A 72,089-nucleotide genomic window follows, 5' to 3' on the forward strand; every position below is an offset into this window, starting at 1 on the left:
ATTTTGTTAGAGTTTAATGTTGTACAAAGTTTTGTCTTTAATTTATAAAAATTAAGTGTAATTTTAATCTTATGTTGTTAGTTAAAAGAATAAGCAATCTCCTATTATTTAAAAACAAACTGCAAATGGGTTATGAGTTTATATAGACCCATATCCCATATCGCTTAAAATAATAAAGGAAATGAGACTTGAGGTATATATAAAAACTTATTTTGTAAATTTTATTTTCATAAGAGATAGTACCAAAAATATTTTTAATAAAACAAATTTAAGGAAAAAAGTGCTTCTAGTTTGAAGTATTTTTCTGTCAATACACTAAAAATGCTTCCACCTGGAAGCATTTGAAAACGTTTTTGTCATTTTGGTCTAATCCCGTAATTTTTAAAAATAATAATCTAATTCAATAATTTCTTTTTAAAAATGGCATTTTTAGCTCCATAAGTCATTTTATTGAAAATGGGTGACTTTTTCCGTTGACTTACATATTATTTTTCATTGGCTGGGTTTGTTTTACTCAATCAAACACCAAAAAATTATAAAAAATGTGTTGTAGGAAATAAAGTTAACCAATCAAACAAACCCTTATTTTACCTATATTATAGCATCCTAACGACAAAATTGATGGAGTGACCAAAATTTTAAATAGAAAATATAAACTTATTATCTTAAAATTAAAGCTCAAATTTTAGAAGAGCATAAAACTTTTGACATATTTAAATCTATAAAGAATATGAAGTAATATTAATATATTTTACTTATTTATTGGCTTTATGATGTTTTAAGTGAGTTAGTGAGGTTCACAAAATTTAGTAAAAATATTATAATAATATAGATTATTAAATGTAATCTTTTTTTTAAATTAACGAGGTGGATATAAATTTTATTTATTTAAAACACAGAAAGAAAATATATTGTACTGTGATTTCTTATTTGTTATTTTTTCGTAATTAGAACATATATTACTTGTGGATTAAAAATAGTACAAATTTTACCAATAATTTACTTGAAATAGATTATATTATTATGTTTGATTTATTTTGTTGGAATATAAAATTTTATTAATTGTTATCTTCAATGTAAAATTATAATAAAATTTTGATAAAATAATAAGAATAAAATTATTATAAAAATAATATTTCAGTCGAAATGTTACATTACTTAAGGAATCAACAAAATTGAGACTACTTTCATATTAAATACCAAATCTTGGAACTATTAATAATATTATATTATTCACTTTAAGGTTTTTAAAATTGGATAGGTGGTTGAATCAATCAAATTTTCAGTTTTTAGTTCGATCGGTCATTAAAATAAATTAAATAAATTATTAAAAGAATTAGAAGATTTTTAAAATAAAAAATATTTAAAAAAAGAAAGAAAATCGGTTCAACCGCCAATACTCAATTCAACTTAGTTTGAGCGATTTGCGGATCAACCACTCCAATTTTTCTCCTGGATTGATCGATTCTCGATCTAATTGATCTAATCGGTCGATCTAATCCAATTTAAACAACATGACACAAGATAATTTGTTTAAACCAATCAAAATTATCGACTTTCAAAATGTAAAATTCTCACAACAATCATAGGTAAAAGTACTACAAAACCCCCTCTATTATACATTGAATTGCATTTTAGCCCCTCCGCTGATAAATTGGGCTTAGATGAGTGAGCAAAACAACCCATTCATTAAATTTTGGTGTTTATATATAATGTATAATGACAAATTTAGCCCTCAACTTTTACACATTTATTTAATTCAACCCCTACTCTTCTATTAGAAGTAAATTAGAAAATTTTTAAACTAATAAAGCTAAAGGGTCAAAAGGCCTTAGTAACAATTAAAAAAAAGCAATTAAGCCCTTTTAAAATTTAAAATTATTTTAAAAATCATTAAAATTTTATAAATTTTTATTAAAAATAACAATAGTGATCCATTAAAATCTAATGGTTATAAGATTTTAAATAAATTGACCCCTACTCTTTTATTGGGTTGATATTATTATTTTTATAAAATTTTATAACTTTTAATAATTTTTTATAGTTTTTAATTAATTTTAAATTTTAAAAGGACTTAATTGATTTTTTAAAAATATTATTAACACTAAATTTTAATGGAATCTGTGGAGCTGTTAAATGACTGGAATATTTTACTTGTAAATATTTTCAATAAAGAACCTAAATGCTATCTAAAGCATAGGCAGTTTTATACCTTTCATCCGAAGTCCCTTAAAATTACAAGTAAAATATTCCAGTCATTTAACAGCTCCACAGATTCCATTCATAAATGTTACATGGTTTACCAAAGAGGAAAATATTCCATTCATATTTTAACCTTCTTTAGACAAAATCAACTTTATCTTACAACTTACAACAAAGACTATACCTTTTCTTTTACATTTTACTTCTTTTATTCATTTTTATAATATTTTAAGTTACTTTTACTAATTTAAATATAAAATATAATTAAATTAATTATAAATAAGCTTTTAACTTGTAAGAAATACCATCAGTATAGATAAGTAAAAGGATATATTATAGACTTTAATTAGAAAAAAGATATTGGGTTTGAACTCAAATCCTTTGGATAATATCAATTGAGGCTGATCATGGGTCGGTTCGAAAAGTGAGAGGGTTTGAGTAAAAATATAAACTCAAAAAATGGGTTTGGGTAAAAAAATAATGCTCGTTTAAAAATTGGGTTAGGCCTCGGGTAAGACATTTTTTTGCCCGGGCTCGGACCGCTCCAAATTCGCAGAAGGACAAACAAATCTAATACTTTTTTTGTTATTTTAATGCTATTTTCTCGTTGCTTTCTCCCTATTTTGCTACCATTTCACTATTATGTTACTACTATTTTATTGTTATTGTTTGAGTATTGTATAACACTAGTTTTATTGTTAATTTTGTTATTATTTTAGAGGTATTTGCTTGTTAAGTTACATTTATCTTAGTGTTATTTATGTATACATATTTAATATTTATTTTAGTGTTTTTGATATATTATATATTTAAAAATTATATAAAAATAATATAAAATGAATTAATACGATCAGATTGGGCCGAATCTAAATTTTAACATTTTTATCTGGACCGAATTTTGAAAAAAATTTAAGCCTATTTTTTGATTGGGGTCCGGGCCTAACAAACGGGCATAATTCTTTAGTTAAGCCCAACCCCTGACTCATAATCACCTCTAATATTATATTTGCTTAGTTTACCTATTTAAAAACACAAAGAATTTTCTCAAAAAAAGACACAGAATATTTTTCCACATTTTTGTTAATTTCAATAAAATAAATTATACATTTTTTGTTCCATTCTAAAAGATCTTTCAAAAGACGAAGATTCTTTCTGCTGATATTTTTTATTTTTGAGTTTTCTTTTTAGGGCTATTGATTAAAGAAAAGCAGAAATTAAAAAGAAAGAAAGGAGAGAGCCTTGTAATCTACGCTAAACATAGCAATGTCCTCAATCTCATCCATAAAGCTGAGAAAACAAAAGTAGACGTCGTTTTATCACCAAATAGGAATAGTTTCCCATCGAATATTTCCAAATCAGTTAAATTAATCACCAAAATACACTCCAGAAAAAGAATATGTCAAATTCTACAAGAGTCCCTTTGCCATGTTTATTTCAGTTAAAACATGCTTTACGAATTCAGTCCTTTTACTTTGTTAGATTTAAAAAATGTAACACTGTTAAAATTTTATTGTTAATTTCAAGTTTATTATAATATTGTTTTTGTTATATGATTACTAAGTGATTTTTCTATTCAAAATATTGCACCAACAAATTAATAAAAAATTTAACGGTGTTCACAACTATACTCGAAATTTAAATTTTAAAAAGTAAAATATAGACTTTATTTTATTAATTTATCAAATAATTTGATGTTGCTTATTTAAAAAATCACACTTCAATAGTAATATATACATTGTTATTGTTTTAAAAATAAAATAAAATTTTGCTTGAAGTAGTGGTCAAAGTTTTTGTCTAACAACTAGATGAAACAGGTTCAAACTATTAACATATTTTATCATTGTTTAAGTCAGTTCAACTCGAAATATGAGTTAAATTTTGTTAAAGTCCACCCATATTTGTAAATAGATAACTCAAACTCATTTTAGATTCCATTTTTTAAATTTTAAAATATATATTTATATCATTTCAATTTAATATTTAATAATTCTATATATTTTATTTATTAAAATTTTATATATAGTCATTTTAACATTTTTTAATGCTTACATTATAATAATATATTATTATATATTTGATTTTTTTACTATAAGCTACATAATATAAAATATTACAAACTTAAAAAACCAGGCTGAGTTGGATCGAACTTAAGTATTAAATGTTCAAGCCCAAGCTCAACTCATATTTTAAATGAATCTAATTTTTTTCCAATCCCTCTAATCTTGTTCAAACCATGATAACATTTATCAAACTATATAAAAATATTAACTTATAGATGTCATATTTTTCAAAAATATTTTTAAAATTATTTGACAAAAATAATAATAAAAATTCATTTCAAAATTGAAAATACACATTTTAAAAACATAAACAAATAAAAATATCAAAGCATATAGTAAGTGCTTAATATTTAAAAAAAACATAGTACAGGGACCTTCCATAAAAATTGACCAGAAAGAAGAAGAGAGAGGGGAGGGGGTCCAATAATCGGCCAAAAAGCTTCGTCGCATTTCCAGCTTCGTCATTATCCTCCAATTTACATTTTTCTTTCTTTCTTCTCTCCCGAATTAAAAGAAACATAAGAGAGTAAACTGTGAAAGTTTTAATTGAAGGAGATAGAGTGGAATCTCGTCGATGTTTATTTTTGTTTAAAAATATATCAAATCCATGTTCATTACCGGTTAGAGAAAAAAAAGAGCGATAAAGGAACACCGATGAATTTTCTTTGTGGAATATATAGATGATCGATCGAGAAGCTTTGCATTTTTCAAATGGAGATTGTTTTAAATCGATGAAGTGTTTCGGTTTTGTTGTGAATCTGAGCGCCAGATCGGCTCGTTGATGCATTGAGTTTGCTTTTTATTTTATTTCGTGAGGTGGAATCGTTTTTTTTTTTTTTGAGACAACGATGAACAACGGCGGCGCTGAAGCAGCCGTGGCTCCGGTGGGAGGGCCACAACCGCTGGAGTGGAAATTCTCGCAGGTGTTCGGAGAGCGAACTGCCGGAGAGGAAATACAGGATGGTACAATATTTGGATTTATTCGATTCGGTTTCTCTTAGAGCTATTCATTATTGATTTTAGAGTTTCATTTTTTTAATCCAAATAGCTACAAGTTTTATTATTTAGTCGTTTTTCCTCATTGCTATTTATTTTCTCGATTGTTTATATTGGTAATACGTGACTTCAATTTGATATAACATTCGGCTGGATTGCATTATAATGTTAGGGTCTAGGTCTAGCTTCACAACTGTTTCAAAGTGTGATATGAAACAACGGTGTGTAAGTTGTGGTTTATCAATTTGTTCCTGTTTTATAATTATCGCTTGAGTTTCAGCTGAGGTTTTTTTTTTTTTGTTCATTGAGTTTCAGCTGAGGTTAGTTGTTATTGACTAAATGATTGAAATTATTAATCAATAAAATGTTATTTCATATATGCTTGGCCGTTGTTTTCCGCAAGTTGTTCTAATTACTAGGGTCTTGGAGTTTGGTGCACAAAAAAAGAAAGGGAAAAAAAGGTATTTAACAAGCCTTTGGTGGCAAGTGACTGAGTTTGCTTGCGTGATTGATGCACTTGACTTTAGGTTGTGATTTCTGGACTAACATGTTCATTGTCAAAGTATACTAGCGTTTATTGCATTATGTCTCTCATTTCGGAGGAGTTGTAGAAAATGGAAAAAGGTCCAAGTGAACTAATCAAATTGTCCGACTTAGAATCTTTCCATGTAAGTGACTAGGTCCATGAATTACTGTCGTTTTTGTCCTGTGGGAAACATATAGTTTCTTTGTGTGAAGCATTTTCAGCTGCGCTGCTATTAAATTTGCTCTTTACGACACCTTCCTTTCATCGTTCTCAATGCTAGGAGGGATTAAATTGATATTTGGTGATATAATTCTCCCTGATGCTCTTTGCTTGGTGATTCTGCTTGTGTGAAGTAAACAGTTATGGGTATGATGTACTTGGTACTTGCTTGTCCTGCATTTCTGATTCCTCTGCTCGCTTCATTACATGGCGCTTTTTTTTTTCAGTTGATATCATCTCCGCTATTGAATTTAATAGAACTGGGGATCACCTTGCTACCGGAGATCGAGGAGGCCGGGTGGTTTTGTTTGAAAGGACAGACACTCAAGATGTATGTTGCTGACTGTTTCCTTCTTTTATATTTCTGAAGCTGTGTTGTTTGTTTCACTCACTGTGTTGCTCCAGTGTTCTGTTCTCATCTTTTGTGGTATGTTCTTTGACAAAACTGAATAATGTGTAGCATGTTGGGCATCGGAGAGATCTAGAGAAGATGGATTATCCAATTAATAGGCACCCTTTATTTCGCTATAAAACAGAGTTTCAGAGCCATGAACCTGAGGTATTTATGTTTGGTTATGCCAGATAAACATAATGAATGTTTGGGTTTACATGCTAAAATATTTTTGGACTTGAATTTCATTGAAATGTCTACGATATTGGTTTAATACAGTTTGACTATCTCAAGAGCTTGGAAATTGAGGAGAAAATTAACAAAATTAGGTGGTGCCAGTCGGCTTACGGTGCTCTTTCTCTTTTGTCGACAAATGACAAAACAATCAAGTTCTGGAAGGTAGGTAAAGGCATCTTTTATATCCTAGATTTTACAATTATAAAGTTGTACACAGATTAGCGTTTATTGTCTTTTTCCAACACTTATGTCCCAAAAGTGGCAGTACAACAAATCTACTCATCTAACCTTGCTATCCGGTTGGTCTTTCTAATGTCATTTCAAACTTGGACAGGTACAAGAGAAGCAGGTAAAAAAAGTATGTGACTTGAATGTGGATTCCACCAAAGCCATGGGAAATGATCCTATTGTTGGTTCAAGTATATCAACAAGCTCCAAACAATACATGGCAAATGGAGGATGCACAAGCAATGACTTTTCATTGCTAAGTGGGGGTTTGCCATCTTTGCGTTTGCCTATGGTAGTTGTTGTCTATCATGAATACTTAAGAAATTATTATGTTATTTTTTTCATTTTTTAATGTTTAGGCTGTGTCTGATACGCCAAATTGTTGTTTATATGGTTTGTTGATCTGACACATAGTGCTTATGTTGTAATTAGGTAACTACTCTTGAGACAAACCTTATGGCCAGATGTCGAAGAATATATTCTCATGCGCATGACTATCATATTAATTCCATATCCAATAACAGGTCTATATACTTATTTGATTGATTTTAGCCACAACTGGCCCCCATCTCCCTCTTATTCCTTGTATATGGACTATGATGTATATCTTGTTTTATTTTCCTTTGAGTTTCTACTTTCTTGGGTTGAATTGTTTACATTTGCTGTCTGTTGGTTGGGAGGTGGGGAGTGCATTTAGAAAGATCATAAACTGAGAGAGAGTAATTTCTCAACTTTTGAACCTGAAATACTTCGTCTTCAAAGCTAGCTCATGATTTTATCAAATACTTATTATTCCTTTCTTCTTTATTTGTAGTGATGGTGAAACTTTTATTTCGGCTGATGACCTGCGAATTAATCTCTGGAACCTGGAAATTAGCAACCAAAGTTTTAACATTGTTGATGTGAAACCTGCAAACATGGAGGATTTGACTGGTGGGGAATCAGTTTTCTAATTGGACATTATGGATTTATATATTTATTTTATATATGTCCTTTATTGCTTATGGGTTGATAGTCTGTTCTTTCTGTTATCCTCATCCTTCTTGCTTTCCTTCTGTTTTTGGTTATCCATCTGCAAAAATTTCTTCCTCTTTTCTACACCCTGCTATTTTTCCTAGTTGACTATCATCATCTCACTCTTTGGGTTTCACAATGTTACTCTTATCAATTTATGGGTGATTCTCTGTAAAATATAATACTCTTATGTAATTTTCATGTTTGCATGATTCATTTGCTTGAGTATATACTTGCAGAGGTGATAACTTCGGCAGAATTTCATCCTATACACTGTAATATGTTAGCTTACAGTAGTTCAAAAGGTTCAATTCGTCTTATTGATATGCGACAGTCTGCATTGTGTGATACCCACAGTAAATTGTAAGTGACCCGTGGTATTTCTGTTTTTTCTTGGTTGATTTATCATTTTAACAGTCATCTTTTGCCGTAAGATAGTTCTGTCGCATTTCCTTGTATTCTTTTTTCTGGTTTTTGAAGTTTCTTGATGGTACAGGTTTGAGGAACAAGAAGCTCCAGGCTCCAGGTCTTTTTTCACAGATATCATAGCATCAATCTCAGACATCAAGTTTGCCAAGGATGGAAGACACATACTAAGTCGTGACTACTTGACCCTTAAGGTTGATATTGTTTTTACGGAATTAATTCTTCTCCTCTTGAATAACACTTTGCCCTTGTGTCGTAGGCATCTGATGCTTGCATAAAAGCTGAGTTCCTATATTTGTTTTCTCCTTCCTCCTTTTCTATTGTTTGGTAACAAGGTTTTCTTTGTGTCAGCTGTGGGACATAAATATGGATTCTGGTCCAGTTGCAACCTTCCAAGTTCATGAATACCTTAGGCCTAAGGTAATGTGTACTTCTAAGGCTCTTCTATTTTGTTTAGATGCTATTTAAAAAGAGACCCTATATTTACCCGTATGATGGATGTTTTTCTGTTATTATTTTGGGACCTTGAGCAGCTTTGTGATTTGTATGAAAATGATTCCATCTTTGATAAATTTGAGTGTTGTCTAAGTGGAGATGGACTTCGAGTGGCTACTGGTTCCTACAGGTACAGTTTTTCTTTTTATTATCTCAAATAAACAGTCAAATATGCCAGGACCTGGACGATACATAACCTAGTGATTTCTGTTATTCCAGCAATCTGTTTCGGGTGTTTGGTTGTTCTGAAGGTAGCAAGGAAGCAACAACACTAGAAGCCAACAAAAACCCCATGAGGTATGTTCCAATATTCTGTTGTAGGTATAATGATTTGAGTAGCTTTTAAAGGAACTTGTTTGACCTTTCTTGGTTTGGAAAATCCTGAATCAAAAGAATGACATTTTTATTTTTGTAATGAATTTCCAGAAGACAAGGTCTGACAGCATCAAGACCTTCAAGATCTCTTGGTAGTCCTTCTGGTGTTGTTAGACGAGGTATGCGTTTCACATTGTTCTTAGAATCCAAAAAGTTTGAGATGTTTTAATCATCGATTTGTGATTTTGCTTGATCATTAGTGAATTAGGATTATAGCCTTCTTTTTTTCCTGCAAAGTATCCAATTTCCAAATTACACTTATACTCGCTAGCTATTCAAGTTCCACTTGAAAAAGAAATTTCTAACTTGATTCAGTTGTTGTTGAGTCAAGCTTGAGCGAACTGAATTTGTTAATACTCAATTCAAGCTGCTCGCTAGCCTAATCAGAGCTTTATTTATACTATATATTTTTAAAATTTTATAATTAAATTAGTATCTTACCCCATATATATGCACTTAAAATCCAGACCCTACTTTTTTTCACTATTTTTTCCTTTAACAGCTGTCATTTTTTCATTCCCCTGTAACACCTCTTTTTCTTCTCAACAAGTCTGCGTCTCCTACTTTTGAAATTTGAATACTGCTTGCTGCCATTTACAATGATTTACTTTCTTTCCTTCTTTCTTTTTCTTAAGCTCTTATATTTTCAGATCTGGGTTTTGTTTTGCTGATACTCAGATTTGATTTCAACTTTGTATTTTGCTTTTGTTATTTGTATTTTGTGTTTTTTCTTTTACTTTTTTATGTAGCTTTGGTTTGGTTTCAACTATTTATTGTAGTTCTGGTAATTCCAGGGAAAAAATCTTTGTCAATACATTGACTAGTAATGTATATAATAACTTCGGTTTGAACACTGATTGCTAATCCTTTTTCCCATCAATTGTTAGCATTTCATATTTCATTATTTTAAGATAAAATTTGTATATGAAACGAGCTCAGACTCAATCTCGAGTATATAAATTGTGCAAACAAGTTTAATCAAGCTGAGCTCGAAGAATTCGATTTATTTTCAACCCAAGTTCAAGCTCAAATGATAGGGTTCGGTTAAGCTTGAACTGAGTTTTGAGTCAAGCTCAAGCTCAGCTTGGCTCGATTACACCCTATGGCTATACTTGAGCTTTGTTTCACATCTTTTTCAGCTATCCATATCTCATCTCATTTTTTAGGGAAAGGAGCAGATAACTCAGCACTTGATGCAAATGGAAATACTTTTGATTTCACAACAAAGTTGCTACACCTAGCATGGCATCCAACTGAAAACTCCATCGCTTGTGCCGCATCAAACAGTTTATACATGTACTATGCGTGAAGATGATCCAATGGAGCTAATGTTTTTTTCCCGGGCAGGGCTTTTGCTGATTGCTTTTTGCTTTGCGCCTTCCTCTCTAATTAATGATGCTGAAGCTGCAGCGGTTTATCACAATACTCTTGGTGATTTATTGAAATTTTCTAGGCTTAAGTATAAAAAAAAAATCTCTTCAATTAAAATTAAATAATTATCCAAGCCCCTATCATTTTATTACAATCAATTAAACATCTATTTTCACTTAATTGACCTCTAGATTGGATGGAAACTGATGATACCTCTAATCAAGGGCTCAATTTGATGGAAATAGATGTTTGAAATTTTAATGAACTGCAATAAAATGATGTGGGCTTGGATGATCATTTGGTTTTAGTTTAGGGACCTTTTTTTATATTTAAGCTAATTTTCTATCATGTCTAATGTCTTCCAAGTTCCAACACCAGAAGTCCAATGTTGCTGTTGTTGATTTGTGGAGGAGGTAAATTGGTCCTTTCATACACATTTAATATTCTTTATAGGGATAGACACAGTGGTATTCCCAGTCTGACTTTGTTTAGTGGGAGAAAATATGATGATTAGCACTCCGTCTACACTTAAACAACAGCTTTTCTAATTATGCTGGAAATGGCAATGGCAATGGCAATGGCAATGACAAGGGAAATGTTGCTGGGTTTTGGAGACCAATGGGGATCTTAAACCCAAATTCCAAGGGGAAAAAAGAGCTATACAGGTGCATCAATTCTCTTTGATATAATTTTAGCCCTTTGTGCTTAAATCTTGTACTATTTCAACTTTAATATGTGTTATGATTATTGTTCTGTTAATTTCTAACTATTTTCCTTTCTCTTCCTCCGTAGCCATAGAATTTGCTGTTTTCTGTTGGTTTTGGGATGAAGTAGAAGCTCTCGTTAAAAACCATTCTCTGTCTGACTCACGTTATCTCCCGAGTTATTTATCTATGATTTTATATTATATTTTAGTTCTTGATATTAATTCAGTTGAAAAATGATTAAAAATCATTTTTTTACAAAATATCAAATGCCATATAGAGTGTCCTTTTATCTTTGAACTTAAAGTATAATTTCAATTAAAGTTATTTTTTTCCGTAATGTTTTGTTTTGTAAATATAAAGTAAGTTTCTGGGTTTGATAAGTTTTTTCTTTTAAGTTGGGCATGCGAGCTTCAAGTCAATAAAGAGTTCTTTTCTATTGTTAATAATTTTATAGAGTGTATCTAGTATCTTTTCAAATTTATGGAAATCAGTAGTAAGTAAAGCATTAATCTTATTTTACCAAAGTAAATCCATGTTTTTTTAGGCAACTTGGGTCCATGCAAGAAAAGATCATATAGTTAAGTATTCTTTTTAGTTTCATTATTAAAGAATGGAACTTTTGTCAAGTATGCTCGTATCACTAAATAAATATTACTAAAATATAACAATTTTGAAGCTTAAACCACCAAATGGTGCTTAAATTATATATTGAAAGCTTATATATTATATAACTAAATAAATATTACTAGAATATAATAATATTGAGGTTTAAACCACAAAATGCTACTTATATTCTGTCTTTTTACATGTTGGTCTATAAACTATTTTAGGTAGATTACATCTAAAGTAACTAAATTATTAGTAAGTTTATGTTTAATCACTCAACTTTAAAAGTTACAAAATAGTCAATGAACTATTTGAAAGTTTTTATTTAAGTCATTGAACTATTCAGAAGCTATTATTTAAGTCACTGAGTTGGTAAGTTTTTTTTTTTTTTTTTTTTAAGTTTAGCTAACGAGCTTTAAGTGATGATTCGGCGATTGGTACGATGGATCAGTACCCATCAATTAGTATAACTTACCTTAAATCCAAATAGATTTGATGGTCAATGTTGAATGTTGGAGAAGAAAGTTAATTGGATTTTGGTTCCTAGATACATGATGTTCAAAGTTGATTCATGAAAAAATTTGAACCGTAAAAAAAGAAGAGTGTAAGCTTTTGATTGGTACAAGAGATGCAAATAGAGAATGTCATACAATAATGATTTTAACAATACAATGATTCAAATAATGTGAATAATTTAGTAACGGCTTTTGTAACTTTTTGAAATCGAGTGACCAAAACATAAACTTATTAATAATTTAGTGACTTTAGGTGTAGTTTATCTAACTATTTTTTTCTTAAGTGGTACTCAAATTATATTGTTATTAAAATTACTTCTTAGAATAATGTAGTATAGATTAGGTATCATTTATAATAAAATAAAATAAAATATAAATTTAATTATATTTAAGAAAATGTGTAATTTAAATAATAATTTATGGTTTTAAGTCTAATTTCAACCAAACAGTAAAATGTACATTTCGTGCCTCTGGCCTTTTTGTACAAGCATTGCTAGCGTTTGCAGCACATAGAAGGACAATATGTTCCACTCCCATTCAACCAAAAGACTTGGAATAAAGTAGGGTGGAAAGTAGAGGTGATCATGGGTTGGGCTACTCGGCCCGGCCCAATGACTCACCCAAAAAATAGGAGGGTTCGGGTAAAAATATAGGTCCGAAATATGGGTTTGGGTAAAAAAATGAGGCCCGTTTAAAAAACGGGCCGGGCCTCATAAATTTTTTTGGCCCGGGCCCGGCCTAGCCCAAATTATATATTAAATATATATATTTGATTAAAAATCAAATATATATATTTAATATATATAAAATATATATTTAATATGGGCCGGGCCGGGCCGGGCTCATGCTTAGCAATTTTTACAGGCCGGGCTTTGATAAATTTTTAGGCACATGTTTCGGGCTGAGCTTGGGCCTAGAAATGGGCCTAAAATTTTGTCTGGGCCCGGCCCGAACCTGGACTGGCTCGACTCATGATCACCTCTAGTGGAAAGGGTGGAAAAATGGAAAATTGAAGGAATAAAAAACAAGAAATTTGGAAAATATAATTTATCTTTTCATATTTATATTTGATACGAAAGGTAAGAGAATTAAAAGAAAATATTCAACTCTTATTATAAGTGAATTTCTAAAGATTCTTTTGATTTTTAAAATTTTAGAAATCATTTTATTTTTAGTGTTAATATCAAAATAAAATAGGATATATGTGGTATGAAAATGAGGAATTTATTCTCTTCTTTTCTAAAAAATGCTTTTTTCTATTGCTTGGTATTGTTAAAAATGAGAGGAAAAATATAAAACTTTTAAAAATGCATAATTTTAAATTGATATGCATATTTCTTTCATTTTCTATATTTTATCATTATAATTTGGGAGAATTTGGTTTTATGCATTAAAATGAAAAGTTGAATCTCACTTATTTATTTCCTCACTTTTCTTTCCAACTAATTTTTTTTACACTTTTCATTTTTCTTTCTATCTTATTATTTTTCCACTCAATCAAATACATCTAAGAAAACACTGCTCCTGGTAAAAATGCTAGCTCAAATAAGCAATAAGTGGAAAAAAAACCTTTTGTATGTTTTTGAAAAAAATTAAAATGATATGTTTTATGTCTATTTTTTATTTCAATAAGAAAATAAATTTAAATATATCTTTACGTTCCTTTCTCTACTACACAACAAGTACCTTAACTTAAAAAAGTTAAAAAAAAAACACTACAAGTAAATATTAAGATTTTACTTTCTCCTAATCTTTTACAAAATACTATTTTTCCTTTTATGAAATTTATAAAAGATATTTTTAATATAATTAATTAATTAAATAAAATGTTGGTTTATAATATTAACTAAAAATGCAAAAAATAATAGTTTGAAGCTTTTATTTTATTTAAAGTATATGGAAAATTTTGTCGAGATTTAGATAAGAAATTCGTTGAGATAATTTTACTTGAATATTACTTTGGATGAACAAGACTATACTCGGATCATAAGGCAAATGACGGCACTTATAGCTATAAAAATACAAAAATAAATAAAAATTACAAAGTTGTAGGAGATTTAATAATTTTATAAGAATTTTAGTAATTTACATGATAAGAAATTCATTAATTTTTTTGAATTAATGATTTTATAAAAACTTTAGTAATTTTTGTTAATATTTAGTATTTTTTATAAAGAAATCAATAAATATAAAATTATATAAATTTGACCTCTCCACCTTTCCTAGCCGAGCCGAGCCGAGCCTAGCCTAGCCTAGCCTAGCCAGGCGTGCTTGCTAACAAATTCAAACTACTACTAAGGCTGTGTTTGATAGGGGGAAAACCAATTCCGGAATTGGTTTTACACATTTTCCAGTGTTTGATAGCAGGAAAATATTTTCCTTTTGTAAAACCAATTCCAAGACACGGGAAAAGCTATTACAAAATTGGGGAAAATGTCTTACACCCTTCATTTCGGTAAGACATTTTCCATATTCTCTAGCCTTCTAAAACCTTCATTCCTTCATTTCCTTCCATTTCCAAACCCCACAAGATCTGTCATTGATTTTCCCCACAATCGTTCTCTCCACCACCATTTCATCGGATCTATGGGAAATTTCGTAAGACATCTGGATTTTATTTTCTGCTTTTTGTTTCGGGTGCATTTACTTTTTGTTTACGTATGCATTTCGGATTCGCATATATACCGGTGTATGTGAAAGTTGGAGTAGCAGATTCCTCTATCATTGATAACATGTGAATGTATTTGCTTTGCGTCATTAGGTATAGTCCTATCGAATGTGCATTTATATTTATAAAAAAGTCGGTATGTAAAGCAAAACTCCTTCAATTTGGAATTGAATAAGCGGCTTGCGATATGGAGAAAGGTTCTTATGATTTCTTTCACCCTAATACTCATGCAAGGGAGGGATTTGCACGGTTAAAATCCAAAGAATATGACGACATGATCTTTAACATAGATCCATCTATTAACAAACTTTGTTGGAATTATAGAGTCAGTTGATGGTCTTAAAACTTTGCTTTCTTCTCAGATACAAAATAGACTAAAAGTTCTTTATTATTCTCAAATGACAAATGCATCACTATTAAAACCACACACTAACGATAAACAAAACACTAGAAATCGACATCCTTTTCCATACGAGTGGTGGAATGATCACAAGCGGTATTCCCAAGTTCCTCCGATCATATCTTTCATTTTCCTAAATCAAAGCCCACCCGATGGTCCCAATAACTTCTTGATTCCGATTTACGCTCTGCAGATTAACCTTGTTGGGAACTTAATGTTGAACTTGATTACGAGGTTACCTCTTTTCGATAGGTCTTTGGGAATTGGCATACCTTCCTTCGGGACTACCTCCTCATAGTTTGGATGGATCACACTGTTGATGGGGATGTTCAAGCTCCTTCCATCCAATGTTGTAAGATGAACAGTGTAGCTGTTAATGCTTGACCGCCAATGATATCTTTTGCGTGACAACCAGGTCATTGCCATCGCGTGTGAATGTGCTGTGAGGTTTTTCATCGATTATGAAAACAAGATCTGCAAGGATTGTGTTTGGTTGTTCGTTTCCTTTCTCATGTGTAGTTAAACTCTCACATACACTTTGGTATATATCTGAATCTGCTACTCCAACTTTCGTTGTTATAGGAGATAGCTTCAGCTTTTTTCTCTCTACTCTTTCTTTTCACTCCAGATCTATGGGATAGCTCGGATCATTGCGTTATTATTTATGAACAAAGTCATGTGAGTTATTTCTTCTAAGAAAATTTGGGATACCCAAAGGAGAGTAGACAAATTAAAGATTACCCTTTGCTTAAATGGTTCTAAGAATTAATTTAATGTTGGTAGTGCAAGTGTGATGAAAAGTTGGCATATACATGTCTCACACCAAGTATACCTGAAAAATGCCTACAAAATCCCCTAAAGAAACTGCTACTACTGCTGCAAACATATTTGTGTTAGTTGGGAGGGGTGTGGGTTAGGGTTAAGTTATTTCCTGTATTTATGTTGTATACATTAAGAAATTTTAACATAGTTGATTGCATCTGAGTCGAAAGAGATAGAAAGAAGGAAGTTGATAGGTTGCATTCGGTTTGGCCAAGTAAAAAATCCAACCCTACAACCACAACCACATCAAATTTGTATAGATTCTCATTTTGGGAAAATTTAGGGCACATTCGTTTGTTTGGTAGGTTACACCAGAAGGCCTTGCCCACTAATTTCCATCCCAATCCTAAATTGCATAAATGAAGTTCACATCTGTTTGTGGCAACTGTCTCTATCTCTTTCAAACACTAATACATTGGCATGGAATGGCTGAATCAATTAGCAAGGGTTTTGTTAATTAAACTTTGAACTCATTATTTAGGGTTAGTATGTTTTGACAGTAAAAATAAGTTTGAATTATATGTAGATACTACTTACGGCTTTTGGATATTTTATATAATAATTGCCTTTAAAAATAAGTTAATTTTTTTTAAAGAAACTAATCATAAATTATGAATAATTATTTTTCTTTTACTTCCATTCACACGAGCGAAGTTCACATGTTTTTAGCTCATAATTCTACAGATTATTGTTAATATGGTAATGAGAGTTGTTGAGGATGATTATTGTTAATATTATATCAGGAATTATGGATGAAATGTTGGAGTTTTTAATTAATACCGATATAAATTTAATTATTATAGAAGTGAAAAGATAAAAACATGTGATGTTGTCTTTAATTTATACAAGTTGGATGTAATTGTGTTAAAATAAACTGTTGAAGATGACCCAATTTTTGTATGTTTATTGATTTGGATTTTGATTATGTTTATTGATGATGGCAAGACTGATGTTGTCTTAGCTTCTATTTTTTATTGCTCCTAACGGTTCTAATTTCTTTGTATGCTTGACCTCCAGCTGTATAGTTCTTGCTGTCCTAGCCTCTACCTCAGCATTCGTACTCGTGTTGGTGGCCTTGGTCGATATTTTCATAAGAGGTTTGTGGTGTGCTTGATTTATGATAAGCCTTCTAATATGCATTTGTGGTTGTTATAATTCGGTTCAAGTGAATTAAATGGTTGTTATGTACATTTTTCCTGTAATTTGTTGGGAAATGGCGTTGATGAGTCATTATATTTATGATAAGACCTGATATTTTTGTTAATTATGTCCAAATTTTAATCGTATATATAGCAATTGTAGCAAATGCACTTAAACATTATTTATTTTTAAAAAGTAATCAATTTATAATTTAAAAATTATAAAAATAGAAATAAAAAATTTATAACATTGTCAAATTTTTTGTTTATATTGAAATAAAAAAGAAAACACACTTGATAGCAATTGAAGTATTTAAAACTCTTTTATATTTTAAAAAGAGGCATCAACATTTATAGCTTTTGAGCAATATATTTTAAGTGATCTTAACTTTATAAAATCATGATCAATATATTTTAATAACTTTATAAAACATATTATTAACTATGATCAATATATAACAAATACATGAAAGATATTTTAAGTCATGGTAACTTTAATACATGATCAATATATTTAAAACTCTTGCACCAATTGAAGTATTGTATTAACTATGATCAATATTTAAGTGCTACTTTAAAAAAATTATTATTGGGCAATTACAATTAGCTTGATATGTATGTATGCACTTTTTTACTCATGGTAACTTTATGTGATCTTATGAAAATATTGCATCTTTTGTAGTAATGATCATATATTTGCCTATGTTATTTTGTGTAGATGGATCGTAATCAAAATCAAATGGCAATTGCCGGAGTTGTGGCTTCAGTTTTAGCTTTTGGGGCTCTTTGGATTAAAAAATTAGAAACTAGGAAGAAAATTGCTTCTCGCCCTCGTGTGAATCGAGATTATGAAAGAGAAAACTATATTAATAGTATTTTATATAGTGGTGACCAGCATTGCATTGATATAATAAGGATGAGACCGATCGCCTTTTTTAATTTATGTGATATTCTTAGTACGAATAATTTGTTACAATCATCTAAATCATCGATATTAGGGAGCAAGTAGTTATATTTTTACATATAATTGGTCATAATGTAAGGTTTCGAGTGATTGGATCTAGATATTATAGATCAATTCAGACAGTTCACCATTACTTTAGGGTTGTATTGAGAGCTATTTTGAAATTGTATAGACTAGTTATTAGATTACCTGATGAGTGAACTCCTAGTGAAATTAGAAACAATCCAAGGTTTTATCCTTATTTTAAAGATTGTATTGGAGCATTAGATGGAACTCATATTCGTGCATCCGTTCCACTTAGCATGCAAGGAAGATTTCGTAGCCGTAAAGGGGGGACGACACAAAATGTATTGGCTGCCATTACATTTGATTTGAAATTTGCCTATGTTCTAGCTGGTTGGGAAGGTAGTGCACATGATTCTCGTATCTTAAGTGATGCACTTTCACGTCTAAGAGGATTAAGAATTCCAGAAGGTAATATTTATCACAAATAGTTCCAATAAGCTCATAGTTTATCAGTATTAATTACGTATTGTAAAATTGTAGGTAAATATTATCTTGCTGATGCTGGATATGGCATCCGAATTGGATGTATTACCCCATATCGTGGTGTCCGATATCATTTAAAGAGTTTGGTGTGAAGGGCCTGAAAATGCAAAGGAACTCTTTAATTTTCGACATTCATCATTACGGATCACCGTTGAACGTGTTTTGGGATTTTAAAGAAACGGTTTCGTGTATTAGATCTTTGAACCATTTTGGAATTTTCAAACTCAAGTAGATATAGTTTTGGCTTGTTGTATCATTCATAATCATATAATGGGAGTTGATCCTAGTGATTTACTTAATCAAGGATTATACGAGGAGTCCGAGTTTGATTCGATAATACAAACTCTCACGAGCGAGAAGAAAGACAAGAAGCAAGAGAATGGTGCGCTAAGAGAGATGAGATTGCGAAACTATGTGGACTGATTACATGGCTAGAAATATTAGGTAGATTTAGGCTTAGGGTTATTATTTCTATGTTATGTATGTTTTAGATGATGTTTTTTTGTAAATGTTGGTTGGATAATAACATTGTCGATTTTAGATTGTTGGATTTTGATATATGTCTTGAATTGGTTAGATATTGATTATGTTTTAACATTGTTGGATATTGAATTGATTATTATGTTTTAAGCTTGTTGGATATTGAAATTATTGACAATGACAATTATTTAATGTAGAATGGGTAAGGGCAACAAAGAAGGGACCTCCAAGCAATTCGTGGACAAAACCGATGGAACATGTTTTCCTTGAAATTCTAGCAGAGGAGGCTCGAAAAGGAAATAAGCCTTCTAATACTTTCAAATCAGTTTCTATTAATCGAGTTGTTGACGCCATTTCTTCTAGATTCCAAGTCCAATGCGATACAAAGCACGTGGAAAATCATTTGAGGACAGTAAAAAACCAGTGGCAGATTATATGCAAAATTCGAGGTGAAAGTGGTTTTGGATGGGATGATAACATGAAAATGATCACATGTGATAGAGCGACATACGATGCAATGATGATGGTAATATATGTATATATATGTTAAGTATATTTCAATTGTTTTTACTTGTTATTCTAATTGTGTATAATATCCAATGACACACAAGAAGTATGAACCATTTTGAATAAAAGCATTGATCATTATGATGAAATGGTCGTGGTTGTTGGCAAAGATATGGCAACAGGGAGTTTTGCGAACATTTCTTGACATAGATTTGGATGATGATAATGAAGATTCAATGCACAGTAGATCATGCGACAATGAAGAGGTCAAGAGGTAAGAACAAATGTATCTTCATCTCGCACATCCAAACATAAAAGAAAAAGTGGTCAAGAAAGTCTCGTTGATGAACAAATTAAATTTGTGGGTGACCAACTTGGCGAAATTGCTAATGCTTTGAAACAATTTATTGCCGACAAGACAGCACAGCTTTACGAACAAGTGATGTAGATGCAGGAAGAAGGATTTGATGATGAATTCTTGTGTTCTGTGTGTGATTATCTAGGGAGTCATGAATCAGAGGCCAAAATGTTTTTAGTTAAAAGTAAGAAGCATAGAAAAATTTGGCTTCAAAAATTTTCTCGTTGAAGATATTGATACTTTTATATGGTGTAATATTATGCACTTGGACAATGTTGTTACTATGTGGTGTACTACTAATTATGTATTTGGATAATATTATTTCTAGTACTCATTATGGTTTCGAAGCAATTTATAATTATTCAATATTCTTACTAGTACTCATTGTGGATAATATTTTTCAACTTATAACGATCAATATTGTAGCTTATTATTGAGTATTATTATAAATAAATCATTGCAATATATGTAAAAATAATTTAAAATATAAAATTTATTAATATATATTAATATATGTAAAAACAACTTTTCCGAAAATATTTTGAAATCATCAAACAATGAGAAAATATTTTACACAGATTTAATCAAACACTAGAAAATATTTTTCAGTAAGTCATTTTACAGAAAAATAAAATATTTTCCAGAAATCATTTTATAGAAAATATTTTACGGCCAATCAAATAGACCCTAAAACCAAACGATAAGCAGCAGCAGTAACATGAGCCCAGAATTGAGAATTGTCACCGAATCAAAGCTCTCCCAAATTTCTAAAACTCACCGACCCATGTCCCTAATCACCCGAGCCACCGCCAATCGCCTGCCCCACCTCCTCTTCGCACAGCGGGCTCTTTCTTCCTCCTCCGCCACCCCAACCACTTATGTTCGCCCTTCTCCTCCTCCTTCTGCCTCCGGTCCTCCCCCCGGCATCTCCAAGACCGCCGAATACGTGATCTCCAAGGTCGATGACCTCTTGAACTGGGCCCGTCGTGGTTCCATCTGGCCCATGACCTTCGGCCTTGCTTGCTGCGCTGTTGAAATGATGCACACCGGCGCTTCTCGCTATGATTTCGATCGCTTTGGTGTCATTTTCAGGCCTAGTCCTCGCCAATCCGATTGCATGATCGTTGCTGGCACTCTCACTAATAAAATGGCCCCTGCTCTCCGCAAGTATGTTACAATCTCATTTCTTTCTTAGTATTTTATTTAGCTCAAAATCTGTTGCCTTTGTAGTTTGATAATGTTTGAGATTTAAAACGTTAAAACTTTTAAAAAAAATTCTATTACTATTTAAATTATAGTCTAAGTGCCAATGAGGCGGCTTAATGGCAAGGCATCGGGAAATTTGAGGTCTAGTTTCATTTTCTATCATGTGGTGTACTGTGGTTTGTTAGTTTGAGTTCAATTTGCTTATGAAATTATAGTATGGGTGTATGGATTGTAAATTTTGATGGAAAATTATCAATAATTAGATTAGGATTTTTAAATAAAAATTAAGAGATTTAATTTTTATGTTTTAAGTAAATGATTAAGTTTACTTTTATCCTACCATGTGTGTGGGTGTTCTGGTTTGTCGATTTGATTCCGATTAGTACTTGTAATGATCGATTCCGACGGGTTTTGATTGTATTTTATTGTAATTTAGTATGTTTGTTAAGTTCATAATATGAGTGGATTGATGATAAGTTTTGATGGAAACTATATTAGGATTTTTAAATAAAAAGGTAAGAGATTTAATTTTCAATTTTGTAGGTATATGAATAAGTCTCAAATTCATTCAAATACAGGGATTTGCAGCATATTTCAACTTCAATCTAAGAATTTAATAGTCCTTTTCTTTCCATCTCTATATTTTAGGTTTGGAAGCTCTTTAGTTTTGTTTTGTGCAGTCCAAACAATTGTTTTATCTCATTGTTACATTTTTGGGCTAATTAATACAGGCTTAATTGCAATTTTAATTCATAAAAACTCCATTTGTCAAGGAAATATTTAGATGATCCTATCTTTTTAATCATGTAAAATTATAAATTGATTTGTGACTGAATTCCAATGATGCTAGCTCTTTCCTTTGATTCAAGTTGGGAGCAAATTTCAAATACTGAAAGATCATAATAATATCTCTGAATTTATGGATTTTTATTTGGAATATGGTAGATAAAATAAGAATGATATGAAATCCACCTGAGGTTGTTTCTTCTTCAGTCTATACATTGCCATCTTTGTGCTCCTTTACATAAAACATTGTGCTTGCTACTCCGACTTTGTATTAGTCTATTGAACTTTTCAGCTTCCTTCTGATTTTGAGGAAATTGTTGAAGAGTCAAGAAGATGAAGAACTATGATTACAACAATTTTTATCTGTGATCTTTCAAGCCCTTATTTTGGTTGGCTGAACATTGATTTTAAAGGTTTAATTGTAAAGCCTGAAGTTCAATTTGGAGCTACCTTGAATTGTTTTGAATAAGTTTGTGTGATCTACCTGGTTTGTTATGTTAGTAGTTAGGTTCACAAATTATAAACAGATTACTTAACATTGATGTTTGCTCTATTGAACTTTTATATAACTAGTTTCTTGTGTGTCTAGTCGTAAAAAGCTACATAATACCTTGGCAGAGCTTGTCATGTTTGAGTCGTGGTTGAGTCTGATTAGGACCATAGGCTTAATGTGTGATGGTGAATTATGCAAAGGTTGTTTCAATGGTGGTTTGGCATTTTGATTTGTTCCTCTTGTGTTGTGCCAAATAAACACCTTATTTTTTTACCAATGCTGTTGGTTCGTTCTCTTCTCTCTACTGCTTCCCTTCTGTTTCCTGTTATTTTCCTGTTTCAGTTGTACAAATTTGATTGAGCTTTGGTAATTTGATCACCCTATTGTAATTTTTGCAGGGTTTACGACCAAATGCCAGAGCCCAGGTGGGTTATTTCTATGGGAAGTTGTGCAAACGGTGGAGGATACTACCACTACTCGTACTCCGTTGTTAGAGGTTGCGACAGAATTGTCCCTGTTGACATCTATGTCCCTGGTTGCCCACCCACTGCCGAGGCATTACTGTACGGAGTTCTTCAATTGCAGAAAAAGATCAACCGCCGCAAGGATTTCCTCCATTGGTGGTCCAAATAAAGTATCAGAAGTTGCTTCTGGGCTACTTTTTTGGACCCCACTGTTAAGAACAAATAAACTAGTTCTCTGCTGAAATGAAATGTAGATGGAGATGATTGTTAAGCTGGTTTTAAATATAATGTCCGCTTGAGTTTTCCACAAATCAGGCTTGTGTTACATGTTTTTGGTGACTACCTCTTCTTGTGTTTGACTACTTGTGCTATTGATCAAAGAATGTTTAAGCTTGTGAAAAATGTTTTTAGAAAGTGATTTTGAAGTCAACTAAGAAGTTGGTTGGTTAACTGGGAAGATGCTTGTCGGTGGTTTTTTCAATATTTTTTATTTTTATTTTTTTGGAATTGAGGTGTTCTTAAAACTAATACATGATTTTTTAATTAAAAAAATTAACCTACAATAATAATAATAATGTTAAATCAATACTAAAGTAGCTTAGTGATGTTTTGTTTAAACAATCCACAAAATCAGCTTAATGGAAATTAAATAGATTTATTTAAAATGAATGTCGCCCCTTCTTCAAGTTGAGGACTCAACCAATATGTTTTAATAATTATCAAATTATTGATTTTCGCTTCATTTCATTATTCATTTTACAATAATTAATTAAAAGGTGAAGCCACATTCGCACTTTTTTTTATCCGAATTAATCTTTGAACTTGACAATTATTCTCATATAGGGGTTTAAATTTTTCTTGGTCTAAGTTGATTTTTGAACTCCGCAATTGTTCTTTCATAGGATTTGAATTTTTTTGTCCAAATTAATTTTTGAACTTGTCGATTAATCTCATATTGGGGTTTGAATTTTTTTTTCAAATTAATTCTTGATATTTCCTTGAAAACCTTAAAGTTTAGGCCTCAAAGTGAGAACAGCTGTCAAGTTCAAGTCTCAATCTAGGAACAATTGTCAAATTCAGGGATTAATTTGAACCAAAAAAAAAGTTCAAACTCCAATGTGAGAACAATTACCAAGTTCAAGCTCTAATATAAGAACAATTATCAAGTTTAGGGATTAACTTGGATAAAAAAAAGTTTCAACCCTTATGTAGGAGTTGTTGCCAAGTTCATACCTCAAATAGTGATTAAATCCTTAAATAAACAATTAAAAATCATAAAATTTTAAAAATATATAAAATTTATAAAACTGGTTCAATCGTAATTTTTAAAGGTTTAATTATGGTCTTGATCATTGTCCTCTTTACACATTTTAAATTTAGTCCTTTTATTTTTAATTTCTAAAATTTGGTATTTTTATTCTTTTAATTTAATAACTAAAGTTTGATTAGTATTATTTTCAAAAGATTTTCATTAAATTTAAATATTCACATTTTAAAAAAATTGCTCATAATATTTAAAAAGTTGATTAGTCTGCCGTCTTGGCACGTTTTTCGTCTGCTTTTTAGCACGTCTCTTTTCTTCTGTAGTGTGGGGTTTTGTTTTCAGGGTTTGTTTGCTGGGGGACTGTTCGTGTTTCTTTTGACTGGTGGGGTCATGGAGAATGATCTGGCGAACCTGGCGTTGACCGATGAGGAAGAAGAGGCTTTTGTAGAGGATGCGACAGTAGTCGATCAGAATCTGAACCTCTGTTTGGTTGGTCGCTGTTTGACGGATAGTATAGTTCACTTCCCTTCGTTCCGAAATACCATGGCTGATCTATGGCATCCGATTAGAGGCATCTGCATCTCAGATCTGGGAGATAGACGCTTTCTCTTTCAGTTTTTTCATGAGGTAGATATATAGACGCTTTCTCTTTCAGTTTTTTCATGAGGTAGATATTCAAAGAGTTCTTGCGGGCACGCCCTGGTTTTTCAATAACCATCTAATCTTATTTCATAGGATGAAGCCTGGTGAGAATCCTTCATTAGTCCCTTTACTTCTTACTGAATTCTGGGTTCAAGTTCATGATCTCCCCATCGGATTGGTGTCGGAAACAATGGCTAAACAGTTTTGGGGATTTTTTGGGCAAATTTATGGAGTATGATTCGTCTTCTTGGTTGGGAAGTTCTCCTTCTGTTATGCGTATCCGAGTCCAGTTAAATGTGAATAATCCTTTAAAACGTCGGAAGAAAGTTATGATCGGCCCTGACAGGATTTGTTATGCACGATTTCAGTACGAAAAATTAAGTCTTTTTTGTTTTATTTGCGGGAAGCTCGGGCATGGGGAGAGTTTCTGCCCGAATCAAACTAGGATGGCTCCAGAGAATATTGTTTTTGGATGGGATCTATCCGTTCGGGCAGTGGCAAGGCGGCGCACTGTTTATCCTAGTCGTTGGCTTAGAGAGGTAGGTAGAGATGATAGTAACTGGACAGGATTAGGGGGAGATGGCCAAGAAGGTGTTGACCCAGGGGGAAATACTTGTGGGGCAGGAGTCAATGGATCGTATAAGCGGCTAGGTGGGGCATACTGGTCAAATATTGGAAGGACGATAGGTCAAGAGCCTATGGATATGATGTTATTTGATGAAAATGATCCACTGTATGTCTCGGAAGGGAAAAAGCGGCAGCGTAGAATATCTAACACTGTAGTAAATGTTTTATCGGCTGGCTCTGCTGGGCAGAGCAGCCGAGCGCTATGAAACTGCTAAGTTGGAACGTCTGTGGTTTGGGGAGACCTCGGACAGTTAATAGGCTTCGGAATAAATTACGAGCCGTAAATCCCTGAGTTTTGTTTCTCATCGAAACAAAGCTTAGTTCGAAAAGAATGGAGATGGTGCGATTGAAGTGTGGTTTCTCTAATGGGATTGACATAGGGGTTGTGGGTTCGAAGGGTAGATTGTCTCTAAGATGGAATGGCAATGATCTTGTTTCAATTAAAAGCTATTCCTCCTCTCATATTGATGCAATGATTCTAGATCCTGATAATGGAATGGAATGGAGGCTTACGGGTTTTTATGGGTGCCCTGACGTACGCTTTAGAATGGTTTCGTGGGATCTTTTGTGCCGATTGGGTCAAGATCAAGATGCACCTTGGATAGTAATTGGTGATTTTAATGAAATATTGAGTTCGTTTGAGAAGAAATATGGGCGTCTAAGACCGGCACGTCAAATGGGGGAGTTTCGATCAGTTTTGGAGGATTGCTCACTTTATGATGTTGGGTATAATGGTAGATGATTTACGTGGGAACGGGGGCGATTCTTATCTTCAAATTTACGCGAACGGCTTGATAGAGGAGTTGCTAATCCTACTTGGTTATCTCTCTTCCTAGATTTTTTTGGATCATTTGAACCATTCTTTCTCTGATCACTGTCCGCTTTTGTTGAATACTATGGGCAGGGTGCCTCATAAGATTAATCGTTCATCTTCTCCCTTCCGTTTTGAAGCTAAATGGTGCTTTGATGATGCTTTTGAAGATGTTGTCAAGTGGGGATGGAAGGATCATCAGGGTAATCTGCTGATTAAGCTAATGCAGTTGGGACACTTCCTACAAAATTGGAGTCGTTCTTGTTTTCATGAGCAAAAGGGTCATAAATTGGCTTTGGAAAAACGACTATCTGTACTATTGGATAAAGACCCCACTGACGAGATACTGGGTGAAATTATGGAAGTGCAACTTGGGTTGAATTTTGAGGCTGATAAAGAAGAGGTGTATTGGACTCAGCGCGCTCGTCTTAATTGGCTACAGTATGGCGATAGGAACTCATCCTTCTTTTACAGGGTGGCAGTGGCCCGTCATAATCGTAACCGAATACATGGGTTAGAGGACGGTTTGGGCCAGTGGACAACGGGAGCAGAAGAAATGTTAAGTGTTGCGGTGAAATATTTTGAGAAGCTTTTTATAGCTTTAGATTCAGGAAGTGATGATCGAGTTCTTGGTCTTGTGGAAGAACGGATAACTAGGAATATGAATGACGCTCTTCTTAAACCGTTTACAAAGGATGACATTTGGATAGCAGTTAAGTCCATGGCGCCTTTGAAAGCCCTATGACCTGATGGGCTTCCAGCTTTGTTTTTTCAACGGTTTTGGCACATTGTTGGGGAAGAGTTGCATGTTTCTGTCTAGAAGTTTTAAATGGTAGTAGGGAGATGGGTGCGCTTAATAAAACGCACATTGTTTTGATCCCCAAAGTTGATAAGCCAAGGGACCTTGCTCAATTCCGTCCTATTAGTTTGTGTAATGTCCTTTATAAGATCATTGCTACAGCCATCGTTGCACGTATGAGACCGTTTCTTAATTTCTGTATTGATGAAGCGCAATGTGCTTTCATTCCTGGAAGGCAGATTTCAGATAATACTCTCATTGCCTATGAGGTTTTCCACTCTCTGAAAATGAAGAAAAAGGTAAACAGGGGAATTTTGCTCTCAAGCTTGATCTTAGTAAAGCTTATGATGGGGTGGAATGGGATTTTTTGGCTGGGATGTTGTCCAGGTTGGGTTTTCATTAGGATTGGCTTGTCCTTATTATGAGGTGTGTTTGTTCGGTCTCTTATACGGTAGGCATCAATGGTGATGTTAGTGAGAATTTTAGCCCATCTAGGGGATTAAGGCAAGGGGATCCGCTTAGTCCCTATCTCTTTCTTATTTGCGCTGAAGGGCTTTCTTGTTTGTTAAGGGAAGCTATAATTAAAAATGAGCTAAAGGGTGCCCCAATTGGTAGGAGGAAGCTTATGATTTCCCACTTGTTGTTTGCTGATGATTGCATCATTTTTAGAGATGCTTCTACTGAGGGCGCATACGTTGTTCGAATATTCTACAGGAGTACGAGCTAGCTTCGGGGCAGAAAATTAATTTGGGAAAATCTTTGATCTATTTTGGTGCGAATGTGGGAGAGGTCCTTTGCACTGAGATTATTGGCATTTTGGGTGTTAGATGGGCCTTGAACCCGGATAAGTATTTGGGTCTCCCAATGATGGTGGGGAAGAAGAAGAGATGGGCCTTCTCAAGTTTTGAAGACCAGTTTCGGAAGCGTATCGAGGGTTGGAGTTTTAGGTATTTGTCGATGGGAGAGAAAGAAGTATTTATCAAGTCAGTTCTTCAAGCCCTCCCGGTTTATGTTATGCAGTGTTTTGAGTTACCTAAAACCTTCTGTCATCAGCTCGAAGGAATTTTGAATAAGTTTTGGTGGACAAATAATAAAACTTCTAAAGGTACCCATTGGAGTACGTGGAGTGCGCTTTGTTTGCCAAAGGCGTTCGGTGGGATGGGCTTTCGTGACCTCCATCTGTTTAACAAAGCCCTTTTAGCTAAGCATGTATGGCAAATTTTTACTCAGCCTGACTGCCTTCTCTCGAGAGTTTTTAAAGCACGTTATTTCCCTTATGCGGATATTTTTTCAGCTAAAGTAGGGTCTTACCCTTCATTTACCTGGAGGAGCATTTGTGGTGCCAGGGAAGTGTTTGATGATGGATTGCTGTAGCGGATAGGCAGCGGTATGAATGTGAACATTTGAAATGATCCATGGATACCGAGTCTTGGGAATGGTCGGTTATTAGTACATTCTATGAATCCTTAATGGACTTCGGTAGACCAACTTTTGAATGAAGAGACTCATACCTGGAAAAAGGAAGTCATCTACCAACTTTTTGATGCTGAATAGGCCTGACGTATTACCAACATTCCAGTTGCTGGGCGAGGGCCGTCTGATTTGTTAGTTTGGAGACACGATGCATCGGGAGAATATTCAGTGAAGAGCGGGTATAGATTTTTGGTTACAAGTTTGTACCAGCTTACTGGCATTGAGAACTACAACAAAATTTTTACATCAATATGGGACCTTCAGATCCCTACAAAAATAAAGATTCATCTTTGGCGTCTCTTTAAAAACTATGTGCCTCACTATGTGAACCTGGTAAGAAGAAGATTGCGGGTTGACTCGGCGTGCCCACTGTGCAAGTCAAAGTCGGAAGATTCCCATCACATCTTATGGTATTGTAGCGTCTTGCGGCAGCTTTGGTTTCAGTTGAAACTTGTTTGTGAACTTTGATGCATTTACCTCGGACAGAATAACAAATTTTGTTAGTGCTTTTTTAGCAATGGACAGTAACTCTAAGAAACTTAGTGCTATCTCTTTGTGGGCTCTGTGGTACAGGAGAAACAAGTTTGTAAATGAAGGATTAAAGTACGAGTTCCATGAATTAGTGGGTTTTGTTCAGAGCTATGGTCAAGACTTAAGTTTCGCTAAAGCTAAAGATCTGACTACTGGTATGCAAAGAAATGGATTGTGGCGACCTCCTAAACCTGGGATTATAAAGTTAAATTTTGATGCCTCTTTTGAGAATAACTCTAATTTCTCTATTTCAGCGGTCCTTGCTAGGGATTCTGAGGGACTGATTATGGGTGCATGTACGTACCCGATTGTCGATGTTGCTGATGCCTTTGTGGCCGAGGCGAGAGCTTGTGAAAGGGCTCTCTATTTTGCTTGGGACATGGGTTTTCGGAAGGTGGTCGTGGAAGGCGATTCGCTTACTGTTATCAAGAAATTAGAAACAAATTTTAAGATCGATCTATTCTCAGCCCTATTTCTCAACACATTCGAGTTTTGGCTGAAGCTTTGGTTGAGGTTACTTACAATTTTTTTCCTAGGGAGGTGAATAGAGCAGCGCATGAACTGACGATGGTGGGTCGGACTCAGAAGCACCCTTGTTTTTGGGTTGGAGAGGCACCCCCTTTGGTTGCTGAGGTAGCGGAGTTGGATAGACAAGCGTGGTCTAGCCGGGGCTGATCTGGGTGGGGGATTGTTTCTTTTCTTTGGAGAAGGTTCTCAGAATCTCCTGGTGTGTTTGTGAAGTTTTCTCTTCCGATTGTTTGGAATTCTGCTGCTGATTTGCTCGGAAGCCTGCTGGTATTCTTCTGTGTCTGGTTTTTGGTTTTGGTATTAGCCGTTTGTTTTGGTTTGTCGGTATGTATTCCGATTTTGAATTGCTAGCTGTCTGTTTTGTCTTCTCTATGAATGCCAGTTTTATTTACAAAAAAAAAAAAAAATTGCTCATGGTGTTGTCAAACTAGATTTGAATGTTAAATCAAAAGAATATAACATCTAAAATCATGAGATTAAAAAGGTAGAATGGATTTTTTCTTTTTTAGGTTTAAACATTTAAGGTATTAAACTTTAAATATGTAAAAGCATAAAGATTGAGATCAAATTAGGCAAGAGCAGAAGTCAACTCTCTCACTCTTGAGTCATGTGTCATGTGGGAGTAGCAAAATAAAAGTAATGGACACTTTTCGCATTTTATCTCATTAATAGCACCCCTCGAAATTAGTCATTCATTTGGAGAGTGGATTTAAATCAATTAGATAAAAAATCGATATAGATTAATTGAACAAATTTTTTTAATTGAATCGATAAATTGATTAATTCGGCTATTAATTCGATTTAAAAAATAAATTATATTATCTCTTCTCAATTTAATCAATTAAGTATTTATAAATATTAGGATAAGTTTTAAAATTATGTATGATCTAATTATCACCAATTATTAATACAATTTATTGATGTAGCATTATTTTATGTTTATATACTGCATATAAAAATAATTATATTTATTCAAAATAAAATAAATTGATGTATTTATTTTTATAAATATATATATGATTGAATCAAAATTAAAATTTGGTATATACATTTAAAGCGCAATCAAATTTTAATATGTATAATTATACCAAATTAAAGTTTAAAATTATTTGAAAATTATAACTAATTTGTTATACGATTTATAATGTTGATAACAATTTGATGCTTCCCTGGTCGAACCGGTCAAAATTATTAAGTTTGAATTTAATGGGTCGATCCGGTTCATTCCAACCGCAAACCGAAGGAGAAAAATCCAGCTCACTCGAGGACATAATATAAATATAAAATAATGAATTTTCTACTTGTTACATCACATAATAATATCCTACCATTTTCTTAATCTAGGGTTTCTTTCGCGCAAACAGATATGGCAGACGAAGCACAGTACTCTTCAGGTCTCGATGCCGGCAGCAACAAGCGTAAATACGATGACCAACCCCCTCTCCCCTCCGGCGCTAGGAGGCCTACTGGTTTCTCTTCCCCAGATTCGGCTCCTCCTTCCTACAACAGCGTTCCGCCGCCGCTCGATGGCATCGAGATGGCCAAGCAGCGAGCTCAGGAGATTGCTGCTCGCCTGACTGCCTCCGTCGCCTCCGCTGGGGCCGAGCCCAAGCGCCCTCGTTTTGAAAACGGCTCCGGCGGTGGTTTTGATCACGACAAGGGGTTTAGCTCCGCTCCTTCTGGTATAGCTTTCCTTTTATTTTTTGATAGCGAATTTTTTTTCTTTAATGAGATTGTTGCTTCTAGGATTTTGTGTTTAGAGTTTCGAGCTTTTAATGATGTAAAATAGCTTTCGAGTTTTGGCTGCTTCTCCTTGCATGATTTTTGAAATTAAAAAGCATTGATGTTGTGCAAATGTAAAGACCTTTACCAAAATCTGCTCCTTCAGCTACCATAGCGTGTTGAAGTTAAAAGCGTTGATGTTGTGCAGATGTAAAACCTCTTTCGAATTCTGCTCCTTCAGCTATACCGGTTTCGTATGGCAGCTACCATGGTAGTAGCAAAAAGATTGATATTCCTCAAAACAGGGTCGGTGTTATAATCGGGAAAGCTGGAGAAACCATTAAATATCTTCAACTACAATCTGGGGCAAAGATTCAGGTCCAAAGAGATATGGATGCTGACCCTAATTCTGTGACTAGGCCTGTAGAGCTTGTGGGTACTGCTGAACAAATATCTAAGGCAGAGCAGTTGATAAATGATGTTCTTGCTGAGGTTATTTATCCTTTTTTTTTAATTATTGTTATTTATGTCAAATTGATGAATTGCTGCTATGCAGAATATGAGCAATATAATTTATACCTTTTAATTTTTTATCAAGGCTGAAACAGGGGGTTCTGGCATAGTTTCCCGGCGATTGACAGGACAGGCTGGAAGTGAACATTTTGAAATGAAGATTCCGAATAACAAGGTATACTGGTGTAAAAGTATTATTCAACATTTCAACTTCAATGAATTTGTTTAAGATGGTACTAATAAGTGCATGATCTCAGGTTGGTCTGGTGATTGGTAAAGGTGGTGAAACAATTAAAAACATGCAAGCTAGAACTGGAGCTCGTATTCAGGTTTGAATCTTAGTTTCATCTATATTTGGAAGTTATTATTAGGAATTGGATGCATGGCTGTTCTATATCCGCTAACTTTTAACAGACTTTTATGTATTCTAATCAGTTTGTTCCGTATACAATGCTCTTCTGGATCTTGTTGTGATTGCACCTAAACATATCATTTGTGATGGAAATACCTCTGTTAATATTATGCAGGTGATACCTTTGCACTTGCCCCCAGGTGATACATCAACAGAAAGGACATTACATATAGATGGGACAAGTGAACAGATTAAACATGCAAGAGAATTGGTTGATGAGGTCACAAGTGAGGTATGTTTGGAAGTGGATGTTAGGAGGAAAGTATTTCCTCAATGTAAATTATGTCTGCCACTTTTATATGAATTGCCTGTGTTTGTTTTGTACGATTAACATGCATGCCTACTGCAGTAGATTCTTTTAGTTCTATTAATAATTATTCTAGTTTAATTTGTTATTTGAATGTTGATTATTGTGATCTTGTGACTAGTCTTGACAACATTAGTAATGATAGGATTTTTGAAATTTCACTTTTATTGAGGCTTCCAACATTGGTTAAGAGATTTCACTGTACAGGATATTGTAGAGTTGCTCCATACATTTTTAATTGCAAGCAAAACCTTTTTTCTTTCCTATATATATTATTGTATTATGACCTGTCAATCATTTTTCTGGTCAATATTCTGAAACTTTCCCCCTATATTTTAACAAGTTCTTAGATTTTCTTATACATTTATATACCTGTTGAGGGAGAATATTATTTTGCACAAGCAGGTTATAATATTTCTTCCGGGTAGTATGCTGAATAATTCTTCTATAGCTGCTTTTGCTATCCCTTTGTAGTTATTCAGTCGCTTTGAGATATGGACTGGATTTTATATTATCATCTATTTCTCTTCTTCTCTTTGTTCCACTTGTAAAATCTCGAGAGTTGCAGACGTTTTTTTGGTGGTGACCCTTGTTGCTATGGCAGCTGGTTGAGAAATTGTTGTAGGTGTCAAATGACCAATGGAAGATGAGCAGGTCCTCTACTTTGTAAGAGATTCGTAGCTGTTTTGTATCAAAATCTTCTGGTTCTAGCTTAATATTAGGAACTGGATAACATGGTGGTTTTCATTGTTCACTGCTTGGTACCCTTGAAATCAAATCTTATGGGTTTAGTTATAATTTTACATGTTAAGTTCAAATTGTCAAGCTCTTCACATGCAGTTGCTTTCTTATATATTATTAAGGTAAATGGTCTTTTACTATTTGGATGGAGGTCAAACTGAATGGTTCGAATTTGGTGAAGACTGATGGTTATTGTCCTTCAGTCTTCCTAAAGATTTGTGCTAAGATTTTGATAAAAATATTGAAGTTTTATCACCATAAAGGGGAATTCCTTGTTCATGTTTTGATATCTTAACATAACTTGACTGTGACCACCAGTTAGTCGCCTTATCTGAATGCAGATATTCATTTTATAAGTGTAATACCTATAATGCTTTTTTCCCTTCTTTGGTTCAGAGAATTCTAGGATCTGTTCTAGGCGATAATCATTTGCTTAATGCATGTTGGTTGATCTATCTAGGTCGTTGGCATTCCTTATCTGATATTCTGTTTTTTAAAATGTATCAATTGGATTATTGGATAGATGATATAGAGTGAACTTTTAACTGTGAGAGTTTCTTGCCTGTATATGGCAATTGGGTTCATAGTTCCTTTTGCTATGATGTAAAAGCTTCTATTAGTATCTGTGGGGTTCTTTTTTTTTTTTTCTTTTTGCACCCATTCACTTCAAATAGGGAAATGATGGGCTTCTGCTGGAGTAAACTCAATAATTCCTCCGACCATACGGTATGTAGGCATTATACTCTTCGTAGTTTATGCTATAGTACAAATCCATTAAATCCACTGAACACATTTTGTTTATTTTTGCAGTTTTATGCTGAGTTGATATTGTATATGCCTCTTGTATATATATGCATATTCTGTAATGCTGTATGTGTTTATGTGCTATCATCATCGGAAAGTACATATTGGTCATTTGAGGAATTGATCTTGTGCAGAACCGTATGAGAAATCCATCAATGGTTGGAGGATTTCCACAGCAAGGTTATCAAGCAAGACCAGCCTCAAGCTGGGGCCAAGGGGCTCCTCCAATGCAACAGCCTGGTTATGGTTATTTGCAGCCTGGGGCATATCCTGGCCCATCATCGCAGTACAACATGTTGCAGCCTCCTTATGGGGGCTACCCTTCCCAACCGTCATCTGGTGGATATGCCTCTGGTTGGGACCAGTCATCTGTACAACCAAACCAGCAAACCTCTGCTGCAAGTGGTTATGATTACTATAACCAACAGCCTTCACAGCAGCAGCAGCAAACCTCTGGTGATTCGGTAACTCCAGCTGATAACAGTGGTTACAATTACAGTCAACCTCCAGCTTCTAGCTATATGCAACCAGGACAAGGTTATTCTCAGTATGGCTATGGTGGATACCATCAATCTGGTTATGGGCAGCCATCATCATACGATCAGCAGCAAAGTTATGGTTCTGCTTCGAGCTACGGTAATGTGACAAATCCAACTCAAGGTGGTCAAGGGGATTCAGGTCAGGCACCTACGTCTACCCAACCGTCTGCAACAGGCCAACAAGGGTATAATACTAGTCAGCAGCCTAACCCAAACCCTGGAAGTTATCCACCTCCAGGAAGTACTCAACCTGGTTATGGAATGCCGCCTTCCCAAACTGGCTATGGGAATCAGCCACCAGCACAGCCTGGTTATGGAGCTGGATATGGACAACCACAAACGCAGAAACCTTTGGCCAATCCCCAGATGTATGGGCAGGCTCAACAGTCGCCTAGCACCCCAGGAAGTTATGGCCAGCCAGGATATCATTCACAGCCGCCATCTTCTGGTTATGGTCAACCAGAGACAGGTTCACAACTTGCTCAACCACCAAGTTATGGTGCGGCATCTGCCCAGCCTGGATATGGAGCCCCAACCTATGGAGCTGGTTATGGAGCACCTTATAACACCTCTTATGGTGGTAGTTACTCACAGCCTCCAACATATCCAGCCGACAACAATGCTGGTGGGAGCACTAATGGAAATTACGATGCAGCACCAGCATCTAAAACTGTTGACCAGGGTGGAGTTGCCAAGGCATCCCCCAAAAGTTGATTTGGCCGTAGTACGATTTTATAATTTTGAATTTGTGGTCTAGTTTTTGCATTGTTTTTAGGACAATGCTTAGAGTGTGTTGAGTGTTTTTACTTGAATATTTAAATGTGCTTTTAATGGTATTGGATTTGGTTTATTTGTGCTTTTGGTATAAATGCAAGGTGGTTATTAGTAGTGGTTTATTTGAGATGATGCATTTATATTATGGTTGAATCCAAAATTCACCACTCTTAAGGCAAGCAAAATGGATATTGTCCGTAAATGCAATTGTTTGGGCTGAACATCAACTATATAAAAAACATGGCAACATCTCCAATTATATGTTAAATGCTTCTATCATTCTATTTCTTCCTTGCTTGAACTCGTTATAAGATCCTCCATTTTCTCCCAATTTGAGGCTATTTCAATTTGAAATCTAAGAATGTTAGTTGCCATGTGGTGAACTATAGATACCGTGATTACAACAAAAGAGAATTTAAAGTATGCTTTAAAATTGTACTATTTAAATTTGAATTGATTAACTTATTTTTGGGTACCTAAGTCTGTGTTTAATAAATAAGGATTTGTCTGGTTTTTAAAAATATTTTCTGTTTTTATGTTTAGAAAACAATTTTCATTTTATAAAAAAAGAAAAGAAAACATGGTTGGTACCTATTTGAAAGATTGTTGAGAAAAAAAGATATTTTTGTGTTTATATTGAGTTTATTCAAAGTCATTATTTTCGATGTTAGTGAGAACAATGAAAACAATATTTTATTGATTTATAATTTTCGTCGTTTTTGGAGAAGCGAAAATGATTTTTATTTCCTAAAACTAAACACGAGGCTTCTTGAGAATTAATTGACGTATTAGAAATATGCTCCAGACTGAAGTAACCTTCTTTAATCCCTCTTTAGACGTCAAGTTTGATTTGATTAGGCTTCATATAACTCGATTCATGAAACATGGTTTAAAAATTTAAAGTAAATAGTGGCAGATTTATCTTCTTCACGAGGATATAGTGTGGTTGTACACAGCTTTTATCTTCATACCAAAAGATAATGGCAGCCATGGTTGAACCAAATATTTAGAGGATCGCCGAGCATAATTCTTACTCTCTGTGGATGCCACTATTATTTCACTCTTTCTATGGTATGTATATCAAACAAATCTCCGTCATTCATTCTTATCTATACCCTCTTTCAATTAAACCTTTTTTTATGATTTTTTTCATCAATGGAGATGATTCCTAAATGCAAATACCACCTTTGGTCTTAATAGTAGCAAAACAAACGCCAAGATCGAACAGAAGAACAGTTTAACAAGGTATCTCACTGGCTCGTAGTTGGTTTCTTCAGCAGCTTCCCTTGATGCTGACAGTGCTTTTGCAGATGGTAGAGCTTCAACTACTGCATCAGCTAGATCCGTGATGAAGGAAGAGGTGCAACCTAGGGCAGGAACACGACCCCAATTCTCGATTCCGGATTCAAGAGCTAAGTGCTTATATTCCATGTCAATCTCTTCCAGGGTTTCTATGTGTTCACTCACAAAGCTGGAATTGAGATGGATCTAGAGTTAATATTTTCCCCTTACATAATCATGCATTTCAAAGCACACCTACCTCAGTAACAACTCATGTACCTATCGGAACAGCTAGAAGACTCTTCACACCTTTCTGTCCAAGCTCAACAAGCACTTCGTCTGTGTAGGGCTTTAACCATTGCACAGGCCCAACTCGAATCTGGTATGGAAGCATGAAGAAGAAGTTGAGCATAACAGTTTTTATTACTTTTTTCTTATTTTATGAGTGACAGCCGAAACTTTGTTCTAAAACCAACGTGGTAAGCAAGGGTATGATCATTTCCAATTCCTCTAGATTTCAGCTCTAGCATAATTAAGTAGACGCACTCCTCCATTTGATCTTTGTATGGATCTCCAGCATCCTCAACATAACTATCAGGCACCCCATGGGCACTAAAGAATATCATGACCTGAAGTTCAAATGAATACATATTATCCTAATCCTTGACTTTAGGCATAAAAGATTACAGACTAGACCATACGGTAAGCAAACAAACCTCTTCAGGCTTTGCAAATCTCTCCAATTCTTCTTTAATCAAGTCAGCCATGGAACAAATATAACCTTGTCGTTGGTACCAAGAGAGGATGACAGAAACAGGTAGTCTCGATAAATACACATCTTCCCTGAAATATAACTTGCATTACAGCCATTCACAAAGGGGAACGCTGATGGATGAAGTCAAGCAGAAAATTATAACACAAATTATCAACACCAACCTGAAAATATGCTGGAGAACTCGGATGCTTGACCCAGTTGTGGAAATGGAGAACTGAGGATATAATGGCAGCACAACAAGCTTTTTTTATCCTGTCTAGCTTAATCTGTGTTGCACATAATAAATGCTTATCGGTAATCAGTATATAACCCGAATTGAATTTGAAGATAGATCATTCAATGCTACACGGAGAATTCCAAATTAATATACGAGGTATAAAGTTCTTCAAAGGCATAACCAAATAAGAGTATCCCTCATGTAAGGATTTAATCAACTTAACAACAACCTTAAATATCAACAAAAGCACAACAAAAAGAGCTCACTCTCCGTATATGGTATCATACAAGTTCAAAACACACGCAAATTTGTTAGGCTATTAAGAGACGAACCTGCTCAATGGCCTCCTCTGTTAATGGATACCAATATCGCATTCCAACATATACACTGACATTCACATTCTTTGCCTTCAAAGCCATTCGAAGAGCATTTGCCTGCAACAAGTTCTTTAAACTATAAATATACTTGCCAGTTTCCCCAAAGCACAAAATGGTTCATTTTGGAAAAAAATATCCATATAAAAGTACAATAGTTCATTTTCAAGCCACTAGCTCAGGACAAAGTAACAAGCAAATTTCTACAATCAAGGGACTTGATTTTACCTGTTCATCGGTTATTTTACGCAAAGGCGAGCCGCCACCAACGGCAGCATACCCTTCTTCACTTTTCGGAGCTCGAAGAAAAGATATTAGCTTCGCCAATGGCCGTTGAAGTAACTTAAACAGCCCAGGCAACCATATTATATCCTACACAAAGAAACATCATCACCTCAACACCATTGTAACTTGAAACCCACAAATGTTCATATGAAATACACACACACAAAACAAAAAAAAGAACAAGCAAAATAACGTACAGGATCAGCAAACAAGTTATATAGAAAAGGTTGAACATCTTTAAGTGTCTCTGGCCCTCTAAGGTTCAAAAGAAGAACCCCAATTTTTTCCTCCATGGCATGTGAGTGATGAGATTCCACATCATCATTTTCACCCAATGTGTAAACCCCCACCCCGCAAATTGCTTGCAAATGCAGATTTCTCCTCTGAATTAGGCCATCACTGAGAAAGGGTCCTTTGATAAGGGCTTTAGATGAAGGCTTATTCACACCATTGAATCCATTAGATGAATGTCGTGAGAAAGACGCAATGCGTCTGCCCCAAGGAATCGACCAGAAAAAAAATATATAAAGAAATGGACAAATCCAAGAATTTCATCTTTGATTCACAAAAAGAAGAGCTAAGAACAATCTTAGGTTCTATAAAGTTCAAAAAAAAAAAAAACCATTCAGACAAAAACTATAAAGCTTAAACTTCTGATTAACAGTTCAAAGAAAATAAAAGGATTACCTTGAAAATCTATCATCAGAATAGCATTGATTGGAACTAGAGAGTTTGGTATATGAAAGAACTCCAGATAAAGATGCTGCCTCCATGATTTTTACCAAAAATAAGAGTTGGAATCTGGGTATTAGGTGAATTTGGGAGAGATTTTCTATGGGTCAGTTGAGAAAAAAATGGCGAAAATTGTTTACAAAGAAAACTGGAAATATCAGATTAAAAATTGCGTTGGTTCCCAAGATTGAACGTATTATTAATGCCGTTGGTTCAAACCCCCCTATTCTTTTACGGTGTTTTACTAGCAAAGGGTAAACTACACTGCAAGTCCCTCCAGTATTAATAAATTTTGGTTTTAATCATCGAAAAGTTATTAAACGATGAGTAACATTATCCGTTAACTGTTTTTTTGGTGAAAAAACAAACTAAACAAATAACGTAAAGCAAAAAATCAACTACCCTACCATTCCTAAATCGTCCTAAAATACTTCATAATTAGAATTGCTTTCTCTAGACGAATACCACCTATATGTTATGCTATATTGTTTCGCCCAACTCACTGATATCTTGATAATTTTCAAGAAATTTCAAGAAATGCCTTGGAAAACAAAAAATATTTCTATTTTTTCATATTCGCCATATAAACAAACCAAAAAAAGTGGGCCAAGGAACCTCATTTCTTAACGTCCATCCTGGACTCCCCAAATTTGTCATAATCCAATCTAAGAGATTCTCGAAAAAAAAATGCGTCAACAATTTCCTGGCACAAAATAATTCCAAACATCTTTAACAACTGGGCAATCCCCAAGGACATGCAAAATATCTTCCATCTCATGATGACAGATTGGACATGACATATTTTGTCTAATGCCATTTCGAATTCTCTCCTGATTGGCAAGCAATCTTTGTTTGCAAACAAGCCATAAGAAAAAACGAACACGATGCAGTCCTTGATACTTCCAAATGACCTTCCACCTAGCATCTCGTGCATTCCATGTGTCTTCTTTAATAATTTGATATGCACTTCTTATCGAAAATCCAACATTATTTGTATGCGTCCAAAAGATTTTATCAAGACCTGCTAGGGGGTGTGGAGGAGGAATGTTTGCAAATTTTTTAATAACTTCTTCTGGTAAACGTTCCCTAAAGGCCTGCAAATTCCATACTTCGTCTTCTGCAACCATGTCTTTAAGAAACATTCTGTGACTGGTTGATCCATGGAAGAGACAAACATTTTTAATGACCCTACTTTTGGAAGCCAAGAATCCTCCCAACAGCGGATCGAGGACTCTGTTCCAATGGACCAGCATAAATTCTCTCTCAGTAGGGGCCAAACCTTTGCAATCCCTCTCCAAACAACTAAACAACTTCCTCTTGCTATTCTTTCAAGGATACTTTCTCTCATCCCAAATTTTGATCGCAACACCCTAACCCATAAAGCTTCCTCATTGGTGACGAGATTATACCATAATTTTAGCAAGAAGAAAGTATTTTGATATTCTAAATGTCTAATACCTAAACCCCCACAAGCACGAGACTGGCACATAGAGCCCTAATCAACGTTTCCTTGTATTAAACCCTTATATGAATTGTCTTGTCAGGCGCTAAATCTCTTCACACACCCCTTTCGGGATTCGCATGGACTGCATAAAGTAATTTGGAATAGCGAGGAGGATAGATTGGGCCAAAGTGAATCTTCTACCATAGAGAGTTGTCTTGCATCCCAATTACATAGTCTAGCTCTGACCTTCTTAATCACAAACCCCAAGGTTTCATTGGTGACTCTTTTGTGGAATAGTGGAATCCCTAAGTATGTTCCCAACTCTTGGACCTTCTGAAAGCCTAGTAGCCTGCTTAACTGGTTACTAAGATTTTCGTCAACTCCTTGAGAGAAGAACACATTAGTTTTTTATGCATTGGTTCAGTGCCCTAAGAAACTATAGAATCGATCCAGAATGCTTTTTAGTAATATGCCATGCTTTGTGTCTGCTTTGGAAAAGATTACTAAATCATTTGCAAAAAATAAGTGGGATAAAGTTGGCCCTGTCCGTGCAAGCTTAATAGGACTCCATTCGCTAAAAATCTTAGTTGCTTTGATACTGTGCCCTAACCATTCCATACATAAAACAAATAAGGAGACTGAAGGCATCTTTAACGTACTCCTCTAGTAGGTTTGAATTTTTCTGTAGAGACTCCATTCCATAAAACCTGCATAGTGGATGTTGAAATGCCAAAGATAATCACCTTTTGTAAGGATTCTAGTATTCATGCTGCCTGTATAGAGCCATCAATAAAGTCCCACCGTATCCTATCATATGCCCTTTCTAAGTCAATTTTAACAACCATCCACTTTTTACTCATTCCTTGCACGGAGTGAATAACCTCCTGAGCAATTAGGATATTATCAGAGATACTCTGGCTAGCAATAAACCCAACCTGTTCTTGTGAAATAATTTGGGGAATACTACTTTGAATCTATTGGCTATAACTTTCATGGCCAATTTATAGACAACGGAGCATAAACTAATAGGTCGAAATTGTGAAATTTCTTCAGGCTGAGTAATCTTTGGGATGTGAACTATAAGTGTATTGTTTAATTCTTGATCAATAGGCTTTCCTTTGAATACTCCTTTGACCCACTAGTAAATTGTCCCCCCAATACTATCCCACTGATTCTGGAAAAATATCACATGATACCCATCACTCCCGGGAGCTTTTAACGGGGCCATATCAAAGAGTTTCATTTTAATTTCTTCATTCGTAACCTCTTTTCCTAGAAAATTAATGTCACTTTGTCCTAACTGAGGAAAGCAACTAGAAGGTAAACCCCCCATCATACTTGGCTTCTCCCATACAATTGTTGAAAATAAGCTACTGCTTCTGATTGAATTTCATCCGATTCATACAGCCAATTACCATTTCTATTGCGCAGGCTGTTAATGCGGTTGGCCTTTCTTCTATGTAGTGTTCGACTGTGGAAAAATTTTGTGTTCCTGTCTCCTAGTTTGAGCCAGTCACACCTTTACTTTTTTTCCATAACAACTCTTCATGATTAAGCACCTCTTCAAGCTCCTCTTTTATATCCATCTCCTTTTTAGCTATCATGTCTGAATTTGGCCTTTCTATTTCTCTTTGGATCTGGTTCAAGGACTATAGTAATTCCCGTTTATGCACCCCAATATGTCCATAAACCTTCTTATTCCATTTTTTGAGACCCATCGTGAGTTTTCCCAAAATGTCCGGTATATTCCCACTGAATCTCCACGACTCCTGTACGATGCCTGATAAATTTTGATGTTGAGTTCATTCAACCTGGAAATGAAAAGGGCACCTTTTAGGTAAGTTAAGATCTGGGTTAATGTTGATGAGAAGAGGTCGATGATTGGATTTAATTCGTACGAGATGCGTCACAAGGAACTTTGAAAAAGTTTGAATCCAAGCATCATTTCCCAATGCTTGATTAAGTCTCTCAAAGATCCCTCCTATTTGCCAAGTAAATGGTGGCCCTCTAAACCTTAGATCTTGTAGATCATTTGACACAACAAATTCTCTGAATTGGGGACATAATTTTCCAACGTATTACCCCATTTTTTATCACTCTCAGAAAGGATAGCATTAAAATCCCCTACCGCCATCCAAGGAACAAAATTAGTAGGAATGGTATCTTTTAATGCTTCCCAAAACACTTTCCTTCTAGTTCTATTTGGGTCACCATATACGAAAGTGATAAAAACAATCTAAGAGGGGAATCCGAAGGAAACTTGTATCAAAATAAACTGAGGGTGATTTTGAACAAATTTGAGGCGAACCGAATCCTTCCATCCTATCTAGATTCTACCAAAAAATCCCTTTGCTTCAACCCGATGCGAATATTAGAATCCTAGCTTTGCAATTATCCCATCTATTTTTCCACCACTGACTTTCGGCTCTAGAAGGCTAACAACATCGGGCTTATGTTCTATATTATACTCTCTAAAGATGCGAGGAAACTTTACGTTTGCACACCCCTGATAGTTCCAAGTAAACACGAAAAATTTAGAGTTTATTAAAAAATAAATAAAAAAACAAATTGCAAGGCACTTCCTCTTTTACTAACGAACACCATCCTAGCCTTTTGTATTCTTGTATACTTCCTTAGAAGCCTTCATCACCAGCCCTTGTTGAAATTGGCTCTGTAATAATTCCACAATGTTGTTTACTGATTCGGTCAAATGAACTTTTTGGGAGGAGGCCTTGAAAGGACTGCCCTCCTCCCTTATAGTTTTATTCAATTTTTGATTTTTCTTATTCCCAATCTGTTTCCCCTCACCGACCTTGATTAGCGCTAAACTTCATGACCTTGGGTTTGTTAACTGCCTTTAACCTTTAATAGAATGATGATATCACATGTTTTATATAGGTTTAATATCTAAGTTAGGCTTTAAACTATAATTAAAATATTAGTTTAGTCCTTTTAAATTTTTTTAATAATTATTTTCAAAAATAAATACAAAAATTCTAAAAATATTAGATTTAAAAAAATCTTAAAATTCATAAATAAATTTTTTAATTATAAAAAAATTACAATTATATTTATGAGGAAAATTTTAAATTTTTTTTAAAAAAAATCATAGAATTGTAAAAAAAGTTCTAAAAATGTCGAAAATTTTCAAAAGAATTGAAAATTGAGTTTTTTTTGTTAAAACCATTCATTCCATCTTATTAACCTTTTGTTGGTTTTGGAGTCTCGTTACTAGCAACATTGACAAGGCGGAGAACAACCTACCATCATCTTCGGTTGCTTATCATGTCAACTCTGGCGGGTATATGCGAGGGACCGTCTTTTGGGAACCCGATACCCCCTCACCATTGAAGAATTTCATATGCCTCGTCTCAAAGCTGGATAAGCTTTTATTAAAACCAATGATTTTTTTTATTTTTGGTTTCATAAGAAAGGAGACACCAAGATTTGAAATGGGTCAACTCCATTGGTTCAGGCTATGGAGTATGCCAGTCTGATCTTCATGTTATAAAAGGCGAAATTCCATTTTCTATTCCTTATGTTCTCGGGCTCGAGGTAACTGGGGAAGTAGTTGAACATGAGCTAATCACTAACTGCAACTGAAACAAATATTTTTCCATATTCCATTTGACAAATTACTTGAAGGAAGCCAATTTCATCCGATGCGTGATTTAGGGGAAGGAAATTGAAGAATTAGGATGAGGAGGGGTGAATTTTTTTTTTTCACCGTCTTTTTTAACAATTTTATTTATTTATTTATTTATTTTTAAAATAAATATTAAGGGAAATAAAATTTTAAATGACTTAGCGTTATTCTAGTAGCTGCAACTTTTTTTAAATTACACCTTAAAATTGGTTCCTTCAACTAAAACTGTAACAGCCCGATTTTTGGGTCTAGTCAGAACAGTGGTTTTGGGACCACAAATTCAACGAGGAAAATTTTATTTTTATGGTCTACAGTTTCACGGAATGATTTCGTGAAAATTTCATTCGAAAATTTCGACGTTTGAGCACTCAATTTATTTAAAAAGTCTAAATTGATATGTGACCCCGAAAATTATTACAGTAAGAGAGTAGGTATTCTTGATATAGTAAAACAAGGAAATTTCGAGGACGAAATTTATTTTAAGGGGGAGAGAAATGTAATACCTCGAAAATTTTTACAGTAAGATATTATCTTTGATATAGTAAGGAAATAAAGTGACAAAAAGGAGAATTTTGAGTTATGACAACGTTAGGAAGTATATTATGACATATTAATTAAAGAAAGGATTAAATTGTAAAAGTGAGAAAGGATTAAATTGCAAAAGTGAGAAAATTTTTGTTATCCAAGAGTAAATACTCAAAATTTGAGGGGTTAAAGTGTAAATATGAAAAATTTAAAGGACCAATAGTGTAAATATTTTAAGGGTGGAATAATCTAGAAACTAAGGAAAATGGATGAATTGGGACCAAATTGAATAGATGAAGAATTATGAGTGACTAAATCGTAATTTTACCAAATTAAGTGATGACTCAAGGATGGAATTTTAAAAGATCTAAATGGAAAAATGGGCAATTAGAAGAAAGAGAAATCTAAAAATAATGATGATGTTGGAGATATTTTAGATTAAATAAATAAATATTAGTTTATTAATATTTTAATTTAATTTTAAATGACATTTTATCATTGTATTATTATTTTATTTAGTATATATATATATGGAATAAAAGATGAAGAATCATCATCTTCTCCCATGCATTCCAACGTATGAAGAGAAAAGAAAGAAAGAAACTTTCTTTTCTTTACAATTTGGTCATCTCACTAAAGATTCACCATTTTCACTTAGAAATCAAAGAAATTTCCATAGCCACAAAGAAATAAAATTGATAAGGAGACCATGGAGAGCTAGGATATCAAGTTAGATTCAAGAAATAGAGGCTGGAGAAGAGAGAAAATCAAGTTAAAGATTGAAATCAATAGAGCAAGGTAAGAACATCAAGATTTCAATATATTTTTGAGTTTGATATTATTGAAAAAGTATGAAATTGATGTTAATGTAGGGTTTTATTATATAAGGTTCTATGTTCTTGATATGTTAGTGAAGGGAAACAAGAGGAATTGATAGAAAATATTGTAGAGAAAGGAAAGGAGGGTGTTATAAATTTGATTATCAACATCTTGCACTAAAACAGTTTTGAACAGCAGCGGTAGGTTAACTTTGAAAAATCACCATAAATCATGGAAATTTAATTAGAGGATGAAAAAAAAAATATGAGATTAAATATTATTGAGTCTAGTTTCCCATAGAAGAAACGATGTAAGCAATGAAATTGTAAATCATGAGTTATAATAAAATTTGTGAGATAAGGTCAGAATGATTTCGGGTTCCCCTGTTCTGACTTTGGAAAATCATAAAAAATTGGATAAAAATGATTAGGGGCTTAAATTTATATTTTTAAAATACTTAATTAGTATATTTTCAATAGAAACAAATGGGAACATCATCCACATTCTTTACAAAGAGATAATTAATTTTTAGTGAAGAGGGGTCGGAACTGTCAAACGGTGAAATAGGGGAAACTTTAAAGAATAAAATGTACTTATTGGCTAAATCAAAAATTCTGAAAATTTTATGGTAAGAATATATGTGAGTATAGTTTCATATAAAATTTGTGTATCTCAATTCAGAGTTTTTAGATTAATATATAATTAATTTAGTGACTATGACTCAAGTGAATAGCTTGTTATGAGTAAACAAGTAAATAGTGGTATTATATATATATCAAGGGTGTGGAATGGAGTGGAGGAGGAGGAAAATATATCTGAATCTTCAGCTAATATGAGTTTATTTTAAAATAGCTAATTTACATGTTTTAGGTTCAGGGACTAAATTGAATAAAATAAAATTTTAAGGGTAATTTTGTAAAATGTCAAAATGACCAAATTGCATGAAATGAATTGTTTTATCATTTAAATTAATAAATTGAATGAAATATTAATTTAGATCAAGATTGGGTGGAATTTCGAGGAAAATGAAAAATTACCAAAATGTCCCTGAATTTTGGTATTTCTGCAATTTAGCCCGGTAAGTTCATGTAACTTGAATTATATACTTAAATGCTTGAAATGTTTTTTATTGATGTTAATATGATTTGAATGTTAATTGTATGAAAATTGATGAAACATTGATATATTTGATAAAAAGGGGAAGAAGTCCCAGTTGAATGGAAGGAAAATTTGATGGATCTCTGAAAAGGAATTGACGGTAAAAAGGATCTAGCCCGGACGGGTGATCCTAATCTGATATAGCCCTCCCAAAGAATATGTGGAAAATAGATTTATCCCGGACGGGTAATCCGAATTAGGGTCTGAATTTAGCCTGGACTGGTAATTCAGATCCAAGCTCATTAGAGCAATTGTCATTGCAGGGGATTTAGCCTGAACTGGTAATCCCGCTGTAAGGATGAGGTTCGCGGGAGTGTGCTCTCTGAAATCAAAATGTGCGCACATGAATATGAATTGACGGACCCAGATTTGTACACTAAAGTGAACCCCTGAAAATCCATCGAAATTTTGAGAAATTCAACGGGATAAATATGGAAAAATAACAAGGAAATGGAAATCATGGTATTGATGAGCTCATCAGTCATGGTATATATATTATTGATACATGGAAATTATTAAACTAACTTGAATGTTGAGTTTGTGCATGTTAGGGGAATAATGCATTGAATGGCATGAATAAGTTAAATTGGCCAACGTTACCTTATTAATGTTTAGATTTTGTTTGGTTTTAAATATGAATGCTTGATGAAATGAAATGTCTTTAAGTTAATTTGTAAACTCCGGTAATGCTCTATAACCCTATTTTGGCAATAGATATGAGTTAGGGGTGTTACAAAAACAAATAATATAAAAGGGATTGAAAGATTGTGGTATATGCACGGATGGGGTGAAATTTATTAAATTTCATTCACCAAAGCTGTCAATTTTTAAGTTTGAAAAATCAATTGACTGGCGACTACTTTTTGGATAAGATCCAGACGTTTCTGGGTTAAGATGTCTTCAAGCGTTCGAAGATCTATCTCTTAGCTTTGAAACTCATTTTGAATTAATCGATTTCGAGTTCGAGAGCTCAAGTTATGATCGTTTTAGTGAAGATTGCGCGAGCAAAATTTCTGGACGGGATTATTACAGAAATTATGAGTTTCGAACTTTTAATTCGAGTTTAAATCATATTGGATCTGATTTTTTGGCTTAATTTTTTTATTATATATGAGTCCGATATTGTTTATTATTTCATTATTTATTCTTTTGTTATTCTATTCTTTTCATGTGTAATTGTTTCTAATCTTTGATTTGGATTCCTTGTTATTTTTCTATCTTAATTATTTGTTTTAATTGCTACCCTTTTAATTCTTAGATTTGACTTAGATTTGTTTGCATTTCAAGATCGCAAGTTTGTCCAAGTTACGGATTTGATTTAGGGCTCTAGACAATCTCAAAGAAACTTGGATTTTGACACAACCTGAAACGCAAACAAATCCAAGTCAGATCTAAGAATTAAAAGGGCAGCAATTAAAACAAAAAATTAATATAGAAAAAGAACAAGAAATCTAAATCAAAGATTAGAAACAATTAAACTCGAACAAAACAAAATAACAAAAGAAACGAAATAAGATAGATGGAAAAGATGGAAAGTGGCGGCGTGTAGAAGTCCTAAGGAGCCTGGAAACCAGATAAACCCACAACCGTCTTCAGACGACTTTAATTTCCCCTCCAAGAAAGAAAACTTGGAAAGAAAAAGCTTAAAGATTGTAACACCCCTAACCCGTCTTCGTCGCCGGATTAGGGTTACGGAGCATTGCCTATCAAACCATAACCAATAATGACAATTAGAAACAATTAATCAATTTAAATAATAACATTCAAACTAATACTTATTCATGGCATAAACATGGTTATGGACCTTAACTCGAGCTTATAAGGTCATAAAAATAAGTTAGGAACATCCAGGGACCAATTTGAAACAAATCAGGAAATTTTGGAATAATTTGAAAACAAGGGTCACACGACCGTGTGGTCAGGTCGTGTGACATAGCTCAAGCCATGTGAGTGTTCAAAGTATAGGACACATGGCAGTGTCCTAGCCCGTGTGGGTATTCGAAATAGGGCCATACGGTTGTGTCGCAGGCCATGTGAAACTTGCACCTAAAATAATATTGACATACAGTCGTGAGGGGTGACAGTGTGTGGCACACGGCCGTGTAACAACCCATATCCTAGGCCATGTGCTTCATAAGTTACCCCTAAAACAAGTCAAATCAACTTGCACACCAAGACACACCATTTCCTTATGCATTCATATGACCAAAATACATTCAAACACATTCCAAAACATACCAAATCCACTATCCTATAAGACCTAATCAATATGCCAACAAAGGCATCATCACAGTCCACATATCAATTTTAATCCAATTCAACATCTCAAGATCATTCATTCTACATAAGTCAAACATACCAAAACCATTTCATACATATATATCATTCAACAATGATTTACCTATCAAGACATGGAAATGCATAAGTGTTCAACAACACACCTATTTCCACCATTATTTAAAAACCATCAATTAAAAACATTAAGGCATACACAAGCTTGGAACCACTCAAGCATACCAAATTTCCAAGTTAACAATCAAGCCCTATTATAACATTAAACCAAAAGAACCAAAATCTACCAAAATGATGATTGGATAGTGTGATTGTGATCCGATGCAATTCCAACTGATCGAGCTTCTGATGATCTACAAAACAATGAAAAACAACTATATAAGCAACTAGTGCTTAGTAAGCTCATATAAAGGAAACTCAAACTTATCGAACATAAAACGATTAAACCATTCAAACCTTGCTGATTAGATCATATGGATATTTTTATTTCCTATTCAAAACACTTCATTTAGTTAGTAGATGCATTTAAGAACATATCAACTAATGAAACATGACACAAATCATGAAAAGGATTTCAATATATAAATCCATTCATCACATAATCCATTTTTTTTACCTTTTCAATCCAATTACACATATTAAATTTTCCATTCCATATTCTCAATAACATAGCTCAATTCATATATGTACCTTTTCATTTTAAATATTAATTACCCGTTGAACCAAATAGAATAACATCGGATACTCAGGAAATACTCACACAGAGTGTGCCTTTACATGTAACTGTAATCGTATCTATAATGCTCACATGAGCTGTGAAATGGGTCTGCTCACACGAGCTGTGGGTCTAGATGTTAGCTACACGATGCTGCTCACACGAGCTGTAGAGAATTCGCAACAAATGCAAGACCTCAGCCATTGATAGGACATCCATGACCAACACTCAAAACTGTAGAATCCCTAATGACATGTCATTTGTATCCTAAATATTCATAAGGTTCAAACAAGATGTTTTCTATATCCAACATTTAATTCCTTTCCATTATATCATTTTTAATACATACATCCATAAAATTTCACATTCTTCATAAATATGCATAAATTGAATAAACATTACAATTTACTCCAAATTACTAGTTAACGATTTATATTAAATAAATGTTAAACAAAGCATAACCTTAATTAATCATTCATCTAAAATAGAAATTAACCATTTTACCATTATACGAACTTACCTCGATAAAAACAATTGTAAAAACGAAGCCGACGACTAATCCAACACTTTAGCTTTTCCTTGGTTTAGACCTGTTTGGTTCGTTTCTTGATCTAAATAATAATTTTCATTCAATTAAACCATTCAAATAACTTAATATAATTAATTCAACTCATAACCCTTATTAATGGAAAATTTACAAAATTACCCTCAATGTGCAATTTAGTCATTAAACCGAAAACTTGCAATTTAACCACTTTTAATTAAAATTGCAATTTAACCACTTTTAATTAAAATTCATGCTAGCCAATTTTCCCTTAGTCTTATAACAACCCATATGTTTCTTTATTTCACACAATTTACATTGAATTTTATTATTTCAACAATTTAATCTCTAAACATTAAAATCATCAAAAATAAATTAACAAAATACTTATATTTAACAACCAAGCTTAATAATCTATTAATTAAATTCACAAACACACTTAAACCATTCATGGTAAGTCCCTATACTTTGAACAGTTTTACAAATTGACCCATTGGTTAGCTAGATTAAGCTAAAACGATTTCAAAAACATAAAAATCATAATAAAAGGGGATCAAAATCACTTACCATGCATGGGAATTGGCTTGGTCGAACCTTGAGGACTTGAAGCTTTTATTTCTCTTAAAAATGGTGGAAAGTTCGGGGGAATTAAATTTCGGCTTGTCCCCATACATTTTTTTCTTTTGTTTTATTATATTTTACTTAACATTTTAACATTAAAAATATTATAATTTAACTTAAAAGTCATACCAAACCATGCACTCACATTAACTATGACATATTTTCCATTTAAAACCCCTCAACTAGTCCATGAACACATTTAGTTCATAAAAACTCATAGTGATTAACTTTTGCAATTTTTATGATTTCATCCTTTTCAATTAATTAACTATCTAAACATTAAATTTCGGGCCAAAATTCAATATACTTGTATAATCATTCTATTAAATATTTACGAGCCTGGTTTATAGAAATGAGGTCCCGAAACCTCATTTTCTAAAACCAATTGACTTAATGAATTAACCACTTGAATCTAAATACTTTTTTTAATTAACAAAATTTATTAAATCTGTAACACCCCCTAACCCCATACCGTCGTCGGAATAGGGTTATGGAGTATTACCGAACCTATCAGACAATTTACAATTAATATACAAATAATTATCAAACATAATATAAAATAATCTTAAGTTCCCTTAAATTGACCCTCGAAGCCCAAAATACGAGTTATGAGTGATTCAGGTGCTTGGGGATATATATATTTTTTGTGGGAGCTCAATATAACCACTTTATAAATGTCTAACCTTCCCTACAATTTCAAACCGCAACCAATTCAAAACCAATATCACAATTTATACAATTTCGTGTTCAAATAACCTAAACATATCTTTTTTATAACTTAACGTTTCATTTATCATTCAAACATTAGAGACCAATTCTTTACAACCAAAACTTTCAAGACTCTTTAATAAGACCGAAGTACATGCCACATTTACCAAAGGAAAAATACATCATCGAAGGTATGCTGAAGTCGGGATTGATCTGGACATTGAACTTGGACCTTTGACTTCTATCGACCTGCGCACGGAAACAACCGTAAGCTGAGTATTCCATACTCAGCGGTATTACCATAATTCAAATTATAACAATAATATCATATACCCACAATTTTGAACTTGGACACATCATGAACCTTAGGTTCATTTCTCAATCCATATCACATTTCAATTCACAATTCAACTTTTTCATCTCATTTCAGTAGCTCGATTGATCAACTCATTCGGTTTATCATTTCATTATTTACCCTTATTAACAAAACTCAGACTTTGACGGATACACAGATCCAGCCAAACACTCCAGTATGGCACCCAGTGCCTCATCGGATAGTTCGAAGAGTTAGTTGACATTCCGTTTCTCATCGGCAAAGCCGAAGAAAGTTGGTACCTAGTACCTCATCGAATCTATCCGAAGAAATATAGTGACACCCAGTGTCTCATCGACTTGAGGTCGTAGTATCCTTAAACTCTTCCAACCCTATGACATGCCAACTATATCCGACTCAGCTCGACTAGTTAATAGGGTCTCCAAATTCACATTTCAATTCAATTCCACTTTTTCACTTTCAATCACAATTCAATTCAAAATTCACCTTTCCATTTTTTTTCAAGTCAATATTCAATTTCACATTCAAATCAATATACACTTCAATTATACATACACATTCACCATCCAATCCAATTCCCATTCAACTCAAATATTAATACTTACCTTATACTCATTTATTAAATATAAAATTTATATAAAACATTTAATAAAAATTAATTTGAATTATAGTAATACAAACCGTAAATCTCCCGTTTTAGTCATCGATAGCTTTCTCCTTTCCTTTCGATTTCGATGCCGATTCCTCGGGTTCTTTGTTAGCTACGAAAACAATAATAATTTTCACTATTAATTACAACATTAAATTATAATAAATAGTTAAATTTTATTCAATTCCTACTTATTCCCAATTTAATTCTAACTAAGTTTACTTACTTTTCTAACTTAATTCATACTTCTTTTCTACCTAATTTCTTGCCATATTTAAGTCAACTATTCAATATTCATAATAAAACCCTAATTTTAAACTTCTTTCAATTTAATCCCTACTATGTAAAACTTATAACCTAGTTTGAAATTTAATCCTTTTATCAATTCTAACTAGAAATTCTATCAACGAAACCCTAATTCAACAATATGTTCAACATGAATCATGTTAAAAAATCTAAGAACTTTCAAATTTTAACTTAAATTCAACAAAACTTTGTTCTAAGGCTTCAAAAAAAAAATCAAAATTAAAAGAAAAAGGACTTAATTGACTTACCAAATCAAATCTTAAAGCCTCAAACCCTAGTTTTTCCTTTTTCTTCTTTCCCTGTTCTGTTTCGAAATGGCTATTCTGTTTCTTTCCTTCTGTTTGTTTTCTTTTTACTCTTTTAGTTTCTTTACTCTTTTAGTTTCTTTACTTTATTATTTTAATGATAATTATAATAACAATAAATTTTTTATAACAAATATCTATTTAATAAAAAATATTTATATTACATTTGTATACTCATATATTTTACACTTGTCTATTATCATGACCATCCATTTGTCTTTCTTTTATTTATTTATCATACATAAATCTTATAATATAATTATTTAATTAATAAATATCTTTTCTTAAATTTTAAGTAAATAATAATTATAATACAAGTGTATATATATATTATTACACTTGTATCATCTTATCACCATACACTTGTCTTAGTTTTAATTTATTCCATAATATAATAATATAATTAATATAAATTACAATTTGAATAAATAATAATATATTTTATAATAAATTAACATAAAAATCTAAGATTTTTATACACATTTGTTGCCTCATTTAATGGAATAGGCTTAATTGCCTATTTATTCCTTATTATTTTCTTTTAATCTATAATTAAACTTTTACCCTTTATTCAATTTAATCATTTTTCCTAAATTCACTTAATTAAGTTTGAATTCACTTAATTAAAACCTAATTAAGCTCACTACTAGACTCATAAATATTTCTAATAATTATCTTCGAGGTTAAATTTTGTAAGACAGAGGCCTGATACTACACTTTTTCGATGCTAGTGAATTTTTGGTCATTACATAATTAAAATTTCAATAATATTGTACTTGACTCATAAATATTAATTAATAATATTTTTGAACTCACTCGTCGGATTTGTGGTTCCGAAACCATTATTTTCGACACCACTGAAAAGCGGGCTATTACAAGGATAATCCCCATAATCTGAAAAGATTGTTAAAACTCTTCTAAAAGAAAACTCAAGAGACATTCTTGAAGAGAAAAACTCAAAGAGAATTATTAACTCAAAAGAGAAAAGTTGTTGAATGAATTGATGAATTGTGTACAATGAAGAAACCTTTATATAGGTTAGCTAAGTACATCCAAATAAAACTCTCAAGTATATTGAAACTCTAATTAACCTAAATAAGTAGTTTAAAGTAAACTTTCTTGTTCACATAAAACTCTTAGTAATTTAAAATACTTAGGAAATATATCCAAAATTCAGAATAAATAAATAATGAAATAATAAGACCTAATAAATACAATATTGAGCTCAGATATAATAAAAATTGAGCCTACAAATCGGACCTAATATGATTTAAACTTGAATTAAAAGCCTGAAAGTCGTAATTTTCATAATAATCCCGTTTAGAAATTTTGCTCGTGCAGTCTTCACTAAAGCGGTCATAACTTGAGCTCTCGAACTCGAAATCGAGTGATTCAAAGTGCGTTTCGAAGCTAAGTGTAACACCCCTTACCTGACCCGAACACCAGGTTAAGGTACTAGGATGTCACATTCATTGCTAGAACCCCTTACCTGACCCGAACACCAGGTTAAGGTACTAGGATGTCACATTCATTGCTAGAGCAAATTCAATCTTAGCCTACCAAATAAACATTCATAATGCGTCAAGAATATGATTATCTAACTTAACTGAGCTTAAAATGAGCTTTAGAAAACTTTTGGACAAAACAAAACTCAATTCGGGACAAAAGGATGAAAACTCAAGCACTCAAGAGATCATCACAGCGTCAATTTTTCCTTGTCACGACATTGGTCTCTTGTCATGACGTCAAGGAGATCCCTCGTCACGACGTGAGTCACTAGCTTGATCTCGTCATGACTACAACATCCTATCGTTGCAGCATCGATTGCTCGTCGCGATGTCAAAAACCTCTCATCATGACGTCGATTCTGCAACCTTCAAACTTGCACACTTTCACTTTCAAATTGCCATTAACCACTTCCGAATGCCTTAACCCTTCCAATTACAAGATAATACACTACAAATACACTTTTATCAAACTTTAACCTTACCCAAATCATCATGAACAACTTAAAATATATAAAAAAATGCAAAGTTTACAAATTAAGCCATGACATTTATGTTTTTCATAACTTGTATCCTAAAATACATCTAAAAACATCCAATTGTACATGTGGAACGGCGAAAATGTGCAAGTGTACACAATCGCAACAAGTAATAAAGTGACAAGTAAATGTCAAGTTATCGTACCCACAGGGACTATGAAAAGAATTATTTATGGATGCTATTTAAAACACTTTGGTGAAGAAAAATATTTTGTTTGAAGAGGGTGGTTAAAAACTATGATTTTAAACTAAGTGAACTAAATAAATCTCAAATGTACGAATTCAAAATACGATTTTAATCAAGATGACATAATTGTGTTAGATTAATTACATTTCTTAACTTAGAATTATTAAACTCATGTTTATATTGTTACGAATAAGTTCACGACAACTCGGTAATTTGCTAACTTATGAACATACTCACCTACCAAAATCCATTTATCTCTTGACTATATCCCTATGTCAATTGAACCGATTAAACAAATCTTAATAGGCAAATATGTTATTGCTCATACATACTTATTAAATCGAAATAATATTTGTACATATCCCTATGTCAATTCAAACAATTAACTCAATTTAATCACATAAAATACTATGTGAGGTAACAAAGTATCCTTACCTTGAAACAATTTAATCACAATAATCTTGCAAGTTATGCAAGGAAAATGTATCGTCAGATACCGTTGCTAATCTAACCCTAAGCTACCTTAGATGATTAAACATGCACTGATTAAGTACTGTGTCCATTAATTACAATTTCAATCCGTTTAAATAATTAATTCATTAGTTACCTAACAATTGTAATTCAAGAATAATTTAGTCATGATTTTACTTAATCAAGCATCTTACCGAGGCCTATAACAACATAACACAATTTTAATAATTTTAACAAACGAAATGCAATTAGCCTAACACGAATTTAAATTAAAGCTAAATTGATTAAATTAACCATTCCAACAACATAAATATTCATAGATATGTTCAGCAGAACAACAACAAAAATTAAAAAGATAGGGAACAAGAATCAAATCTGGTGTTTTTTCGTGGCTTGACTAGTTGCTCCGTTCTTCCTTCTCCGTTGTCCTCGTCGACCAAGGCTGCTATGAACACTTAATTGCTAATCTAAATAGCAGATGAATTCCCCTTTGCAAGAGGATAAATCGGCAAGAGAGCAAGGGAATTTTGGAATGGAAAAGAAGAGAGAAAGTGGAGAGAAGAGAGGAAAGATGTGAATGCTTGAGGTGTGTTTCTAAAATGACCAGCCTAAGGGGGTTTTTATAGCTGAGGAGGGCTGCTAAAAATAGCTAAAATTATCAGCCAAAGATCTCTCCCTTGGCCGGCCACACATATGGCAAGGTTGATAGTTTCAACTTTGTTAATTTAGGCTTGGGGCAAATCTATAAAGCCACCAATTGTGGAGGGGTTTGAATGCAACTTGAACAAGTCTTCAAGGGCCTCTTTGCAAGCTTAATTAATCAGCTAATAAGCTGATTTGGGTCAGTTCTTGGGACGGTTTTTGGACTGTCCATTTCTTGGTCATTTCGGTTCACTCGGTTCAGTTCAACTGGACCACTTTTTCATAATTAATTAATAATAATTTATTAACCCAAATTAAATTGGATATAAATTAAAATTAATTATATTATGAATTAATACATATAATTTTGGACCGTCTTAGGCTAAAATTTAGTTCGCCTCGATACTTCAAATTGCTTCTTGGTTTTGTGCTTCTAGCAGTGTCTACCGAGCTATTTTTCGCCCTTTGTGCAAATCTATCGAAAATAACCAAAATTCATCAAAATTAATTATAAAATTAACTAAAATTCAAAATGTTCATATTTTAAGTGCACTTTAATTATTTTGTAAAATTAATTATTTTTCAAGAAGAATTTTATTGAAACTGTATAATTTTAAGTTAAAAAGGGTATGTAAAAATGTGTAAATTTTCGTGTTGCCACACCCCCAAACTTAATTCATTGCTCTTCCCGAGTAATGCACAAATTAAAAAGAATTACTCAGAAAAAACCTTTGAAAAATTCCTTCAGAATAACATTCTTCTCAGAATTATGAATTTTATATACTTATGCTCAAAAATAAGAAATTTGATAGTTATGCTACTTCAGTATACATATCGTTCAAATTAATCTCAACAACTATTATGATAGCACAATTAGACTAAATGCTTCCTTAACAAGACATGTTAACCCTTACCAATTTGATTTTATTTCGTTATTCAAGATTAAGTTGCAATCATTAAGTTTAACTTATGCCTTCATATGTTGAACATAGCAATTTCACTCCACTAATGTAGGTAGCACAGAGAACTTGAATCAATAGGTCTTCAAAAAGGTTGTAACGTAGCTAGGCTAGAGGTAGGTAAAAGATAGATAAATTTAGGCTTTTAAAACCCTAGACTTAGCTTCAATCGGACCTTTGGAATAATTTCCCTCAATACACCAGCTTACTTTGCTTTCATATGCACTTTTGTAAATCTATTTTCTTTCAAGTGCATGTGCTTTTTTTTTGAGCATTTTACTGTATGTACTAAAATTTGTAGAGCATTTGATACTTCTTTCAACTCCCCCAAACTTATTTTCAAAGAATATTCTAAATAGTGCTGAGTCTAGTGTTTGGGACAATTTAAAGATAATTAAGAGAAAAGTGATGGCTAAATATTGCAAGGGTTCAAATAAAATTAGGCCATATAGTCTCAAAGTTGGGTTTCAAAGGATAAAATTTCATCAAGGTTGGCTTGAAAGGCTTAAACGATCCAAACAAGAGTTGCCTAAATCATTTTCAACATTTGTTGCTTCCTAGGATTTCGCTTCAAGAAACTACTAAGTCAATTCTAAAGACTTAAACTTTCATGCATGCCTACCTTTCTTAAGGAACTAAAAATTTTATGGTACGATTTGCATGCTTTATTAAAAATACATTTATATCATTATTTAGCTAACATAACAATTTATTGAAATAATAGAACTTTATTTATACTGAAGTTTAGCATACTTAACAAAATTTCAAATTATTGAACACAATATATCCTAATCATAATTAAAAGAACTATTTATTCAGAGTGGAAATAATTTTAATTTTTTGTTTCCCCTACTTAAAATGAACAATGTCCTCATTGTTTAAAGTGAATAGATACTATACACCAGGTAGGATTCTAGAAAAGAGGAGGTGAGTCAATTTGACTGCTTAAGTTCCAAGCTCTTTCTAAATCCAATCCTAGACATGTATATATCTGTTGCCACACTTTATACTTCGTGACTTGTTCAATTTTATTAATGATTTCCATCTCTTGTTTTATTATGCAAAAATTTGTAATTAACTTTATCTTAAAATAACCTAAGAACATAAATAAAATAAAGTCGAGATCCCCTATTTATTTATTTTTAGATCCTTCCGAATTCTACTCATCTTTTGCTCCATCATTATTGTCTTTGCATGAATTTCTTAGCTCCTTTTTCGATAATGGGCTCCATGGTTCAAATATGTAATCTGGAAACTCAAGCATAAAAATAAATAGGTCATTGTAAATTTTCGTAAGAGCACTTCTCATCGAGTCATCCATTATTTTTGAGTATTTCCAGTAAGCTTGTTGCTGCCACTGCATATGTTGCATTATGTCCATTAACTTTGACAGCTCATCTCGAAGATCTGGGTAAGGTGGTTGAGCTTTGAACATTGAAGTCTCGATATCAGGTTCAGCTTCTGGTTCCATTGGTTCCACCTTATCAGGGACTTCAGCCGATTGCATTGGCTCGATCTCTGTGGGATCTTCTTCTTCTTCTTTTTCGGGATACTCACTTTATTCAACTCGCTGCTGTATAATAGAGTCTCCAGCTATTCAATAGAGGTCCCAATCTGTGATTGTGCCTTAGCTATAGCCTGTCTTCTTTACGTTTGCAAGAATTTTAGCTTTCAAGCATAGAATTGTTACTGTAAAGGGAAAGTAAGCTGGGCTAGAATGTGAACGTCTAACGGCATAATTTCACATTTCCCTCTGGATGATTTTCCCACATCAATGGTCTTTCTAGTTAAAATTGAGTATAATAAGACCATTCGCTTTAATGAGATTGTAGTCCCATGTGAGCTAGGCATAAGGCTGAATCGAATGAAGTAGAACCATACCTTTGCAAGTGGTGTCAAATATTCTCTTCGACAAGTGTGGATTCCTTGCTTTGACACAGTCCACTTAGAACCTGAAACTATAAGTTCCTTGAGAATTTCTTACAAATTTTCAGACTCTATATTGCTCATAAAGGAGGAATATTCATCGTTTTCGAAATCAGGTAATTCATAGAACTCATTAATAGCGTTTGAAATTATTGGTACCTTGATTCCGCGAACTGGAACTTCTGTCAACTCGCTTGAGGTTAAATTCACATAGAATTCGCGTACTAACTCCTCATCCATACTAGGTCTCTTCTCACAAAACAACTCCCAATTGAGAGTTTCAGCAACCTGACGAATACGCGCCATAAAACCAATATAGTTGCTTTCTTTCAATGTGAAACCTTTCTCTGGATGTATCTGTTGATTCTTGAAGATACTCTCATATCTTGCTTTGGCTTCTTCACAGTGGAACTTGTTTTGTGATTCGTTAATTTGGGCAGATACACGAGTTCTCTTGTGAGGCATGATTAACCTGATCATAAGATGGTAACAATTATTTTCTCAAAAATTTAATTAATATAAAATATTAATAATTAAATAAATTTAAAAATTAGATAATTAAATTAAAATTTAGGAGAAAAATTGGTTTTACCACCTTTTTTGTAAAAATTAAGAGCTCTTAAGAAAAAATACTTTTGAATCAAAAGATGGCAAATTAAAATAGGTTGAGAGGTTTTTGGCTAAGGGTGGGTGAAAGGGTGGTGTGCCGCTCGGGTATGCAAGGCAACAGTGCGCAGTAAGGGGTGGAAGTGAGCAACGTTCGGATCGTTGAACAGGCCTGGTGTGGACGTCTTGTGGGTGTCACGACCGATCACCGGGCAATGTCTTGTACTGGAATTGTTAGGAGGTTTCGACACTTAAGGGTTTTGGTGTTTTTGGAGGGAATGGTGTATGAATGAAAAAAAATAAGAATAGATGGGTGGAATTTATAGTGAAAGGAGTAGGAGCTAGAGTAGAATTCGTACAAATTCTAAGTTCTAATTCTACTCAAAGTAAATAATAAATAATAAATAATATAATGCATATTAAATTATTATTTTCCATTTTATTAAGATAAAACTCATCTTTTCTTTTTTTTATTGAACTAAAACGTTTATTCTAGATGCTTTTGAAAATATTTACAAAAAGAGGCATCTAATTTTTAATATTTACAAAAAGAGCAACCAAAATTTTAAAAACAATTCAATTAAGTTCCTAGACTTAATGAAAATTTCAAATTGAGTTGCAACATAAAACTTGGATCAAATTGACCCTTTTATTTGAAAAACTAAAAATTTATTTTGTCATTTAGGGAATACTTTCTTGGGTATGTTAAAATCAATTCCTAGGAAAGATTGGAAAGGTCACAAGCGGTCTCGCTTAAGTTCCAATCTCCTAGACAGAATTTATTTAAACATACTAATCTCGAAAATATACCCTAGATCATTTATTCAAACAGAAGAACAAGAAAAATTAAATATCTGATAAAATGAACGAGATTTGATTCCGTTCAATTTTATCTCCGCAGTAATGTTTCAAGCGTTGAGCATTAACTCGAAAATTACCTCCCTTACTTTGAAGTTCAACAACTCCGTATGGATAGATTCGATGAATCATAAATGGACCGGACTAACGTGATTTTAACTTACCTAGAAAGAACCTTAATCTAGAATTGAATAATAAGACTTACCGACCTGCTTCAAATTCTCGAACTCGAATGTGCTTGTCATGCCATTTCTTGAGTCTCTCCTTAAGTAATTTGGCATTCTCGTATGAAGACATTCGGGATTCTTCTAACTCATTAAGTTGAAGCATCCGTTTCTCTTTGGCACTTTTAAGATCCAAGTTGAGTCGTTGGAGAGCCCAGTAAGCTTTGTGTTCTAAGTCCAAGGGTAGATGACAGGCTTTCCCAAAGACTAACCTATAGGGTGACATCCCTAAAGGTGTCTTGTATGCTGTCCTGTAATCCCATAAAGCATCATCCAGTCTTTTGGACCAGTCTTGTCGGTTTGAGCAAATTACCTTCTCAAGTATGCCCTTGATCTCTTTGTTTGCCAGTTCAACTTGCCCATTTTTCTGCGGATGGTAAGCTGTAGTGATCTTGTGTTTCACTCCATGTTTATCTAATAACCATTTCAACCACTTGTTTACAAAATGGGACCCTTCATCACTAATGATGGCTCTTGGGGTTCCAAACCTGGTGAACACATGTTTCTGCAAAAACTTTATTACAACCTTAGCATCATTTTTTGGATATGCCTCTGCCTCAACCCACTTAGACACATAGTGTATTGCTACTAATATGTACTTGTGACCAAAAGACGGAGGGAAAGGACCGAGAAAGTCAATACCTCAAACATCGAATAATTCTACCTCAATGATGTTTGTTCGAGGCATCTCATTTTTGTTGGTGACATTTCTGACCCTTTGAAATCGATCACAACTCTTTACGGAAGCATATGCATGTTTGAATAGTGTTGGCCAAAAGAATCCAACTTGCAATACCTTGGCTACAGTATGTGTACCTTCGAAGTGTCCCCCACTCGGAGCTGAGTGACAATGGTATAAAATCTTATGTACTTCATCTTCTGCCATGCATCTTCTGATCATTTGATCTGCACACTTTTTAAAAAAATACGGTTCTTCCTAGAAATAGTACTTTACATCGTGAAGAAACTTTTTCTTTTGATGATATGTCTTATCAATCGGCATCAAGCCACAAGCTAAAAAGTTAGCAATATCAGCAAACCAAGGGGTATTATGGACATGATTTACCTTCAGTATGTGTTCATTTGGAAACGTCTCTCGAATTGGTATAAGAGGAGAGTTCCCTTCTTGCATCTCCAATCTGGACAAGTAGTCTGCTGCTTGGTTTTCCACTCCCTTTTGATCTTGAATTTCTAGATCGAACTCTTGAAGTAGAAGTTCCCATCAGATCAGTCTCGGCTTAGCGTCTTTCTTGGCAAGTAAATACTTAATTACCGAGTGGTCAGTATAAACAGTCACTTTGGTACCTACAAGATAAGATCGAAACTTGTCAAAAGCAAACACAATAGCAAGTAACTTTTTTTCTGTTACTATGTAATTCAGTTGAGCTCCTGTCAAAGTCTGACTCGCATAGTAGATGGGATGAAAAACTTTGTTCCTTCACTGACCCATGACAGCTTCGATTGCGAAGTCCCTTGCGCCACACATCAATTTAAATGGCAAATCCCAGTCTGGTGTGACTATTATAGGTGGTGAGACTAACCTACTCTTCAAATCGTTGAAAGCTCTTAAGCACTCCTCATCAAATTTAAACTCCGTGTCCTTCTCTAATAATTTACATAAGGGTTTAGCAACTTTGGAGAAGTCCTTGATGAATCTTCGATAGAAATCGGTGTGGCCAAAAAAGCTCTTAACACCCTTTACAAATATTGGAGGTGGGAGTTTCTCAATAACATCTACCTTTTCTTTATCTACCTTGATTTCATGTCTTGTTATCCGATGCCCTATAACAATACCTTCTCGTACCATGAAATGACACTTTTCCCAGTTAAGTACAAGGTTTGTTTCTTCGCATCGCCTTAGTACCTTGGCTAGATTGGGTAGGCAATCATCATATGTATCTTCGAATACTGAAAAATCATCCATAAAAACTTCCAAATATTTCTCAACCATGTCAGTAAAAATAGATATCATACATCTTTGAAATGTAGCAGGTGCATTACATAAACCAAATGGCATGCGCCTAAATGCAAATGTACCGTACAGGCAGGAGAATGTTGTCTTGTGCTGATCTTCCGGTGCTACTGTAATCTGATTATACCATGAGAATCCTTCAAGAAAATAGTAATAGTCTCGCCCTGTGAGTCTATCCAGCATTTGGTCCAAAAACGGCAAAGGAGAGTGATCTTTCCTAGTTGCCTTGTTCAGCTTCTGGTAATCGATGCAAATTCTCCATCCCGTAACTGTTCTAGTTGGTATCAACTTGTTATTCTCGTTTTCAATGGCCGTGATACCTCCTTTCTTTGGCACGCACTGGACTGGACTTACACATGAACTATCTGAGATGGGGTAAATTATACCCGCATCTAACCACTTAATGATTTCTTTCTTGACTACGTCCTTCATGATGGGGTTCAGTCTTCGTTGTCCATCAATCGTCCCTTTTTCACCATATTCTAAGATAATCTTGTGCATGCATACAGATGGACTAATTCTGCGAATATCGGCTATGGTCCATCTGATAGCCTTCTTGAATTACTTTAACACCAGGATGAATTTCTCTTCTTTCTCAGTAGTTAATTCTACTGAAACAATCACAAGCAGAGTAGAAGAGTTACCTAAATAAACATATTTCAAATATGACGGAAGTACCTTAAGTTCTAATTTAGGTGGCTCCTCGATTGACGCTTTTGGTTGGGCATAATCTTTTTTCTCAAACTCCAAAGATTCAAAGCGGGATTGCGGATTTAGATCCCCTTTGATTAGCTTCTTACAAAGCTAAGTATTCATCCTCCTCTTCATCATTTGGAGGATCTGATGTCAAAATTTGTTCCAATGGGTCCTCAACATAATTAAGTTCCTACTCTACGATTAAATCCTCTAAATCAGACATTGTAGAACAATCATCAATTATGTCAGGAAATCGCATGGACTTAAAAACGTTAAATGTTACTTGATCATCCTGAACATGTATAGTAAGTTTGGCCTTTCCCACATCAATAAGGGTCCTTCCGGTTGCTAAGAATGGTCTTCCTAGGATGATTGACACCTCTTTGTCTGCTTCAAAGTCTAGAATCACAATAAATTTGTCTCCACTTACCAATATATCCTCGATTTTTCCTTCTGGATGTGCTAAGAATCGATCTGCTAATTGAAGTGTAATCGTAGTAGGTCTAACTTCACCTATCCCCAACTTCCTAAATATTGACATGGGAATTAAGTTGATACTCACACCCGTCACATAGTGCCTTACCACAATATGTTGCTCCAATATTGCAAGGTATGGTAAAACATCTAGGATCCTTCAATTTTTGGGGTAGTTTGTCTTGAAGATATGCACTGCATTCCTTCGTTAGGGCTACCGTCTCAAATTCTCCAAGCCTTCATTTTTTAGACAAGATATTCTTCATGAATTTGACGTAGTTCAGCATTTGTTCAAGTGCTTCAACCAACAGGATGTTGATATGAAGTTGCTTGAGTACATCTAGGAACTTCTTGAATTGAATTTCCTGCTTCTGCTTCTAAAGTCTTTGAGGGTAGGCTGGTGGAGGTTTCTTTACTGGAACTGGTTGATTCGTTTTCTGTGGCAATTCTGTATCTAACGGACTTATTAGTTGATCAGAATTAGCTGGTTCAGAAGTTGCCTTGTCGGATTTTGTAGATTCAATTTTCGGTGAAATTGGAATTTCAACACTCGGTTGAACTTTCTCTAAGTCTTGAGCGTCAGCTGGCTCCTTCTCAACTTTGATGGAATTGGGCTCTAAAGTCTTTCCGCTCCTCAATGTTAACACTTTACAATGCTCCTTCACTGGATTCCTCGGATTCTTCGTATCAAAAGGTAAAGCACCTTGTGGTCGATTTCTGAGTTCAGTTGCAAGCTGGCCCATTTGATTCTCCAAATTCCTTAGAGAGGCATCATTTTTCACCATGTATGCCTTCAATATATTCTCTAGGCTATTGGATGGTTTAGCTTGGGTTGGTTCCTGAGCTTGTTGGGAAAAACTAAGTGGCTGGGTCGATCTAGGTTGGACATAATTGTTACTGGTTCTTGCCCCATGGTTACTCCAAGAAAAATTCTGGTGGTTTCGCCATGATGGGTTATAGAAATTGGATTGCAACCCTTGCCTTCCTCGATTTTGGTTCTGGTTACCCAAGTAATACACAGATTCTGGGTTCGATGGACATTCTTCGAACAAATTTCCTTCCCCACAATAAACACAGGCTACATTTTCAAATTGATTCAGTGGCTGTGCTTCAAAACTATTGCACCCATTAGTAGTAAGATTTTTTAACATTGAGGATATTGATGATACTTGAGATGCGAGTGAAGTAAGAGCGTTTACTTCATGTATTCCAGTGACTTATTTTCCTAGCGCTGCTCGATTGGTTGGCCGTTGATAATTGTTGCTGGCAATCCTCTCAATGATTTCATCAGCCTCATTATAAGACATAGAAAGGAGAGCACCATTAGCAGAAGCGTCCACTACCATCCTCGTGTGAGCATTGAAACCATTATAAAATGTCTCAAGTGGTATGCAATGTGGGATGCCATGATGAGGGCACTTCTGTAATAATTCTTTGCACCTTTCCCATGCCTCATACAATGACTCATCATCTATTTGTTGGAAAGCAGTGATCTCATTCCTCAACTTAGCATTCTTGCTAGGCGAGAAATACTTCATAAGGAATTTTTCTGCTAACTCGTGCCATGTTGAAATTGAGTTTGGTGGTAATGAGTTCAACCAAGCTCGAGCTCTGTCCCTTAGTGAATATGGGAACAACTTCAATTGTAATGCATCTTCGGGTACTCCGGCTAACTTGAAAGAATCGCTCACCTCCATAAACAGTCTTAAGTATAGGTGAGGATCCTCGGTAGGCATTCCACTGAATTGGCCCACTGTTTGAAGCATCTGGAACATGACTGGCTTCAACTCGAACTGTTGTGCCTCAATTTTGGGTCTCCTAATACCCGGATTCAAATCATGAAATACTGCCACAGCATACTGTCTCAAAGCTCTATCCTTATCATCAGCAATAAGGATAGGATTTTGAGCAAGGTTTGCTCCATTTCCTTGATTCAAATTTTTGAAGTTCATCTCTTCAGTCACTCTCTGACTTGTTTGTCTTATTCGCTATCAAAAAGTTCGTTCAATCTCAGGTTCTACAGGGAGTAAATCGATGATTCAGCCAATACTCATAAACACCTAAAATAATCACAGAAAAATTAACTAACTACTTCACAAATAATGACTTTTAAAAACACAGTCCCTGGCAACGACGCCAAAAACTTGGAACGGCGGAAATGTGCAAGTGTACACAATCGTAAAAAGTAATAAAGTGACAAGTAAATGTCGAGTGAATTTTGGAATGCCCCTTTCCCAAGAGGAGAAATCAGCAGGAGAGCAAGGGAATTTTGGAATGGAAAAGAAGAGAGAAAGTGGAGAGAAGAGAGGAAAGATGTGAATGCTTGAGGTGTGTTTCTAAAATGACCAGCCTAAGGGGGTTTTTATAGCTAAGGAGGGCTGCTAAAAATAGCTAAAATTATCAGCCAAAAATCCCTCCCTTGGCCGGCCACACATGTGGCAAGGTTGATAGTTTCAACTTTGCTAATTTAGGCTTGGGGCAAATCTATAAAGCCACCAATTGTGGAGGGGTTTGAATGCAACTTGAACAAATCTTCAAATGCCTCTTTACAAGCTTAAATAATAAGCTAATAAGCTGATTTGGGTCAGCTCTTGGGACGGTTTTGGGGCTGTCCATTTCTTGGTCGGTTCGGTTCACTCGGTTCAGTTCAATTGGACCTCTTTTTTCATAATTAATTAATAATAATTTATTAAACCAAATTAAATTGGATATAAATTAAAATTAATTATATTATGAATTAATACATATAATTTTGGACCGTCTTAGGCTAAAATTTAGCTCACCTCGATACTTCAAATTGCTTCTTGGTTTTGTGCTTCTAGTAATGTCCGCCGAGCCATTTTTCGCCCTTTGTGTAAATCTGTCGAAAATAACCAAAATTCATCAAAATTAATTATAAAATTAACTAAAATTAAACATTTTCATATTTTAAGTGCACTTTAATTATTTTGTAAAAATTAATTATTTTTTCAACAAGAATTTTATCGAAACTGTATAATTTTAAGTTAAAAAGGGTATGTAAAAATGTGTAAATTTCCGTGTTTCCAACATGCCATAACTAATGCCCAAAATTTAGTTCATGATATCTTCAAACTTGACTTGTGATAACATGAGTTGAGAATGCCCTTCAACTTCTAGCTTCAAAGCGAATTTTACCCATACGTTAAGCTCACAAAGGCTTAATAATTATATCAAGAATTATGCAATATAATAAAAGTTTAATTTATACAAATTCATGAATATATATATATATATATATATATATATATATATAAATGATAATGTGTATAATACTAGCATTAATCTCTAAGCTCATGCACAAGTTTGTTTTAAAAAAAACTACAACTAGGTGTCATTTCACACCATACAAGCCACTTACCATTGCTGCCTTAATGTACACTTACCTTTTTTTTTAATTCAATTGCCCAATTGTAAACTTAATAGAACACGATAGGATATATGGAAATGTCAGTAAGATGCACTAAAGTGCCGCTATTCTTCGCACGGATGTACGGGCTTCACTTTGCACTGAAGTGCCACTCACTTGCACCATAGTGCCACTTTCACTTGCACTGTAGTGCCACTATCACTTGCGTGCTTAATCACTTAATGGCATACCTTTAATATCCTATTGGTTTTCATTTTTTCTACATGAGAATTTAAACTATACCACTCCATTACACTTTCTCAACAATTAAAACAATTCAAACTTTAATAATTTTACAATTTAGTCCTTACCTAAATGGAAACAACAATTATCAAAATTTCACTTGACATTTATTTCATCAAATTATAACACTCCGATAAATACTCCATATTATTATTTACTTCATCAAATTCACTATACATAGACTCTTCAATTTATTATAACTATTCAACTCCTCTTTTAATTAAATTTCATAATACAAGGCATAATTTTAATATTAAAATAAGATTACATGATATTGTTAAATTAGTTAATCAAATTTTCATCAAGGGTTTAAGTAATATAAAGTAAAACTCTTGATATATTTACAACAAAAATACTTGGATGGATGTTTCTTCTTCCTTCTTTACTCTTTTGCAACCCCTTTACCTTTATCTTCAATTTGTTCTTCACCTTCTCTTTCTCTTCAATAACATAATACACATACATATCATTCAATATCAAAACAAGAACCCTACGCTATTTCCATGTATTAGAGTGAAATAAACATAAAATCTTTAAGAAATTCGATCATCTTACCTTAACATTTTAAAATCCCTAACTTCTCTTTTCTCTTCAAAGTGTGTTCTTGCTATCACCACCAAAACTAATCATACCATGAAATTCCTATGGTTGTTTTTCTAAAATCTATGGTGAAACCTTAATTTTAAAAGCTTGGGAAGGTTGAAAATGGTGAAGGGGACAAAAATGAAAAGAAAAAAAATTTGCTATGGTTGGGGGAGATGAAAAAGTGTAGAAGAAGATGGAAAAAGATGATGATGTTTCCTTCTTTTTCTACATCCTTCTAAAAAAAAAAAATCTATCTATCTATCTATCAATCTTTTCTATTCTCTTTTAAGAAAAACTAGCACTTAATTAGAAATAATTATAATCATCATAATTTCCATCGCATCTACATGTATTTCATGGTCAATTTACACTCTAAGTCCTTACTCTTTTCTTATCCATCTAATTCCATCATATCTTACTTTTAAATTTTGCATTATAGCCCAACACTTCTCACACTATTTCAATTTAATCCACTCCTTAATTTAATTTCTCTAAATTCAAAAGTCATTTTTAATTTCCCATAGCATTTAATTATTTTCTCCACTAATCTCAATATTTCCATTTTTTTCTTCCTTGAAGATTTCGAACACATGTCAACCCGAATTGACACTATTTTCTTCTCAAGAAATATCATGGATGTTACACTAAGATATATATCTTCGAACGCTATGAAGATATCTCAACTCAGAAATGCCTGAATCCCATTTAAAAAGTAGCCGCAAGTCGATTGATTTTCCAAACTTGAAAATTGACATCTTAGGTGAATGAAATTTAATAATTTCATCCCATCCGTGCATGTATCAAAATTTTGGGAAAAATCAATGAGATGAAATTCTAGTCAATGTAAATTCTCTTTTTATTCAAAGGTTTGATAATTGATGCAAAAACGAATTTCAATATTCTTTAATAAATTAGTTATAGTTACCGACAATCACCGAGTAACCTAATATATTCTTACCTACTCGATAATCGAGACAATAGTCATTAATTACTTCTCTTATTGACAAATGACCTTATAACGATCACTTAGGAATTTAATTTTATCAATAGTCTTAAGAATGAAAGAGACCAAATTATAACCAACAAACACAAAATCAAAGTTTATTTAAGTTAGATTACATAACCATACTACGTAAATAATATCATGTAGTCATCACAAATATTGGAATCAATCAATCGACTAAATCCATAATTGATAAGGCAATCATTCTAAGCTATCAAATGCTAGCCACATATTTAACAAACCTAAATAATTGTAATTAAACCAAAAGACATGTAAATACCAAAGAATAAAGAAAAGATTAATAACAATTCGATCTCACAAACTTTATAGAATCGAATTTGAATATTACTTCAACTAGAAAATAAGAGTTTACCAAGCCATAAAGAAAATAAAATGCCAAATCAAATAAAGTTGAGAGCGGAGATGTATCCATCTCCTCCTAATAATGTCTCTTTATAGGTCAAAAATAATATAATCAAGAAAATACAAAAGTGCCCTTGAATTTAAAAAGTAGAATTTTTCTAGGTTTTCGATAATTTTCGCGTTAAACTTCCAGGCCATTTTTGGGTATCTTCCTGACCTTTTTGGGCTTGAGTCATTTAATAAATTTATATTTTTTAATTCTCATCGAATCGATATATTATATGCCCAAAACGAATGTCTGTAGCTCAAATTATGGCCAAAATACTGAAACTACACTATTGAAAGTCCAAACTGCAAAAATTTATCAAAAATAAACTTTAAGATCATTTTTCTCTAATTATTCCTTGAATACATAATAAATAAAATATAAGTATAAATAATATAATTAAGAACATAAATAGCATAATTCAAGAGGAGAAATACCACAAATAATTGAGAAATTACGCACTTATCAAATTTTCCCACAGTTGAATCATACTTTTCCTCAAGCATGAAACTAATACAAATGATATAATCGAGAAAATACAAAAATAATATAATCAAGAAAATACAAAAGTGCCATTGAATTTAAAAAGCAAATTTTTTCTAGGTTTTCAACAATTTTCGTGTTAAACTTCCAAGCCATTTTTGGGTACCTTCCTAACCTTTTTGGGCTCGAGTCATTTAATAACTTTATATTTTTTAATTCTCATCGAATCGGTATATTATAGGCCCAAAAAAAATGTCTGTACCTCAAATTATGCCCAAAATACTGAAACTACACTATTGAAAGTCCAAACTGCAAAAATTTGCCAAAAATAAACTTTAAGATCCTTTTTCTCTAAATACATAATAAATAAAATATAAGGATAAAAAATATAATTAAGAACATAAATAGAATCATTTAAGAGGAGAAATATCACAAATAATTGAGAAATTACACACTTGTTAAATTCCCTCACACTTGAATCGTACTTGTCCTCAAGCATGAAACTAATGCAAATGAAAATGTGAATGAATATGCAACCTAAAGAAACACTTAACTCAAATCGATAATTGAAAATAGCATTATATACCAATAGGGCAAGCAAACATGTTTTCATGAATACATTCGAAATCTTGTATGCTAAACAAAATGTAGCAATAACAATGATTCATACAATTAGGAAGAATTAGAAAGAAAAGAACTTCGTGCTCATGTATGGTTATCTTCCTAATAATATGAAATGTATAAGATACTAGAGAAATCAAGAGAATATTTTCAAACTTCATCATGCTTTCTAAAATTACTAGGTTTACAACATCCACAATTCCAATCGAGCATAAAGTATCAAACTTCTTTTCCTTCAACTTCACTTCAATTTTTTTATTAGCATGAGATAGAATAATAATTCAAGAAATAATACAATTAAGCTTGTTTCTTTCTTTCTTTTTGAATTGAGTACGATTACCTTTGAACACGAGTGTAGATGACAACCCAAGCACCTACCTGAATTACTCGGTTAATCAAACCTAAACAATCTTTAACTTTACTCATATCTACATTAGTGGAGCACACTAGGAAAAAAATGAACCTTTTAACGTGAAGGTAAATGACAACCAAGCACCTTCCCCCGGTTACTCAGTCCGACTGATAGTTCTTTTTGAAGCTCATACAGTAGAGAGATGAGTAATAAATGCTCATGATTATTATCAAGGTTATCCAATTAAGCACATTCATTAATATTCAATCCAATAATCAAGCTCGAAAATATCAAAATTTCACCTAGATCATTCTTTGTAAGCATGCTTCAAATAAAATTATTCTCTCAAAAAATTCTAAAATTGATTATAGAAAGCATATCAATAGAAAAACACTGTGAATTTAGATCATATGAAGTATCTATTGTTCTAACAAACATCCTAACAACATAAATCAATGTTATAAATTTTATATAAAGTCAACATTT

General features: G+C 33.4%; 4 protein-coding genes, 1 non-coding gene and 1 pseudogene across 9 annotated transcripts; 5 read left to right on the forward strand and 1 right to left on the reverse strand.

Moving 5' to 3' along the window:
• Positions 1-4,706: 4,706 nt before the first annotated feature.
• Positions 4,707-11,447, forward strand: LOC105772299 (serine/threonine protein phosphatase 2A 55 kDa regulatory subunit B beta isoform). Of its 5 annotated transcripts, XR_001126684.2 has the most exons (16): positions 4,707-5,225; positions 6,231-6,334; positions 6,464-6,562; positions 6,674-6,793; positions 6,966-7,151; positions 7,292-7,383; positions 7,674-7,792; positions 8,113-8,236; positions 8,370-8,493; positions 8,651-8,719; positions 8,833-8,924; positions 9,014-9,091; positions 9,221-9,288; positions 10,336-10,953; positions 11,080-11,205; positions 11,333-11,447. XR_001126684.2 is itself a non-coding variant. In XM_012593598.2 (14 exons), exons 1-14 carry the CDS (start codon positions 5,111-5,113, stop codon positions 10,476-10,478), a joined length of 1,533 nt encoding a protein of 510 aa, XP_012449052.1. In that variant the 5' UTR covers positions 4,707-5,110; the 3' UTR covers positions 10,479-11,447. The 5 variants fall into 5 exon arrangements, 2 of the variants coding, with proteins under 2 accessions (XP_012449052.1, XP_012449053.1); XR_001126682.2 differs by having other exon boundaries at positions 10,336-11,205; XR_001126683.2 differs by having other exon boundaries at positions 11,080-11,447.
• Positions 11,448-20,952: 9,505 nt separating this feature from the next.
• LOC105772301 (NADH dehydrogenase [ubiquinone] iron-sulfur protein 7, mitochondrial) lies at positions 20,953-23,515 on the forward strand. Its single transcript, XM_012593600.2, has 2 exons — positions 20,953-21,422; positions 23,139-23,515. The coding sequence occupies exons 1-2, from the start codon at positions 20,974-20,976 to the stop codon at positions 23,371-23,373; spliced, it is 684 nt and encodes a 227-aa protein (XP_012449054.1). The 5' UTR covers positions 20,953-20,973; the 3' UTR covers positions 23,374-23,515.
• A 5,822-nt stretch (positions 23,516-29,337) lies between these two features.
• On the forward strand, positions 29,338-30,254 carry LOC128041686 (uncharacterized). The gene is made up of 3 exons (XM_052631986.1): positions 29,338-29,864; positions 30,062-30,146; positions 30,231-30,254. Exons 1-3 carry the CDS (start codon positions 29,338-29,340, stop codon positions 30,252-30,254), a joined length of 636 nt encoding a protein of 211 aa, XP_052487946.1.
• Positions 30,255-31,188: 934 nt separating this feature from the next.
• Positions 31,189-35,767, forward strand: LOC105772298 (uncharacterized). Its single transcript, XM_012593597.2, has 6 exons — positions 31,189-31,561; positions 31,810-32,093; positions 32,200-32,289; positions 32,372-32,443; positions 32,642-32,758; positions 34,513-35,767. Exons 1-6 carry the CDS (start codon positions 31,246-31,248, stop codon positions 35,629-35,631), a joined length of 1,998 nt encoding a protein of 665 aa, XP_012449051.1. The 5' UTR covers positions 31,189-31,245; the 3' UTR covers positions 35,632-35,767.
• Positions 35,768-36,810: 1,043 nt separating this feature from the next.
• LOC105772300 (ferrochelatase-2, chloroplastic-like) lies at positions 36,811-39,537 on the reverse strand (annotated as a pseudogene).
• Positions 39,538-65,881: 26,344 nt separating this feature from the next.
• On the forward strand, positions 65,882-65,988 carry LOC128042165 (small nucleolar RNA R71). The gene has a single exon (XR_008197371.1). It is a non-coding gene; the product is annotated as a small nucleolar RNA R71 (small nucleolar RNA).
• Positions 65,989-72,089: the final 6,101 nt, after the last annotated feature.

The sequence above is a fragment of the Gossypium raimondii genome, chromosome 6 (assembly GCF_025698545.1).
Source record: "Gossypium raimondii isolate GPD5lz chromosome 6, ASM2569854v1, whole genome shotgun sequence".
NCBI classification, from domain to species: domain Eukaryota; kingdom Viridiplantae; phylum Streptophyta; class Magnoliopsida; order Malvales; family Malvaceae; genus Gossypium; species Gossypium raimondii.

Excerpts from the sequence above, each read along its gene's own strand:
- LOC105772299 (XM_012593598.2), top strand. The coding sequence starts at position 5,111 with ATGAACAACGGCGGCGCTGAAGCAGCCGTGGCTCCGGTGGGAGGGCCA. Across the intron at positions 9,092-9,220 it reads GCCAACAAAAACCCCATGAG|AAGACAAGGTCTGACAGCAT; the intron begins GTATGTTCCAAT and ends ATGAATTTCCAG. Across the intron at positions 9,289-10,335 it reads TTCTGGTGTTGTTAGACGAG|GGAAAGGAGCAGATAACTCA; the intron begins GTATGCGTTTCA and ends CTCATTTTTTAG.
- LOC105772301 (XM_012593600.2), top strand. The coding sequence starts at position 20,974 with ATGAGCCCAGAATTGAGAATTGTCACCGAATCAAAGCTCTCCCAAATT. Across the intron at positions 21,423-23,138 it reads ATGGCCCCTGCTCTCCGCAA|GGTTTACGACCAAATGCCAG; the intron begins GTATGTTACAAT and ends TAATTTTTGCAG.
- LOC128041686 (XM_052631986.1), top strand. The coding sequence starts at position 29,338 with ATGGACAGTAACTCTAAGAAACTTAGTGCTATCTCTTTGTGGGCTCTG. Across the intron at positions 29,865-30,061 it reads TGGCTGAAGCTTTGGTTGAG|GTTCTCAGAATCTCCTGGTG; the intron begins GTTACTTACAAT and ends TCTTTGGAGAAG. Across the intron at positions 30,147-30,230 it reads ATTTGCTCGGAAGCCTGCTG|CTGTCTGTTTTGTCTTCTCT; the intron begins GTATTCTTCTGT and ends TTGAATTGCTAG.
- LOC105772298 (XM_012593597.2), top strand. The coding sequence starts at position 31,246 with ATGGCAGACGAAGCACAGTACTCTTCAGGTCTCGATGCCGGCAGCAAC. Across the intron at positions 32,290-32,371 it reads TGAAGATTCCGAATAACAAG|GTTGGTCTGGTGATTGGTAA; the intron begins GTATACTGGTGT and ends GCATGATCTCAG. Across the intron at positions 32,444-32,641 it reads GAACTGGAGCTCGTATTCAG|GTGATACCTTTGCACTTGCC; the intron begins GTTTGAATCTTA and ends AATATTATGCAG.